The sequence below is a fragment of the Schistocerca serialis genome, chromosome 10, assembly GCF_023864345.2.
Source record: "Schistocerca serialis cubense isolate TAMUIC-IGC-003099 chromosome 10, iqSchSeri2.2, whole genome shotgun sequence".
Lineage (NCBI taxonomy): Eukaryota > Metazoa > Arthropoda > Insecta > Orthoptera > Acrididae > Schistocerca > Schistocerca serialis.
In genome coordinates this window covers 217,869,736-217,941,824 of record NC_064647.1, presented here as the reverse complement: position 1 = coordinate 217,941,824, position 72,089 = coordinate 217,869,736, and positions in this window count along the sequence as shown.

Genomic DNA, 72,089 nt, shown 5'->3' with positions numbered 1-72,089 from the left:
TTGCTAGCATAAAGAAGTGGCGGAAACCTCAGGTGGCTACCTTCTGGGGCGAGGATATTGGGAAGTTGGAACAACACTAAATGTAGAGAAGTACCTCGATGGTGTAGCTAACTGTTGGAAGTACAAATAAATTTTGATTTTCACTATTCTTGTGATCTCGCGAGCGAACGAATAGCCCTCATATATTATCTGCCTTGCCCTCACATTTCCGAACGCATTTTTCGCAAGTCTTGTTACCAGTGACAAGCTGAACGCTATAAATGCCTCTCTGGTGCCGCTATCTTTCCTAAAGCCAAACTGGTCGTTATCTAACCGATTATTAATTTACTTTTCCAGTGATTGTATTCTCCTTCTAGTGCGGAAATAAGAGAATAGCGCAGTAACTGGAAAATCCAAGTGAACAGAATGAGAGGTTATAGATAACGCAACAAAATCGTTAAAATAGCCGTTAGTGGAGGGAGAGGGTAGGGAATCTCAAGGAAAGATGCCGTGAAGAAAGAACAAGCAAATGCACAATTCCTGTAAGTAATACGAGAATGATGACAACGAAGTGACGTGGCGAATGAAACACCTGTTTACTGTAAATAGTGAACTGTCGATTGCACGCAAGACCGCTACAGTCACAGGTTCGAATCCTGCCTCGGGCATGGATGTGTGTGATGTCCTTAGGTTAGTTAGGTTTAACTAGTTCTAATTTCTAGGGGACTAATGACCTGAGAAGTTGAGTCCCATTGTGCTCAGAGCCATTTGAACCATTTTTGTTGATTGCAATGATGAAATATTCTCGGGCAAACACTGTTGTGGCATCGTGTTGTCGCATTACCTTCTTAACATTCATCTTCAGGTGAATAGTCGGGTTCCAGTCCCGCCACGACAGCGTGCATTCCTATCGAGTGCTGTTAGCTCACGTAGGTTGCCTTTAGTAGAAGTGTGTGAAAAGTTATCCGAATCGACCCTGTTGCAGGATTAAGTAATACTGTAGGTTTATAGACCTGGCAGTCCGACGAACGAGGTACAGAAGCGAAAGTAAAAGCAAATAGCACTCCCCTCCACCCCTCCTCCCGCGAGATTCATGAGAAGTTACGTAGTACTGAGGACAGACATGTCTGGAGACCGTGCCGCCACTTTTCAGAGCTGACACTAATCGGCAATTCGCAGTGGCCACAGCGCCCGTAAAAGCAGCCGAGGAACGACAAGGAATAATTTACAGGTGCTACTAGAGACACGCAACAGGAAGCGTGTATTGCGACGGAATGCGCCGTGTAAGTGGATGGCAGATATAAGAGTCGAGGGGCATGAAAGGGAAGCAGTGGTTGGGAGGGGAGTGAGACAGGGTTGTAGCCTATCCCCGATGTTATTCAATCTGTATATTGAGCAAGCAGTAAAGGAAACAAAAGAAAAATTGGAAGTGGGAATTAAGATCCATGGAGAAGAAATAAAAAGTTTGAGGTTCGCCGATGACATTGTACTTCTGTCAGAGACAGCAAAGGAGCTGGAAGAGCAGTTGAACGGAATGGACAGTGTCTTGAAAGGAGAGTATAAGATGAACATCAATAAAAGCAAAACGAGTATAATGGAATGTAGTCGAATTACAATTGGGTGATTCTGCGGGAATTAGATTAGGAAATGAGAGGCTTAAAGTAGTAAATGTGTTTTGCTATTTGGGGAACAAAATAACTGATGATGGTCGAAGTAGAGAGGAATTAAAATGTAGACTGGCAATGGCAAGGAAAGCGTTTCTGAAGAAGAGAAATTTGTTAACATCGATTATAGATTTATGTGTCAGGAAGTCTTTCCTCATAGTATTTGTATGGAGTGTAGCCATGTATGGAAATGAAACATGGACCATAAATAGTTTAGATAAGAATAGAAGCTTTCGAAATATGGTGCTACAGAAGAATGCTAAAGATTAGATGGGCAGATCACGTAACTAATGAGGAGGTATTGAATAGGATTGGGGAGAAGAGAAGTTTGTGGCACAACTTGACTAGAAGAAGGGATCGGTTGGTATGACATGTTGTGAGGCATTAATGGTTCACCAGTTTAGTACTGGAGGGCAGTGTGGATCGTAAAAATCGTAGAGGGAGACCAAGAGATGAATACACACAGCAGATTCAGAAGGTTGTAAGTTGCAGTAGGTACTGGGAGATGAAGAAGCTTGCACAGCAGAACGTAGCATGGAGAGCTGCATCAAACCAGTCTCTGGACTGAAGACCACAACAACAACAAGTGTGTGAGGGACGCCTTGAAGGCCGACCCTCCACAAACTAGTAACACAGAGGGGGCTAACACCCGTGATTAAGAGCAGGAGTTAAGATCAGGGGTTGAGATCAGGCCTTACGATCTGTGATTAGATCAGAGGTTTCAGTGTTTGAGAAGAGGGCAGAACCACTTGCTCACTATTTCTCGAGCCTTCCACTCTCGAATAACACATGGTAATAACAAACACCCATATATATATACGTGTGAGCTGTGATTTCTCCTTTTTAATTACGATGGATATATCTCCCTTTGTATATGGGAATTAACACAATATGTTGGTATGCAGAGGAGAAAGAAGGTTATAGACAAGATGTCGCAGAAATAGAAAATCATCCTTAATCTTACGATTGTCAGTCATACTCGCTTATCATATCTGTAACGTTCTCACGTATTTCTTGATAACGCTAAATTTCTTCGATATCCAACCGCTAATCCTGTGTACTAAGGTTTCCATACACCGTAGAAACAATCAAGAAGAGGATGGACTAGTGAGTGAAACCAGTCACTTCAGTACACATTTTGCGACTTCTGAGTGCTCTGTTAATAGAGTCCTTGGTTCGCCTTTCCCACAACATTATCTGCATCGTGGTTCCAGTTTAGGCTATTCGTAATGCTAATCTAGGTATTTAACTGACTGGAAATTCTTTTAATTTGTGTGACTTATTGTGTAACCGAAATTTAACAGAATTTTTTTATTAATAGCGTGGAGTATCTCTCGCCTTTTATTGTCTGCAGGCAACTGCCACTTTTCGCATCACACATTGTCTACATCTTTTCTTCATATGTGGGTTCACAGCCTCCAAGCATTTTATGAAAGAATCGCGAGTGTGGAATTCTTTGGGCTTACACGTAAGAAGAAGTGGCTATTTGCTTCTACTATGATGTTTTTGATCTCAGACTGCAATGCTGACGTATTAATCCACAAATGAATGAACACGTGGACCCTTCGGGCGTATGAAATACAGCTGATGAATAAGTCGAAACTGGCCAATAGCACCGCACATAAAGGATAACAATACAGGTCACTACGGATTAATGTTCCTTTAACAAAACTATCTGACTCAGTTTGCAATTAGGTTTGGTTTTCCGATGATTTTACTTGACACGATATGACATCGTCATCTGTACAGTATATGACGGCTGCTCAGACTGACTCCTAAATCGTTTATGTGGATTAATAACAGGGCAGTGCCTACGGCATTTAGTTTGGTGAGCGCCAGGTACCACTTCTGTATTACTCGATAACTTTCAGTAACTACCAACTGTAGTCTTCCTGATGAGAAATATTGATTCCAGTCGCAAAACTGAAACAATACTCGGTAGGCACGCTATTTGAGTAGATGTCGCGCTGTCAAAAACCTGGAATTGCAGAACTCTGGAATCTACGTATGCGCGCAATCTGATTATAGTCAAGCAATTTGAGTAGAAGTCGCTTGTGAGGAAAGACATAGCAAACATTCTGAAAGTCCAGAAATCTGCAATCAACGTGAAATGTCCTGTTGATGGCACTCATTACTTCGGTTGAACAAAGGGTCAGTTGGGTTTCATAATAACGATATATTCAGTTAAGTGATCACTTTGTGTCAGTAGATTCGTTTCTTCTTGATATTTCATAATGCTGGAACACAGTAGGATTTGAGAAATCAAGTCAGCGAAATGGGTCTTCAATTCAGCAAAATACTTTTCTTTCTTTGTTGTATATTGGTCTCCTACTTGCAACGTTCCGGTGTTTAGGTAAGGTTCTTTCGTAGAGCGATCGGTCCTTAATGATTAATTTCATCAGCATTTCCCGTCAAGAACCTAACTGGTACACAAAGTGCACAGTAACACTTGCCAGCTTCGCTACACCGGAGGGGTTTGGCTTTCCAATTACTCATGTTGACAGCTGTTCGAGACTCGAATTTATACCTATTTCCCTAATGGCGCCTCATTATCGTTCACGACATCTTTTAGAAAGTTGGCTAATATTTCGTTTTCCTCTGGGAATAGATTACAGAGATTCTTTAGAGAGTCTACCGTCTTCCATACCTCGAATGTGATCCGCCTACCTTTTTGGGCAAATGTCTGACAGGAGCAAAAAACAACTCCCTAGAAATTAAGCGAAGGATTTTTCCTAATTTTCTTAGACAAACGGAGATTTTAAATTTCACAATTGGAGTATCAAATTGATCAGGTCTAGGTCTAGTTTTGTAAGAAAATTTTTATCTCCTTAAAGCAATTAGTTTTATTACGTAAAGGTAATTATAGACTTGAGTGGAAATATTTTTGGAAATGTTCTTATGTAGACGAAACGTGTGAAATGGACAAATGGGGTATCAAAGGGACCAAAGTGAGGTTCAGTAAAATAAAAAAAATGCTTTTGTAGTTAAACTTCTATTTTCTAAGGAAAATTTTGAACTTCAAAACATCTTTCGGCGCTTAATCTTCCAAATCCGCATCAAATGCTTATCGACTTAATTTCATTTCTTCTATTTAGCAAAATCATATCAAAAAATATTTTTAATAATGTTTTTTCTTAACATCCTTACCTGACTCCAACACCAATTTCTGTCTAATGACTGCATTGTTATTGCTGTGAGCACTGTCGGGTATTAAAAATGCAGCGCAACGAAGTCGGCATGCAACTAAAGTGTACTACAATGTTGGCTGTTGACATGGTAGCATTTCAGTGCAGCAGAACAATCTGGGTAAGAATTATTCCATCCATACCCGGTACACAAGAAACGATTTCACAGCGGGCTTACAGTTCACAAACAGTGATTGGCAGTTGGTTGTTCTTGAAATGATGTTATTGTGCGTTGTGTGAGAAAGAGAAATGGCTACCATTGCGCATCAGAATTCCACAGCAACATCATCATGGCAGTTAAAACAGTGATTTAATTTTCCTTTATACTGCTTCGCATTTGATTCTGAAGCCTAGGGCTATCCTGTAGGTAGTAGTCTATGGGTTAATGATGGATGTCACACAGGTACAAATGGCCCCATGTGTCTTGCAGCTGAGGCGATACTGTTAGATCGCGCACGTGGAAGAGTACAATACACTCATAAATTGATCAGGAACTGGTCTATTTTTGCTTGGAAACAAAGACCGACCCAGATAGTGGGACGACGTGTGGAACATCATGGACTGCACCATGGGGACTTTCATGTGATGTTAAGAGGCAGGTAGCAGAACGGCCATAACAATGAACATAGAAGTGGCGCCACACCATCTTTCCAAACGAGTCCCATTTCTGCGTATATTTACACAAAGAACATGAGCGTAGGTGGAGACTCCAAGGAAAGAGATGTTACAAGGTTGCATTTGTCATTGTCACAGCAGCCTCTAAGATTTTGTGATGATAAATGAGCGCCACTGGGTACACATCGTGTCTGGTTCTCATTGCTGGTCATTTGGACAGCAGGCGCTGCATTTCGAACGTTTTATGGCCAGTGGATGAACCCAATATTCGAGGTCTCCACAATGTTACCTCCGAACTACACAACGCAAGAGCACTTGTTACTTGTGAGTAGTGGGTCACTGGGCATACTGGCATAACATGTGCACAACTGTGCTTGTCATCAGCGTAATCACTTCCTTATCTCAAAGGCCGTATCCCGAACAGCATCTGGCCTCATGCCAAGGACACTTAGAGGGAAGGGAGGAGGAGGGGGGAGCGAACCACACCCCGTGCCCCCTGCACTGAATCCTTTGCCCCCACCGCTGCACACCTGCTCAGCAAAGGAGCTTAGCTACATGCAACGCAGTCGAGTAACGTGATGTAGTGAAGTCATAAGAATGATGTAAAATACACTCCTGGAAATTGAAATAAGAACACCGTGAATTCGTTGTCCCAGGAAGGGGAAACTTTATTGACACATTCCTGGGGTCAGATACATCACATGATCACACTGACAGAACCACAGGCACATAGCCACAGGAAACAGAGCATGCACAATGTCGGCACTAGTACAGTGTATATCCACCTTTCGCAGCAATGCAGGCTGCTATTCTCCCATGGAGACGATCGTAGAGATGCTGGATGTAATCCTGTGGAACGGCTTGCCATGCCATTTCCACCTGGCGCCTCAGTTGGACCAGCGTTCGTGCTGGACGTGCAGACCGCGTGAGACGACGCTTCATCCAGTCCCAAACATGCTCAATGGGGTACAGATCCGGAGATCTTGCTGGCCAGGGTAGTTGACTTACACCTTCTAGAGCACGTTGGGTGGCACGGGATACATGCGGACGTGCATTGTCCTGTGGGAACAGCAAGTTCCCTTGCCGGTCTAGGAATGGTAGAACGATGGGTTCGATGACGGTTTGGATGTACCGTGCACTATTCAGTGTCCCCTCGACGATCACCAGTGGTGTATGGCCAGTGTAGGAGATCGCTCCCCACACCATGATGCCGGGTGTTGGCCCTGTGTGCCTCGGTCGTATGCAGTCCTGATTGTGGCGCTCACCTGCACGGCACCAAACACGCATACGACCATCATTGGCACCAAGGCAGAAGCGACTCTCATCGCTGAAGACGACATGTCTCCATTCGTCCCTCCATTCACGCCTGTCGCGACACCACTGGAGGCGGGCTGCACGATGTTGGGGCGTGAGCGGAAGACGGCCTAACGGTGTGCGGGACCGTAGCCCAGCTTGATGGAGACGGTTGCGAATGGTCCTAGCCGATACCCCAGGAGCAACAGTGTCCCTAATTTGCTGGGAAGTGGTGGTGCGGTCCCCTACGGCACTGCGTAGGATCCTACGGTCTTGGCGTGCATCCGTGCATCGCTGCGGTCCGGTCCCAGGTCGACGGGCACGTGCACCTTCCGCCGACCACTGGCGACAGCATCGATGTACTGTGGAGACCTCACGCCCCACGTGTTGAGCAATTCGGCGGTACGTCCACCCGGCCTCCTGCATGCCCACTATATGCCCTCGCTCAAAGTCCGTCAACTGCACATACCGTTCACGTCCACGCTGTCGCGGCATGCTACCAGTGTTAAAGACTGCGATGGAGCTCCGTATGCCACGGCAAACTGGCTGACACTGACGGCGGCGGTGCACAAATGCTGCGCAGCTAGCGCCATTCGACAGCCAACACCGCGGTTCCTGGTGTGTCCGCTGTGCCGTGCGTGTGATCATTGCTTGTACAGCCCTCTCGCAGTGTCCGGAGCAAGTATGGTGGGTCTGACACACCGGTGTCAATGTGTTCTTTTTTCCATTTCCAGGAGTGTATAATACCAATGTAAGCACGAAATATGATAAAATATTTGATCTGCATAAAGTACCGAGAGTTTTCTTAACTATGTTTGCGTTTCTGACTTCCAACAACTTATTTATGTATTTGGCTCCCCAGTCTCAGTGAAGCTACATAGCTTTTGTTGTAGAATACTATGCCTATGACGTCACAACATACGAAATGCTTCATAAAATGTAATCTTTAGGTTGCAGCAGTATCTAAATGCATTCAGTGTGTATTCAATATGTACAGCTGCATTTTGGGAAACTATGCCTCACGAAAATGAAACCTGTAATCAACCACACCAACCACTAATTTATGTACTAGCACACACAAGTGTGCAACACATTTGTCTGATTAAGGCAGGAAGGAATAACGTGCTTCACCACGGTATATGACGTTAACTGCGGGATGAGAATGACTATTTATAAAAACACACTTGCCGGAAAGACGACCAGTGAGAGATGTGACATTTACAAAAGTAATTCAGAGTAAACATCTGAGAAATAATTAAACATTTATTGTGAAACATTCCACACTTTGCAAGCACAATGAAGCTTCAGAACTTTAATACTGCAGTATCTACATTTTCAGTTTCGCTTATGCATGCATATCATAATATACACAAAACGTCAACGAAAATTCGAGCAAAATAAAAATCCATTAAATGTAAGATTTTGGTCTCTTTGCAAGTACAATGATGCATCAAACACACCTAAGACATAACAGATAAATGAACAAATTCCCAGTGAGCATATCATTGTATCACCACCCTTCATTCCTATATATGATAAACAAGTTCCACAACGTATATTAAACTGATGCTATTCTCTATGCCATACAGATATATATTAAACTAGTGTCCGAAAATTTACAGCATCAGAACCAGAAATGATATCAGAGATTCCACAAGCACTTGACACAGATACTGCAGAAATATCAAGTCTTCAATCACATTGTTCATGTTCTGATCCCAAGATAGTGACCCCAGTATCCATGTTGTACAACTGCTGCGAACTAGAACCACAATACACAGTGCCACACCATGTGAAGCTGAAGTGCAATCGAGAAGCCAACGATTCAGGATAGTGATACCATGCCTGCAGCAATCTAGCAACCTGAGAAACGCCAGGGCTGCAAAGCTCTTCTCGGTACCAGCCAAGATCGAGAATCCGAGAAGCAACGACTTGGCAACGAACTTGCTGGGACCTGCTGGTGGAACCAGAAGGATCTCCTGGTTATCACACCGAGTCTGCTGGAGACATAACGCCAGAGAATCTCTGACACTTCTGCCGAAGCCTCCTATTCTTGAAATACAGTTTACAGAAAATTTATTTATTGATGGACTATCTGATGCTATATTGCAGAAGCAAACAGCCTAGTGAATCTGCTCACACCATAGATAATTATGTGGCTTTTTACTATATTGTGCTACTACATAACCCTCTGTGTTCATGTTTGGTAAATGTAACGGCTAATACCACATTGCTAATACCTAAGTCATAATGACTAATGCATTACGCACTATGCCTACCACCAGACTACCTCTGTAAACACACCCAGCTACCATTGCTATTTGCCATGTGGTAGGTTTTACACTGTGGGTTATCTAGTTGTTCAAGATAGTATTTGGAAGCTAGATGACTGAAAGTAGATCGGTGGCGTCCTGTTAATGACAATATCTCATGCTTATATGCTGGTACAACACATCGAGATTACACACTGTAACCAATAGTGCAGCCACATAGGCACAATGCTGGCAGAGAAGCAAGGTGTCCAATGTCACTCGCCGGTAGGCAGAACCAACGAAGGAATTTCAGGTTAATGATCACGCGATCAGTATAGTAGCAGGTGCAGCGCAGTTTGTAATGCTCAGAATGGTTTCAGGCATCCATCTGTAACATATGTTTGTGTTGGGATTCCCATGCAGTTTGTAGTTCTCTCAAAGAGTTTGTGCAGGTGGGTGTGCTTTAACACCAATATACGTTAAAGTCTTCATGTGTAGCTGATCTGTTTTCTTTTTCAAATCTACTGTCCTTCAGAGAATGACTTTTTTGTAGACTTTTACATACTCACAACAATGCTTTTATCACAAAACAGGTCCTTGCACCAGTTTCCTGATAACTACTTTTAAGCACCTGTTCGCTAATGGTATTTTCAGTTACTGTAGTCAATACACACAACTGTAGCGTATTAGATTACGGCATCTCATTGAGGAACCTTATGGGTAGGATCTTGAAGTGAATCAACCTGCACTCACTGTAATATATTTTGCAACATTTCTTAAATATTTGTCACAATGGAAGTTGTTCATACAATGGTGTGATTACAGAGAATGTTTGCATTAGGTGTTAGGCGCTGTGTGTTAGTCGTTATGCGTTTTGTGTTAGCTGTTATGTGTTAGGCGTCAGAATTTTGGTGTTAGTCATTAGGCGTTTGGCGTCAGCTGGTACATGTATGAGATGCCTCATTGTGCTTGCAAAGTGCGCAAAATCTTACACATAATACAATGTTATATTTGTGCAAGCACACTAAGTCATCAAATGCATGTAACAACTAACGCTGAACGGTTGATAGCTAACGAATAACGGCTATTGCCTAACGACTAACGCCTGTGGTCTGATGTCTAACATCTAACGGATAGCACATAGCATAACGTGCGCTCGATAGTCACAGTCAGAGGCTCCACCACATCTCAGGCTTGATTCCCTAGCAAACATATTGAATGCACACTTGCATTCTTTCCGGGCCTACCTGCTATTTCCCTGATAGACTCCACTACCTGAATAACGACGGTGTTCTCAATTACTACCATGCCCACCCTCTGCACCTCTCTGGACACAGGAGAAAAATCTGTCACTGGTTCAACAGGAGAGGAACCTGTGCTACCTCAGATGTATTATCAAGATTGTTTAGCGTCTCGTACCTGTTGCTAAATTGTAAGAAGCCAATCATGTGGCCATTTCCCTCTTTCATTTTCCATACAGTAACATGTGGAACTAACAGTGTTCCTCAGTCACTATTGAGTGTACGAACCAATAAGTGTTGAGTATTGGCAGACACATTGACAATCAGGTCACCAGAGGATTTCAACGGTAACACGCGTGTCAAAAATTTTCGTCACAGGCTCCCTGAAGTAGTTTGAGGAGTATCCAGAAGGAGATCGACAGTTCCCAAGTAGCCTCCAGCTGTTTTTAGAGAGCAGCTAGTTCTTCTCGTTGTGACAGAGCAGGACACCTACAGTCGTCCTTATGACTATTTTCTTATGTTGCAACCAGTTTCAACGCTTCAATGCGTCATCTTCAGGTTGTTATTGCTGTGGTACACGTTGATATGAGCCCTATATATATCGCAACAGTTGCCAGCATGACTGGGTACGCAAATAATGTGTCATTACTCCAACCACAAACATTATCTGGGTATCCAGTAAGGCTGGCAACTGATGTGATATATATAGGGATCTAATCAACCTGTACCACATCAACAACAGCCTGAAGATGCATTGAAGCGTTGAAACTGTTTGCAACAAAATAAAATCAAATCATAAGGACGGATATAGGTGTTTTTTTTTTGTCACAACAGTAAATGGCCGTCGTCCCAGAGACCTCCTGCCAAAAGGATGGACATACAAAAAGTTCTCCTTGTGTCCGCTCATAGCAACCAGTGTCCCTGTCCATACCGTACTTCGGAAGAAACTGAATAAGATCTCAAAAGATAAAAAATACCTGATAGAAGTAACTGAGCCAGTACAAAGGCATCCCCACAAAACTGAGATTGGAATCTGAGCAAAATATAAATGAGGAGGATACAAAAACAGTAAAAACTGCTCTGTAGAGTTCTCGCTGTAGCTTCAGATGGCAAGATCCGCTAGTTCTTAAATCAGAAATAAATCTATGTACTGAATATGCTTATATCAACAGTTATTTTTCACTAGATACAAAAGAGGTGTTGTGCTTAACAAAAACGCATCCTTTGAAGCACTGATACGTGGGTACTAACACGAGGATTAAACGGGTTCACGTGATATTGCGCTGCTGACTGGAGAAAACAATGGAAGTTGCCTCACACAAAGATAGGAATTAAAATTTACAAAAAAATCTTATGGTACCTTAGCACGCACTAGTCTATACAGCAAAATACACAGGTAGAAATCGCTTCCTCGTGGTAGTGAGTGAGAAACAGAAACTAAAACTATTGTTTATCAGACAAACTGATATTACAGTCAAGTCATCTCTGGACTGCGAATCTCGCTACCTTCAGCAGACTTTACTAGTTCCTGTCCTTCAGTTTGACGTATGCGCTGAAACCCGGCTACTCATGGATACAGCATTGACAGCGAGAAAAAGTAAGTTGCTCGCTAGCGAGGACGCTAAATATGATTGGTAGGGCTGCCACAGCGGCAGTTTCCAGACAGACGTGTTCCAAAAGTCGCTTCAGCTTCATGCAGACAACTCCTAGCACACGAAGCAACTTTGCTCCATGCCTCAGCCACCCTGCCCCCCTACCGCCCTCTTGCAGTTATGCCACCATTTGCACTCTGTCGTTGCCGCCTTTCAATGATGCTGTAGAGTTCTAGGGCACTGAACGAATCAACATTTCGCTGCATTTGATGTTGCGGATTATATATTGCTGTGATCGTTATTTCTGTCTTCGGAGTCGCCAGACATATTTTTTCTGCTCCTGAAATTGAATATGCGCTCTGTTATTGTTCCCATAGACGAAGGATGGCAGTTATTGAACTATATGAAAAAGAACGACGTCCACACACTTTATTCAGAAAGTAAACGTCACTGCGAATACTCGGATTCAGGTTATGACATGTTCAATACGCCTGCCATCATTGCCGATAATGTGGCGCAGACGAATAGCGAAATTCTGCATGACACCTCTACGCTGTCGATGAGGTCCTGAATGGCTGTTTTCAACTCGGAAATGATTTTGGGGTTATTGCTGTACACCCTGTCTTTAATGTAGCTCCACAAAAAGGAGTCGCATGTGTTCATATTCGGAGAATATGGTGACTAATCGAAGTCCATGCCAGTGGCCTCTGGGTATCCCAGTGCCATAATGCGTGTCGACAGCTGCCAAGTAGCCTCCAGCAGCCAGTTCTCCTTGTAACCGCTCAGAACAAGCAGGGTCCTCCAAGACATCAAAATGTCTTCCGTTTCGATGGGGTCGAGCTCCGTCTTGGGTAAGTCACAGTTTGTTGAAATCAGGGTCACTTTGGATAAACCTTTGATAAAAGTTCACGTGCCGTGCCACGAAAGAATATCGCACCCATTACTCCGTGACTGGATATGGTTCAAATGGCTCTGAGCACTATGGGACTTAACATCTGAGGTCAGCAGTCCCCCAGAACTTAGAACTACTTAAATATAACTAACCTAAAGACATCACACACATCCATGCCCGAGGCAGGATTCGAACTTGCGACCGTAGTGGTCGCGCGGTTCCAAGTTGAAGCGCCTAGAACCACTCGGTCACATCGGCCGGCACTGGGCACGGCACACGACACAGTCAATCTTTGAGGATGAAGAGATTTCTCGATCGCGAAGTGTGGATTCTCAGCCACCAAAGTGCGCCAGTTTTGCTTATTGTCGAACCAAACTGCATGAAAGTGGGCTGCGTCGCTAAACCAAATCATATTCCCAGAAAATTCCTGTTCACAAATCCTGTGGAAAGTAGTGTTGGTGAAACACAACCGCTGTTCCGTGGCCCTGGGGCTTGATGGCTGATGGGTCTAAATTCCTTTCGGGGAAAGATGCAGGTCTCCAGCAAAGTTTCTCACAGTGTCTCCCAGCTAATTCCCACCTGATGTGCAGTTCGTCTGATCGATTTACTGGGGCTGGTTTGAAACACAGTGCCTTCTCGGTGTTTCCCGGCGTTTTCGCCATTTTTTGGACGACCGACATTGCCAGCATTGTCATCACGAACACTACCTGCTCTCAAACTTGTGACTGAGCACACTCTGCAGTTCTCAGCATGTGAGCACATTGCAGAGCATTCATTCCCGTCAGTGGTGATCACACAGAGCCCTTTCAGTTTGTAACATCCGGAGGACTATCGTAAGTCACGGTTGCTTCAGTGGAAATGTGTCACTGAATAAAAGTATCATTTCTCTTCGTCTCACTGTGCATTTCCTTTACTTACCTTCTGACTATACTGTAATAGTTATTCATGAGGATGGCCTAAATTTTATCGAGCTGTGTTACTTTGCAGTGACAGGTCGTGCGAAAGTTATTTTCGTCCTGGAGTTTTGCACACCAGTATACTAATGGGATCGGGTTGACATTAGAGAATAGAAGGGGACTACAGTCAAACTAGCATTTCGGAGGAAGTGTTGCAACCGCACGTGAAAGGGCGTAATCGCCGCTCGTGGTAGCAGGCGTTCATTGCGAGTCGACAGCAGCCATTAATACGACCGCCGCTCAGCTGACGGTCCAGAACGACCCGCGACCTGTTTGGAGAGCACTTAGCCGTTGCTACACACCCTGCCACGACCCGGCGGAACGCGCCCGCCCTGTTACCACGCGTCTGCAGGCGGCGCGGCTGCCGGGACGGCTGGATCGGATTCCACTAATCTGGTTCAGAGCCGGAGTGCGCGGTCAGCGCCCGTCTACTCTGGACTGGACTGGACTGGGGTCACTGGAGACCAGCGGAGGGGCGGGGCTGTGCGGGCTCTTGAGCGACGGGGCAGTCACGCTGGTCGCTAGAGTAGGCGCTGCTCCGGTTTGGCGGGCTAGCGAGTGGCTATTGAGCGCTGTGGGAAATGTTACGAAATTGGTCATCTGAATTTACCGATACCGAAATTAGGCTACGTCGTGCGATGTTGGTTTGCGGCTTGTGACGTCTTACACAAGCATACGGAAAGATACACAATACTGGCCATTAAAATTGCTACACCAAGAAGAAATTCAGGTGATAAAGGGGTATTCATTGGACAAATATATTATACTAGAACTGACATGTGATCACATTTTCACGCAATTTGGGTGCGTATATCCTGCGAAATCTGTACCCAGAACAACTACCTCTCGCCGTAATAACGGCCTTGGTACCCTTGGGCATTGAGTCAAACAGAGCTTGGATGGCGTGTACAGGCACAGTTGCCCATACAGTTTCAACACGATAGCACAGTTCATCAGGAGTAGTGACTGGCGTATTGTGACGAGCCAGTTGCTCGGCCACCATTGACCAGACGATTTCAATTGGTGAGAGATCTGGAGAATGTGCTGGCCACGGTAGCAGTCGAACATTTTCTGTATTCATAAAGGCCCGTACAGGACTTGCAACACGAGGTCGTGCATTGCCATGCTGAAATGTAGGGTTTCGCAGGGATCGAATGAAGGGTAGAGCCATGGATCGTAACACATGTGAAATGTAACGTCCACTGTTCAGAGTGCTGTCAATGTGAAAAAGAGGTGACCGAGACGTGTAACCAATGGCACCCCATACCATCACGCCGGGTGATACGCCAGTATGGCGATGACGAATACTCGTTTCCAATGTGCGTTCACCGCGATGTCGCCAAACACGGTTGCGACCATCATGGTGCTGTAAAGAGAACCTCGATTCATCCACTCGTGCACCCAGGTTCGTCGCTGAGTACACCATCGCAGGCGCTCCTGTCTGTGATGCAGCGTCAAGGGTAACCGCAGCCATGGTCTCCGAGCTAACAGTCCATGCTGATGCAAACGTTGTCGAACTGTTCGTGCAGATGGGTGTTGTCTTGCAAACGTCTCCATCTCTTGGCTCACGCTTCGGGACGTGGTTGCACGATCCGTTACATCCATGCGGATAAAATGCCTGTCATTTCTACTTCTAGTGATACGAGGCCGTTGGGATCCAGCAATGCGCTCCGTATTACCCATCGATACCATATTCAACTAACATTCATTGAATCTCGGCCAACGCGAGCAGCGATGTCGTGATACGATAAGCCGCAATCGAGATAGGTTACAATCCGACCTTTATCAAAGTCGGAAACGTGATGGTACGCATTTCTCCTCCTTACACGAGGCATCACAACGACGTTTCACCAGGCAACGCCGGTCAACTGCTGTTTGTGTATGAGAAATCGGTCGGAAAGTTTCCTGATGTCAGCACGTTGTAGGTTTCGGCACCGGCGGTAACCTTGTGTGAATGCTCTGAAAACCTAATCATTTGCGTATCACAGCATCTTCTTCCCGTCGGTTAAATTTCGCGTCTGTAGCACGTCATGTTCGTGGTGTGGCAATTTTAATGGCCAGTAGTGTACTTTTCTGAGTGATCTGTAGCGAGGAAAGAGCTCTATGTTACTCCGAATGGTGACATTTATGCTGTGAGTTGTGGCAGCGGTTTCGAAGTATTCAGTTAGTCCCGTACGACCTAGTGTGGCTGTATATGATACTGTCCACTTCATCTGCAATTCATAATCTGCAAGTCACTGGTAAGTGCATGACGTCCAAGATGCTAGTCCGTGGGGATTGCTGTAACGTCGGCGATGCGAAACACAATTCATACTTTTGTCAGATGACACTCTGAAAATCATGGATCGAGGGAGTGAGGTATATGCAGTATTTATTGACATCAGAAAATAATTTTACTCAGTATCACGCAAAATTCCGTATTTCTGGATATCTGGAAAGCGTTTGTCGCAGTACCACGCTGCAGCTTGTTAACAAAGGTTTTCAGACACATGAATGGCTCGAAGACTTTAAGCGACAGAAACTATTAAGTTGTGTTGATCGGCCTGTCTTTATCAGAGAAAGTTATCGTAACGAATGCCCCAGGGAAATGTAGTAAGACCGCTCTTTTTCACTACACATGGCGTCACAGGAGGAGTGGTCAAGATTCGTTGATATGAAAGGAACGATCATTCGAAACAAAACATGTTAGTAAACACGAACTTCACGATGCACACCTTGAGATCTATGACCACTTGTTCATCTTCGGTACTGTGAAACGAATTCCTCTCCTGCATGATCTTTGCTGTCCATATTTTGGGCGATAGTAGGTAGTATGGAACAAAACGAGAAAGAAAACGGATAGTAAACATGGGCTCTCATGTTCATACCTTAAAAGCTACAAGCACTTGTCCATCTTCGCCACTGTGAAACATGTCTGTCCTTTTGAAAATGTGTTCTTAATTCTTATGGTACGCATTGTAGATGCCATATTTACTAGACAATTTTTTCTTGTTTTAGTCCACACTACCTTCTCCCAAATTACGGAAACATAATCCTAAATATTGAATACTCCCTATGCTACACCCTGGGTACCTAAATGGATAGGGTGGGCAATAATCCACTCCTGTTTGTTGATGGCAACCGTACGGGAAAGAGTCACCTTCATGGATCTGCTGGAGGAAACAGGGTGACTTGGAAAGAATTTCTAGATGGTATAACGAATGGCTCGAATGGCAGTTTGCTAGAAATATGGGAAAATGTATGATACTGAATATTAGTAGGAAATGATATCCTGTAGTATTCTAGTAGATTATGAATGGCGAGCAGCTCGACAAAGTCTGTTCGATTAGGTATACAGGGATAACGCTCTAAAGTGATATGAACTGGAACCAGCACGTAACATAAGGATTATAGGTTTCAGTGTGTTGAGTGAATTTCAGGGAAGTACAATTAACGGAACGAAATAATACAGTGTATACTATGGCTATATCTGAGTCAATTCATAAAAGCATCTTGGAAGTAAGCCTTCAGAGAGATACGAAATATGTTGAAATAAATAAACCAAGTGGCAGAATTCGAATCTTTCGCAGGATACAGGGAAATTGCAGTAGTCTAAAGGGATTAATGAGAAGATACAAAACATTCCCTGGACCCATTGTAGATTACTTCGGAAGTATGTGGGACTTATACCAAATAGGATCAACAGGGGAAATTGAAATGGGATACTGTGCAAATGTATTACTCACGTCAGTCAGGGCGTTGCAGTTGTTCTTTCGTCTCTGGTTCTCTTTGATCTTCAGCTGGACTACTGCAGACGACAGTCAAATATAACAGACGGAGACTCATATACAGGTAGTATACATCCCATTACTGACTATCACTACACACGATATTTTTGCATTACTCGATAAGCCGTATCTTTTATTACGCTCTCTTATATTTATGTAAGTATTTATTCCTTTAGTTGTTGCTATTCATTGTCCAATCTGTTTGGAATAATTAAATATCCTGAACATGACAAGTTAGTTACACTATTCAATTAATAGAATTACGATAGTTCGGAATTTCGTAAAGACATGTTCCCAGTTTGTTGAAATGACCATTTTTAATCCAGAAATATGACGATTTAATCAAAAAATTAACGGATAAAAAGCTGTAGGAAAACACTAAGTAATGTCGAGTGTGATTATTACTGACATTGTGAACAGTTACGTGGATAATAATCTGTAACGTGGTTGATAGGGTAGTTGGATGTACTGAGGCCCCATGTAAACGCACTGACCAAATAATTAAGCACTTTCGCTCCAATTTGCATATTGTAATATCAGTTGTTAAAGGTACCCGACATGTGATATTTGACGTTCAGATTCTCTTTATTTCTCTAAACAATTTCTTTAAAATCTGACTTAGTTCCCTGGTGACCTCGATGTCACATGTATAATTGCTTGAAATTATTAGCCTTTATGCACTGTAATAATAAGTAATACATGATTTTTTTTTATTTCAGGGACTGTGAAAACAGCTGTACAGCTAGGTTTCAGATGACGCAGTCAATTTTCCCATGACTTTGCTCAGTTCGTCACAGTTGCGTATCAATGTTTATTAAAGAAAAAAAATGGTTCAAATGGCTCTGAGCACTATGGGACTTAACATTTTAGGTCATCAGTCCCCTAGAAGTTAGAACTACTTAAACCTAACTAACCTAAGGACATCACACACATCCATGCTCGAGGCAGGATTCGAACCGGCGACCATAGCAGTCCCGCGGTTCCGGACTGAAGCGCCTAGAACCGCACGGCCACTGCGGCTGGCTATTAAAGAAAAGTTGTGACGTTGCAAATAAATCACAAATTTTAAGGAAGAGTTTTGGTTGTGGGAAAGTCATGTATTAAGCTTTAAAAATGTAGTGTACGTCCAAGAGATTCACCTCAGTACTTTCTACAGTGAACAAATACAATGTGTTAAATAGGACACTTCCTACAGAGCAACTCAAGTATAAGTTTTACAAAGAAATATTCCTTGCTTTAGAATTATATTTTCAGCTGTGCGAGTGTAACGGCTAGAATTCATATTAACTGATACTCGATCATAAATTCGAAAAGGGTCGTCAAACTCGGGCTGATATTATTGTATAAAAGATAGTCCACGTGAGGAGGGCAACAAGTGGTTTTTGGGGGATTTGTTTATGCTCTATCAATCAGTAACTGCTACTCGCCTAGAGTCTACTAAATGAAACGTATGCCCTAGAAATGTGTGTGCATGAGTGTACTTAAAATTTTATAGGCATCCAGCTTCCATAACTAAAAGGATATCCCCCCCCCCCCTTTTTGTGATCCTGTCTTTCTTTCGCATTTTCTGCAATGGAACTACTATTCTGGGGGGAAAATGGATGGGTTGTACGTTTTAGTAGAATAATTGAGGAAGAACCAGTAGACCAATAGGAAAACACCTCAGCTAAGTCAATAAAATTCTTCTGGGTTTGAGGCCGCATTGTCATCTGTAAAATTCCGACGTTTCGGCGACTGTTGCAAGGCGCCTTCCTCTGGGTGTATTGCACAGTTAGAAATACATCCTGATGAAGGGGCCTTGGAACAGACGCCGAAACATCGAAATTTTACAGATGGCAATGCGGCCTCAAACCCAGAAGATCTTTATTGCCCGTGACAACGGCTGCAGAAGCCTACGTTTACACACCTCAGCTAACTTTCTTTTTATGCTGTCTGGGGTGTGGTTGTTGATATCTGCTGCTGCTGATACAATACATCATGATGGTCATTCTGCTATGGAGTGTAGAGTAAGTCTGACTGTTAGTAAGACCAGAGAAGGAGTGGGGGTAAGAAATTTTTCACCTGGTAGGGGAAAATCCTTATTTTTTGATGATCAGTCATTAAAATTGCGTGTAGTAATGTAAATACAAGTGAAATATCATCAGTTAAGCTAGATAACTGAGTAACAATTTAGAATTGCAACATGACATATTATTAATAAAAGTGATAGGTGATAACGAGATCACATGCATAACTTATAGGGACCAATAAACCTTTAGTCTCAATGGGAGGGAGGGGAGGGTGAGGAAAGGGGAAATGGAGGGGAAATTTACCTTGTAGGTAAGTGACATAGTGGCCTTGGACCAGAGAATGTTGACTTTGTGGGACATTGTACTTTGACCTTGCTGATAAGGCCCTTTGATCCAGAAGTCTCTTTGATCCACTACTAGAAGCTGTTGAAACCAACCAATGAGGAACCTATTACTAATGAAACAATCTGGTTCCCGAAAGCTTACTGAACAATATACTGGTAGGGAGCTTACAAGCGTCATGGAAATTCTCAAAAAGCTTAACTACTACCTGAAATTGTCGAGAAAGTTTCAAGAAAGAGCTGTCTGAAAGTAGTCTAGACATACAGTACAATCGATTTTACGTATGACAACAATAGGGATAACGAAGACAAGGTTGAAGTAGTTAGAGCGTCTGCAGATACAACTGTGCAATAATTCCACCTACACACCATATGTGGGTGAGGTGGGAAGAAGCACTAATAACAGACATAATGAGCAGCACCCCCTGCCATACACTTCACAGTGGTTTCCTATTGAAGTCGGTATCACAGTTGTCCGGGGACGAGTAACGCAAGAACAGCAGGCTAATATCTAGTTGCAGAATGTCGACAGATACTGATCGACTGTATGAGTGACAAGTGAGCCAAAGAAAGAAGGCGTGCTAGAGAACGCCTCGTTTCAGAATATATGCAACTGAATCTGCGGAGTTTTACCGTGCCTGGATATCATGAATAGACACAGTCCGCATAACTTAAAAAGCAAAATAACGGTGTGAAACAGTTATTATGTATATCTGTCTAGACTGATGGAGCAACTGAATGGTTACAGCCATTTTATTTTATCAGCTAAATGAAACAACCCAATAAAACAACCCAATGAAACAACCGAGAAAAATAACTGAATGAATATAGTCTCTGTGACCACATCGGTTACATGAATTTTTTTTCATGAACTCTGCAGGTTTAAGTTGTTTCTCTCACTGAGAGACAACAGGTTGACTAGTCTCTGACTGTTACGCCAGTTGTTTGATTGTTTTCACTCAGCCTTTGTGTAAGAGTACTAGCACTTTGATAGTTGTTTCGACATTTCAGATATGCACGACCCATGTGTTGGGTTGTCAACTTGTCCAGAGACAGATAATGTATCTTAGTAAAAACTGTTCTTCTAAAACTATAACACTTTACAAGTTTAAATATTTACTTGGTTCTATAAAATTTTTTCGCACTCACGAAAGTTACTTTCAATAGCAATTTTTGGTTGGGTTTAAGAGTTTAATACTTGGGGCTAAACAGTAAATTTATACTTAAATAAATTACTTCTTTAAAAAAAAAAATTCACTGAAGAGTCGTCTGTCTCATCTCGCCGGTTTTGCATCCATCATCAATAATCCTCTGTCGGCAAATACTACGATAACGTGAATACAAAACAGGTATTTCAAAGTTATTTCAGTTGTAGTGAGACTTGCTTTTTAGCACATACTGCCACGAATCAAATGTATTTTCTCACTAAACATATCTGTAGCAGATCTTCAACTTCCTTTGAATGGCTGACGGGCCCAGGTGAGTGTGAGGAAACCAGCTGAAAATCACACAGAGATTGACCGGAACGATCAACAGGAAGATTGTAGACTGGATTCATCTGAAAAGAAAGAATGAATAATTCATTCAATATGCAAAACTACAACAGGCTGTGTCTAACACTTTCATTCTGTTGCTCTCACAGACTGAATTCATTCGAAAGGATTGAATGAGTAATAATCCAACCGACATGTAAATCTACATTCGATTAAATCGATTGTTTTCATAAAGTTTCGCCCACAGACTGGTTTCATTCGAAGAAAGAGAATGATTATTAACATAGGCTATATAAGTCTATGTTAACTGAATCGTTGTTTTCATTCTGTTGCCTCCACATGTGCCCATTATTCAAACAAGGATGCAGCTCGTGGTCTATTGGCTAGCGTTGCTGCCTCTGGATCACGAGGTCCCGGGTTCTATTCCCGGACAGGTTGTGGATTTTCTCCGCCCAGGGAATGGGTGTTTGCTTTGTCCTCATTATCTCACCACGATTCGTGAAAGTGGCGACATTGGACTGTGTACAGACAGGGAATTTGTATAGGTGCTCATAACCGAGCAGTTGGGCGCCCGAGAAACCAAAACTTAGTGTCTCACTCAAAAGAATGAATGAGTAATTCAACAAAAATGTAAATCTGCAAACGAATGAGTCTATCGTTTTCCAACATTCGTCTGAATCAATTGCTTTCATTTGGTTCTTCGCATCACTACCTGTGGCTACGCGTCGTCACAGTGTACTTGATTTGTACAGCAAGTGCTTGGAGGAGAGGGAAAATTATCTCTTCATAACGAACGAGCATCACATAATAACATGTGTAACACTCGTTGTGAACAGTGACACTCCATACATTAACGAGCGACGTTCCGCAGAAGTTGTGACACGACTTAATGTTAGACACAGACTACTACACTGGTCTACATCTACATCTACATCTACATTTATATTCCGCAAGCCACCCAACGGTGTGTGGCGGAGGGCACTTTACGTGCCACTGTCATTACCTCCCTTTCCTGTTCCAGTCGCGTATGGTTCGCGGGAAGAACGACTGTCTGAAAGCCTACGTGCGCGCTCTAATCTCTCTAATTTTACGTTCGTGATCTTCTCGGGAGGTATAAGTAGGGGGAAGCAATTTATTCGATACCTCATCCAGAAACGCACCCTCTCGAAACCTGGACAGCAAGCTACACATTGATGCAGAGCGCCTCTCTTGCAGAGTCTGCTACTTGAGTTTGTCAAACATCTCCGTAACGCTCTCACGGTTACCAAAAAACCCTGTGACGAAACGCGCCGCTCTTCTTTGGATCTTCTCTATCTCCTCCGTCAACCCGATCTGGTACGGATCATCAAGTGATGAGCAATACTCAAGTATAGGTCGAACGAGTGTTTTGTAAGCCACCTCCTTTGTTGATGGACTACATTTTCTAAGTACTCTCCCAATGAATCTCAACCTGCTCCCTTCCTTACCAACAATTAATTTTATATGATCATTCCACTTCAAATCGTTCCGCACGCATACTCCCAGATATTTTACAGAAGTAACTGCTACCAGTGTTTGTTCCGCTATCATATAATCATACAATAAAGGATCCTTCTTTCTATGTATTCGCAATACATTACATTTGTGTATGTTAAGGGTCAGTTGCCACTCCCTGCACCAAGTGCCAATCCGCTGCAGATCTTCCTGCATTTCGCTACAATTTTCTAATGCTGCAACTTCTCTGTATACTACAGCATCATCCGCGAAAAGCCGCATGGGACTTCCGACACTATTTACTAGGTCATTTATATATATTGTGAAAAGCAATGGTCCCATAACACTCTTCTGTGGCACGCCAGAGGTTACTTTAACGTCTGTAGACGTCTCTCCATTGATAACAACATGCTGTGTTCTGTTTGCTAAGAACTCTTCAATCCAGCCACACAGCTAGTCTGATATTCATTAGGCTCTTACTTTGTTTATCAGGTGACAGTGCGGAACTGTATCGAACGCCTTCCGGAAGTCAAGAAAAATAGCATCTACCTGGGAGCCTGTATCTAATATTTTCTGGGTCTCATGAACAAATAAAGCGAGTTGGGTCTCACACGATCGCTGTTTCCTACATAGTAGATTCTGGATTTCCAAAAACGACATGATACTCGAGCAAAAAACATGTTCTAAAATTCTACAACAGATCGACGTCAGAGACATAGGTCTATAGTTTTGCGCATCTGCTCGACGACCCTTCTTGAAGACTGGGACTACCTGTGCCCTTTTCCAATTATTTGGAACCTACCGTTCCTCTAGAGACTTGCGGTACACGGCTGTTAGAAGGGGGCAAGTTCTTTCGCGTACTCTGTGTAGAATGGAATTGGTATCACGTCAGGTCCAGTGGACTTTCCTCTGTTGAGTGATTCCAGTTGCTTTTCTATTCCTTGGACACTTATTTCGATGTCAGCCATTTTTTCGTTTGTGCGAGGATTTAGAGAAGGAACTGCAGTGCGGTCTTCCTCTGTGAAGCAGCTTTTGAAAAAGGTGTTTAGTATTTCAGCTTTACGCGTGTCATCCTCTGTTTCAATGCCATCATCATCCCGGAGTGTCTGGATATGCTGTTTCGAGCCACTTACTGATTTAACGTAAGACCAAAACTTCCTAGGATTTTCTGTCAAGTCGGTACATAGAATTTTACTTTCGAATTCAATGAACGCTTCACGCATAGCCCTCCTTGCGCAAACTTTGACATCGTTTAGCTTCTGTTTGTCTGAGAGGTTTTGGCTGCGTTTAAACTTAGAGTGAAGCTCTCTTTGCTTTCGCAGTAGTTTCTTAACTTTGTTGTTGTACCACGGTGGGTTTTTCCTGTTCCTCACAGTTTTACTCGGCACGTACCTGTCTAAAATGCATTTTACCATTGCCTTGAACTTTTTCCATAAACACTCAACATTGTCAGTGTCGGAACAGAAATTTTCGTTTTGATCTTCGCTCGTTTTGGTCTTCGCTCCTTTTCGATTATTAGGACACTCTTCAGTACTTTCGTCTTTACCTGGCCCACACTAAAACTAAGTGCGTATTCTGTCCACAGTGGAAAGTTCATTGCGGTCAAAATGTCCCTTAATCCGGCATAACTTTCAGTGAGGATAGCAAAGTCGTCAGTGAATCTTCTCCATGATGCATTCCCGCCATCTTCTCTATTAAGAAGTATGACCGTACTGATCACTTCGTCGCAATGACGATATCGATATATCTGATTTATAGAGATGCGTAAACCAATAATTTATTGGGCTATAAAAATCGAAGTAGGCTTAACATCTAAACACAACGTCGATAGTCGCATGTAAACATACTGTTTATACAGCTTTGCTGCCTGCTTTGAGGTCACTGAAGTTGAGTCCGTAGACAAACAAGATAGTTCACTATCCACTAACATTAATGTGACCACCGGCTACGATCGACGTCAAAGTGCAATAAGCACTCACAGGTAGCAGCTGGCAGCACTAACAGTGGAGGGCATGTGAAGCACTTCACGAGGATATGTAAAACAGTGCAGTCTTAGCTGTAATGCGGAAGTGGTGCGATTTATCTGACGTCCAAAAGAGCGTGATAATTGGCTTTCGGGCTAAGGGTGGAGGCATTGACGGAACGGCTGAGTTTGTACACCACGTGCCGCCGCGGTTGAAGTATACCGAGCCTGACAAACTAACACCGAGAAAACCGTGGTGCACCTTGGGCCATAGGTGACAGGGGTGAAGGACAGCTGCGGAGATGGCTACGGGCGAATAACCGTCCAACTGTTAAGCAACTGACCACCCAGGTGAACTAAGAGGTCGCCAACCGTGTCTTCTCGATCAGCATTCAGCGGACGTTGCTGCGTATGGGCCTCTGCACTATGCTGACTGCTGTTCAGACATGAAGATTGGCTGTAGTCAATTGTAATAAACTACTGATTGATTGAAACTTCCTGGCAGATTAAAACTGTGTGCCGGACCGAGACTCGAACTCGGGACCTTTGCCTTTCGCGGGCAAGTGCTCCCCCAGGCTGTGGCAAGTGCTCCCCCAGGCTGTGGCTAAGCCATGTCTCCGCAATATCCTTTCTTTCAGGAGTGCTAGTTCTGCAAGGTTCGCAGAAGAGCTTCTGTTAAGTTTGGAAGGTAGGAGACGAGGTACTGGCAGAAGTAAAGCTATGGGGACGGGGCGTAAGTCTTGCTTCGGTAGCTCATTTGGTAGAGCACTTGCCCGCGAAAGGCAAAGGTCCCGAGATCGAGTCTCGGTCCAGCACACAGTTTTAATCTGCCAGGAAGTTTCATATCAGCGCACACTCCGCTGGAGAGTGAAAATCTCATACTGATTGATTATTTGGTACCCGTGCCTTCTCAATTTTTTCACTTATTCACTGGTTCAGTCCGGCAGTACTAGACAAGCCAGAAATTTCAATCTGACCAGATATCCTACATCTTACATAGGCTTTTTACTGATGATTCCCAGTTTGCATTAGCCCAATCTGTCTGAAAGTGCTTCGTTAATTTTGCTTGCACGCTGACCGAGTGTCTCTGCATATGGGAGTTTCGTTGCAAAATTTCGTGTGGACTACAGTATCTTTAGTGCTACTGATTTAAGGGTCTTATCACGTTGGCTTGAGGTACATTCCAGACCATTCAGAAGGCTTTTCCACAGATCTAAAACGGAAAAAAGTGCAGTCACTCGTTCTGATGCAAATTCACTACAGTAACTTAACACATCACGGTCCAAATAGCGACAAATGTAGATGACTCTAGTCAACTACCGATGCCTGTGTGCACTACCTTTGCAAAATTTATCTATTTGAAGTAGTCTGTGGCTCATACGCCCTGTTATGAGGGACTCGGCCAAACAAGTTACTTGTCTACCATACGCTATGTTTTCTCCTTCGGCTTCTCAGTGAGAATGCAACCTAATTCTTCTCATCAGAGATGACGTACCTATAATACTGCCATAAACACAAGAAAACCTTCTCCTGTCTATAGAACGAAAACATTGTGGAACTAGAGTGAAATTTTCACTTTGCAGCGGAGTGTGCGCTGATTTGAATCTTCCTGGCGCGTTCGAGTCTCGGTCCGGCACACAGTTTTAGTCAGACAGAAAGTTTCATTCTGAAACTTCTTCACCACTCTTGCTTCTCTCCACAGGAACAAACTATCCTGTATCATGGCCACATAACTAAAGTATCCGCACCGCGAGTGAACTGAAAGTCTCCACGCTGTCAACAATGGATCGTGAATGACACGAGTGTTACCAATTGCACACGAATGATTCGGAGAGACACTCACAAAACAAAGTCCTAATACGTGGTGATACGACAATTTCCGTACATCCTACTACGAGCGCAGCCGGAAGGAAAACTGTTAATTGGTCTGGTATACAATACGCTACGAACTCGCAGGAGAACAAAAGGCCTATGCTTGTGTGCTATTGAGCAAAGCTTTCACAAGCTGCGACACTGTCGCGAATAAAACAGTGACCCGTATATAGATTAAATTTATGGTCACAAACTTTTCGTCAACAGATTACAGGTTTCGGTCTATAATGGCCATCTTCAGATCTGTTTTATAAAAACATTAATATATTGTTTTTATAAAACAGATCTGAAGATGGTAATTATAGAGCGAAACCGGTAATCTGTTGACGAATAGTTTGTGACCATAGACGTAAAGTAAGGGAAATTTTTTCAGCAAAAGTTTCCACGCCACACTTATTTTCAGAACCCTGATCCCATGAGGAAAGGAACTGATACTGTTAACAGATTACGTGCGGGGCACATGGATACTGAGAAAATGAGACATTTGTCAAAGCCCTCTGGCAGTCGCAGAGTTGGGACGCGGCGCAAGTCGGTCGGGTTGCAGCAGTAGTCAGCCTTGGATAGCCATGACTCGCCCGACCGTCGCCGGCACTGACTGAACTGGGGCCGGTGTTGATTGACCATCGGTTAGTCGTCATAGCGGACAACGTGTGTGTCTCGTGGTTTGATTGTGTCATTGCTCGGTCACCGCTTTTAGCATTGGTTGCGTTCTTCTTCCTAGTGTTTGTCAAATTGTGTGCAGCTTGTGATGTCGCCTCCTCAGTTTATTTTAGTGCTGTCTCCGTGCTAGTGTGCAAGGAGTCGGTCGGTTGGCGTGGAGGAGCCAGGAAATCTCCACAGGACGTAGTTTGGCCTGGGCCGCTGGCAGTCTCTATGCAGTGTCGGAGTGTGTGGGGCTGTTCCCACTGCTACGAGGTCCGTGGCTCACCGACCCTGGACACGAAAGTTGAGTTTGGATTTAATTTACCAGCAAGTCAGGATTGTTCATACTGTGCCGTTTGGTTCTCGTTGTTGGCTGTTGGGACATTCCCGCGAGCAACAAGGTGTGTGTTCGAGTTGGCGAAGGTTTAACCACCGTCCGGTGCAGTCTACCTGTATTTCGTTATTTGCAATTGAAGTGCACCAGCGCAATTTTTTTGCCTTGTGGCCGTTAACGTTCTGGTTACCTGCCCTGGCCGTTGACGTAAATTTATGCAGTGTCCTTTCCTGACCATGTTGCCGCTGTCCAGCACGGTGAGTAGTTTGACAGCTTAATGTATGCTTGGCTGTGGCGTCCATGCCTTTCGCGTTTTGCCTTGAACTCACGGTCGTGTGATGGTCGGTCGCTGCGCGAGATTAGCCGAGCGGTCTTAGGTGCTGCAGTCTTGGACTGTGGGGCTGGTCCCGCCGGAGGTTCGAGTCCTCCCTCGGGCACGGGTGTGTGCGTTTGTCCTTAGGATAATTTAGGTTATGTAGTGTGTAAGCTTAGGGACTGATGACCTTAGCAGTTAAGTCCCGTAAGATTTCTCACTTTCTTTTTGTGTGCTTGTCGAGTGGAGCGCAAGTTACCTTGTCGGAGGGTCCGTTGACTGTCTGTTGCTTGGACTCTCGTCGGATAGAGAATATTTGGGCCAACTGCCTGTCTCACCTAAGTGAACATTACTATTTCAAGTACTGGCCGACTGCAGAAACTCCTGAGCGCCGTCAGCTGCACTGCCTTTTCTTATTTTCTGTTGTGTGTATTTGTATGGGTCATAGCCGATGGTTTTGAATTAAAGTTGAATTGTTTTTAGTGGTGTTTTTAAGTCATAGACCTTCAGGCGCTTTAAAATTAAAGTTCCTTGCTTTTCAATTATTATATTGTTTGGGCCTTGAGCCTGATTAAAATACTGTTTATAGACAAAGCCTAGGGCCTTCTGCCTACTGTTTTGAGTTATGGGCCTTCAGACGTTTTAAAATTAAAGCTACTTGCTTGTCAAGTGTTAGATCGTTTGGGGCCTTCAGCCTAATTTAAGACAAGGCTTTGTTGTTTACATTTATTTCACCTTGAGTTTTAAGTTATGGGGCCCTCAGCCATTATTAAATTAAGGATCTTTGTCTTTCGAGCATCAGACCGTTTGGGGCCTTCAGCCTAATTGAAGATGAGGCCTTCTGCCCTGTGTTTTTTTATTTAATTTTACCTTGGGTCTTATATCATCGGCCTTCAGCCATCTTTAAATTAAGATTGTTGCTTTTCAAGTGTTAGACTTTTGGGTCTTTAGTCAAATTATAGAACTTACTTAACGTGAGGCCTTCTGCGTTCTAAATATTATTTTTGGCGTCTGAATTTTGAGGTAATAGCTTTTAGCCTTTTTTTTTAAAATTAAAGTGATTTTGTCCTTAAGAAATAAGATAGTGTGGCGTATTCAGCCGATAACTAAGTTCAAGAACTTATAGTGTACTGTTTGTTCAAATAAATAAAGTTATATGTGTTCGAGTGTAACTGACAGCGCTCATTTTGGCCCCTTTCCACAATTCTAAATACCTGTTCTGTCGAGTGGATTTAGCAGGGCGTTTCAGGTTAATGCTGTTTACGGATTACGCTGAAGTTGTCGTCCAATGATGTCCAATATGTGCCCCACTGGAGGCACATGTTGTGATTGAGCAGGCCAGAGAAACCTGTCGACACTCTGTTGGGCATGTTGGATTACAACAGCGGTATGTGGCCGAGCGTTATTCTGTTGGAAAACACCCCCCCCCCCCCCAGGAATGCTGTTCGTGAATGACAACACAACAGGTCAAACCACCAGGTTGACGTACAGATTTGCAGTCAGGGTGCATAGGATAACCACGAGGGTGCTCCCACTGTCATTCAAAATCGCACCTGAGACCATAACTCTAGCTGTAAGTGCATCGTGTCTAGCACGCATGCATTTTGTTTGCAAGCCGTCAACTGGCTTCCTCCTAACCAACACCCGGTCATCACTGCACCAACGCACAACCAGCTTTCATCAGAAAATACAATAGACCGCCACCCTCTCCTCCAGTGACCTCCCGCTTCACACCACTGACGTGCACACGGTGGTGTGCTGGGGTCAGTGGAACGCACGGTGCAGTGCGTCTGCCGCTGCCTCGGAGCTGCTCTTCAAATATCCGATTTGTAACAGTTCGTTGGGTTGCGTTGTGGTGCCAACTGCTGCTGAAATTGCTACTGCAGTACGATACGTTAAGAACATGATGGTCTTCCCTCTCGGCAGTGTCACATGGTCGTCCGGAGCTCAGTCTAATAAACAATGTGTGTGAAATCTTACGGGAATTAACTGCTAAGGTCATCAGCCCCTAAGCTTACACACTACTTAATCCAAATTATCCTAAGGACAAAGACACACACCCATGCCCGAGGGAGGACTCGAACCTCCGCCGGGACCAGCAGCACAGTCCATGACTGTAGCGTCTCAGACCACCCGGCTAATCCCGCGTGGAAAAGCTAAGTCTTCTTGTGATCGTACATTCCATGAACACTGCTGCCAGCAACCACCAGCAGTGGCTAGATTCGTGCCAAGTCTCTGTGCAGTATCGCAGAAGGAGAATCAAGCTCCTCGTAGCTCTATTGCAGGACCTCCTTCGAACTCTGTAAGTTTTTCATAATAGCGGCTGTGTCGCCTTAAGGGGGATAGGACGTCAAACGGACCGACTTGGAGCAGGAGAGGCACCACAGGACATTTTAATTTCCACTGTCTATACATTTACAAAAAAATTCATAAAACATTGTCAGCAAGACCAGGAAGGATTGAGAATTCTTACCCAAAGCAGTGGAAGTTCGAAAACATAACGAAATAATTTTTTTGTACATGTGAAATTTCATCAGTTTTTCACTGACTAATGGCAGTATGTGTCGCTATAGGTATAGTTTTCTTCGTAAGTAAGAGATATTCTTCGATGAATTGTGCACAGCATACAAACCATACTTAAAGGTGTATGAAACTCTAGAATTTTCGAAATATATTAAAAACTGTGGTAAAAATTGAGGTATACTTGGAAGGAGAGAGACAGCATTGGTCCTGTTTTTTTTATTAAACGCAAAATCGATTTTGCGTTTAATAAAAAAAAATACGACCAATGCTGTCTCTCCTTCCAAGTATACCCATTATATGGTCGTGGTGCACAGGACACTCCATGCAGTCGCCAATCAATAAAAATTGAGGTAATTAACTATGAAATTTGTGTTTTTCAGAAACATGAAGTTTAAAATGTAACAGTTCATTCGTTTTTTCATAAATTACATAAATTCTAGAATTTCATACACCTGTGAGTATGGTATGTATGATGTGCAAAATTCATCGAAGAATCTCTCTAACTTATGAAGAAAAGTGTACCTATATCAACAATCACAGCCATTAGTAAGTGCAAAAATAATGAAATTTCACACGTAAAAAAATTTATTTTTTTATGTTTCCGAACTTCCACTGCAATGAGTGTGAATCCTGAATCCTTCCTGGTGATGCTGACAAAGTTTTATGAATTTATTTGTAAATGTATAGACAGTGGAAATTAAAACGTCCTGTGAGGCCTCTCCTGCTTCAAGTCGGCCCGTCTGACGTCCTACCCCGCTTAAAGGTATTATTGACTAACATCAACTCATCGCATTCAGACTCAAAGGTAACGAACGCTCACGACCGTTACAGTGTGTATTTAAGCCGAAACTTATTTTCATCTTCATAGTGGTGCTACTAGCCCCACTCTCATGCGACTGGTGTTAAATTTGAAATGACATCATCTTCCAGCTGCAGAAAAACGCCTACTACCTTTCCTTTTCTTCATACAATATTTCTTAGTGTTGTGATTCATTTTCTGTCAGGGTACCTCAACGGTGTACATGAAGATGGTCTACGATGGAAAGTGGCGGTTGAAGGCGTACCTATTTTTTTGTCAGCCTACATGTAAGGCTCGCGGTTCATCCATAAACTGTACGATGGGTGCCCAAATGCGCTGACACGTCGCTCAATGTTACTTGCTGTCGCACATTTCTGGCGCTCATTGTCGTCAGTAACACATGGTTGGGTGAGAAAAATTAAAAACGAAACACAATCCATACTCATTCCCCGTAGCGAACGTCAAGACCAACTTTTTCGTCGTAGTGCGGCCTAGGGGTTTTACCTGCGTAAACTCATTCCATAGTAGGAAATATTGCCAATAGACAAACAGGAAAAACAGAGTCGTACTCCAAGAAAAATTCCATGCACACGTATTACGATTACTGTATCTTCGCGTGTGTATTTTTGAAATTTAATCATCAAATGAATACATGCATTCTGCCCAAAGTGTGTCCACCCGTCGGCTTTATAACTGCTTCAAGTTTGCTGGAACACTTTCAGTGAGGTGTCTGAATGTCTGTGTGTCCATTGTTGCTCAAGAGCGTCAGCCAGGGATGGCAGTGATGGACGCTGCGGTCTGGAAAGAAGCGGACGTTGTAAATCCTGCCAAAGGTGTTCGACGGAGCTAAGATCGGCACCCTGCGCAGGTCAGTACATTTCAGAAGCGTCTCCGAACTGTTCTGTGCTGTACGCAGTTCGCAATAATGAAATATGTTCATATCCTTCAGCAGTTACCATTTTCTCAAGCACAACAGGAGGCGTTGCTGTACCTCCGAAAATATTCCCATATCGTAGCCATCTTCTCTGCAGATCGTTCTTGGCACTACACATGATGCCAGGTGAAGTTCGGCAGGCATTCGTCAAACCTAAATTACTACACTGTGAAACGTCCCCTTTGAACAATTGTACAAGACTGTGCTTAAACTGACACACAATATTTTGTTAGCGCAACGCAATCTGACTTTCAAAATTCCCTACAAAAGAATGGCCCTGACTAACATTAAACTATACCTTTCACAAATCACTTACCTCACAAAAATCTTCGCTGCTCAAGCTACTGCAATACAGCGAGAGCCACTACTGCCAGCTAAATAAAAGATTCAAACTATGGAAGGCACTAACTACTGATAGGGATAGTTAGCAAATGAAAGATATTAATAGAGAACAAACAATGTATTTACCTTGATATCATCATATATAAATACAGCAGTTCATGACAAATTACAAATCTCCGCCATCTCTCTCCCCACATCCACCACTGCTGGCGGCTCACCTCCAACTGCGCAACGCTACGCGCTGTTCACATCCAGCTGCCGCTGCCCAACACTACAATGGCAGACAACAATGCAAACTAGCCACAGACTGCACACAGCACAGCCAGTGATTTTCATATTGAGCGCTACGTAACGTTGCCAATAAGAAAACATAAACAGCCTACTTACATAGAGAAAACATAAACAGCCTACTTACAACTGGATTGCTGTAACTATAGTGTGATTCATCCCTCGAAACAATTAATTTCCGTCCCCCACCTGTGACGTAGCAAGCCATTAGGAGATAACATTCGATGCAGTTGGGGACGCAGCTGTGAAGAACGGTGGCTTCAGGATGGCTGCGATTTCTCTTCGGTCTGACTCACAGCGCACCTGACGCTACCTGCCATGTGAACGATCTCAGGTAACATTCAGTCGGTATCCAATTTCACACCCCCTAAGAATCTAAATAATCCATAGTAATTATCACCCGATATTTTTAAAACTTGGTAAGCAATCTTTTCCTATTAAGGAAAGGATCCTGTCAAAATTTCAGATTTTTATCTATTACAGTTACGGAAATTGAGAAAATTACTTAAATGTCCTAAAACCGACACTTATGTTTCAAAACTCAGTTAAAAACAATAACCAAATGTCAATTATTATCATCTGAAGTCATAACAGAGCTCACAGTAAGTCACTTAAATGGAATTTTCTTTTCAAAACTTTAGTTACTCTACATTATGTAGTATAAAAACCATTCAAAATTATTATTTGCGTATTATTTTTGTAGTGTGAATACATGGGAATGAATGGGAGAGAGTATGCGGGACACACATTAAAACGTAATGTCGTTTTATGTAAAACCTTATAAATTTGAGCTGGGGAAAAATTTATTGAAACCACGATGCTGATGACGTATGTCCATGTGTACTTGCTTTTGTACGAAAGCCGCCGGAATAAAAGTCGAGAGCGGAATACGTATCTGTATTAATTTAAAGAATATTTTGAATTTCGTTCTATTTTATTAAACAATATATTACAAACTGAAATTGTAATGACATACACTATTGGCCATTAAAATTGCTACACCACGAAGATGCTACAGACGCGAAATTTAACCGACAGGAAGAAGGTACTGTGTTATGCAAATGATTACCTTTTCAGAAGGCGCCGGTGGCGACACCTACAACGTGCTGACATGAAGAAAGTTTCCAACCAATTTCTCATACACAAACAGCAGTTCACCGGCGTTGCCTGGTGAAACGTTGTTGTGATGCCTCGTGTAAGGAGGAGAAATGCGTACCATCACGTTTTCGACTTTGATAAAGGTCGGACTGTAGCCTATCGGCATACCGGTTTATCGTATCGCGACATTGCTGCTCGCGTTGGTCGAGATCCAATGACTGTTAACAGAATATGGAATCTGTCGGTTCAGGAGGGTAATACGGAATGCTGTGCTGGATCCCAACGGCCTCGTATCACTTGCAGTCGAGATTACAGGCAACTTATCCGCATGGCTGTAACGGATCGTGCAGCTACGTCTCGATCCCTGAGTCAGCAGATGGGGACGTTAGCAAGACAACAACCATCTGCACGAACAGTTCGATGACGTTTGCAGCAGCATGGACTATCAGCTCGGAGACCGTGGCTGCGGTGACCCTTGACGCTGCATCACAGAGAAGAGCGCCTGCGATGGTGTACTCAGCGACGAACCTGGGGGCACGAATGGCAAAATTTCATTTTTTCGGATGAATCCAGATTCTTTTTACAGCATCATGATGGTCGCATCCGTGTTTGGCGACATCGCAGGGAACGCATATTGGAAGCGTGTATTCGTTATCGCCATACTGGCGTATCACCCGGCTTGATGGTATGGGGTGCCATTGGTTACACGTCTCGGTCATCTCTTGTTCGCATTGACGGCACTTTGAACAGTGGACGTTACATTTCAGATGTGTTACGACCCGTGGCTCTATCCTTCATTCGATCCCTACGAAACCCTACATTTCAGGAGGATAATGTACGACCGCAAGTTGCAGGTCCTGTACGGGCCTTTTAGGATACAGAAAATGTTCGTCTGCTGCCCTCGGCAGCACATTCTTCAGATCTCTCACCAACTGAAAACGTCTGGTGAACAGTGGCCGAGCAACTGGCTCGTCACAATACGCCAGTCACTACTCTTGATGAACTGTGGTATCGTGTTGAAGCTCCATGTGCAGCTGTACCTGTACACGCCATCCAAGCTCTGTTTGACTCAATGCCCAGGCGTATCAAGGCCGTTATTACGGTCAGAGGTGGTTGTTCTGGGTACTGATTTCTCAGGATCTATGCACCCAAATTGCGTGAAAATGTAATCACATGTCAGTTGTAGTATATTATATTTGTTCAATGAATACCCGTTTGTCATCTGCATTTCTTCATGGTGTAGCAATTTTAATGGCCAGCAGTGTAAATGACAATCTGACTAGTGATTTGCTGAGGCAAGTTTTGCCACGAGAATGATCTGGAAGTATCATTATGATTGGTCGTTCAGATCAACAGCCAATCAGAATTAAGCGGTTCCCGAGCGCAGATAGTTAGATAGGCAGAGAGGAGAGGAGCTTCGAAATAGTCAGTCGTAAACACGCTTCCGGGTAACATTATGCTAGATGTCTATGTGAAAATAGTATGTAAAATGAAGAACTAGGGAGTTCATTGAGTTTAGAATGTGTCATGACTAAAACGGCTAAAGTTACGAACATTTGATGAATGTGAGATGCTTCTGTTAATTAGTTGAAGTTTTATAAGCGTGTGATCTTTTGATCGTAGAGTCATTTCCGCATGGCATATTCCGTGTTCTTTAAGGAAAACTTTGGCGAGCACTTCCAAATTAGAAGACCACTGATTACGACGGAATGTTCATCTCGCTAACAGTGGGGGCTCAGTGACTGTTAGATCGTAAAATTAATCGGGTCCGACTTGCAAAAATTTGGCGGCTTTTTCATGTGAAATATGTTGTATCGACAAGGAACTTGAAATGATAAAGCATATGCACTATTAAATACGGTCTTGATAGCCATTTCATGTGCTTCCTTGCGAATACAAAGACGTTTATAGAGTTATTAAATGCTTACTGCAATTAAACTGCATTCTCCTACGGCCCGAAATTTGTGAATATGAAACTTACAGGAACTGAGATGCAACTTGAGTTACGCAGCCTCTGTGTGGTAGATATTAGGTAGTGATTTCAGCAACACTGCTTTACACTGCCTAGCACGTATCTGCTACTGCAGAGTGAAGGGACGTCGGAAGGAAGAAATATCGAGGTATGTGAACTGTTGGATAAAAGTAACAGAGCGAGAGAGTAAGGAGACGAAGTAACGGCAGAACGACCCTACCCCGCCGCACACGGTCCCTTAGCGTCGCTCTATGCCGTCGCAAGCGTCATACTACACTTAAAACAGAGATGTGTGACTTATGACGAGTCGCAAGACTCTTGTACATTCTTTTTATCTCTTTAAGCACCGTCATTGTGGTAGTTGAAGAACTGATAGCACTTTTAATCTTACGAGTCATTCCTTCCCAAGATTCCATGCTATTTTTTAAAACTACCCTCCATAATTCTGTAGGCTTTCGTGGCAGTTGTCACTAAAGATAAAATCCTGGGGGTTTTTATCCCGCGTCATATTTCCTTCTAAAATAATCGACGTTTCCACCCCTCTGCTGGGGTCTTCTTTAGGATGTTTCGGTGTCCACTACTGCCGGCCGGGGTGGCCGAGCGGTTCTTGGCGTTACAGTCTGGAACCGTGGGACCGCTACGGTCGCAGATTCGAATCCTGCCCCGGGCACGGCTGTATGTGATGTCCTTCGATTAGTTAGGTGTAAGTAGTTCTAAGTTCTAGGGCACTGATGATCTTAGAAGTTAAGTCCAATAATACTCAGAGCCAGTTTTAGTGCCCACTACTGCTAGAACACTGTCTGAGACCATTGTCGCGTTCTCTTACAAAGGGGAGTTTTCCCGCGTTTGTGCTGGAGAAGAGGGAGTACCGGTTAAAGTTCTTGTGCGTCCCATTGATAGACCATCGTCACAGGCCAATATTCCCGCGATGATGCAGAAGAAGGGGCTTTTTGGCTAAACTCTTACGTATACTTTTAGTGGCCCATCGTCAATGGATAGAAAGGCAGTATTCCACATTTATTCTGGAGAAGGATTATTGGTTTAAATTCCCCCTACTGCTATTGGCAGGCCATCATTATTGGCCAGATGTGAAACGGACAGAGCAAGAGAACGGAACGTTTACCCAAAATATTACTGTCCGCTGAGGTGAGTTGCAGCCCGTTGTCTATACTGTTCGCACACACCGGCCGCATATATACTTCCTTGGCGCCGGGGAGCCACGATGCCGGAAGCTTATAGCCGTCCTCTCTATTGGAATTACATGCAGTCTTCTAAATTTCAACCGCTTCTAGGACCTTTCTTCTATAAATATTAGTTTCCTTAGCCAGCAGAACTACGTTATTAAAATCCATGTCAGTGACACAGTTATGATGAAGGTCCGCTACTGTCGATTTTGCACTTCATTTTAGCCGCGTGTGCCGTTCGTGTTCCTTAATGGGTTCTTCCTGTTTTGTGTATATACACTTTGCCGCAGCCATACTCTGCTTGATAGAGGCCCGCGTTGTTGAGGCAATCAAATGTCCGGATTCCGTTGGAAAAAGCGTTTTTTTTTGTTTTGACTAAAGAATGACGTTTGGATACCATTTTTCTTTTACAGGGTGTTTCAAAAATGACCGGTATATTTGAAACGGCAATAAAAACTAAACGAGCAGCGATAGAAATACACCGTTTGTTGCAATATGCTTGGGACAACAGTACATTTTCAGGCAGACAAACTTTCGAAATTACAGTAGTTACAATTTTCAACAACAGATGGCGCTGCGGTCTGGGAAACTCTATAGTACGATATTTTCCACATATCCACCATGCGTAGCAATAATATGGCGTAGTCTCTGAATGAAATTACCCGAAACCTTTGACAACGTGTCTGGCGGAATGGCTTCACATGCGGATGAGATGTACTGCTTCAGCTGTTCAATTGTTTCTGGATTCTGGCGGTACACCTGGTCTTTCAAGTGTCCCCACAGAAAGAAGTCACAGGGGTTCATGTCTGGCGAATAGGGAGGCCAATCCACGCCGCCTCCTGTATGTTTCGGATAGCCCAAAGCAATCACACGATCATCGAAATATTCATTCAGGATATTAAAGACGTCGGCCGTGCGATGTGGCCGGGCACCATCTTGCATAAACCACGAGGTGTTCGCAGTGTCGTCTAAGGCAGTTTGTACCGCCACAAATTCACGAAGAATGTCCAGATTGCGTGATGCAGTAATCGTTTCGGATCTGAAAAATGATCCAATGATTCCTTTGGAAGAAATGGCGGCCCAGACCAGTACTTTTTGAGGATGCAGGGACGAAGGGACTGCAACATGGGGCTTTTCGGTTCCCCATATGCGACAGTTCTGTTTATTGACGAAGCTGTCCAGGTAAAAATAAGCTTCGTCAGTAAACCAAATGCTGCCCACGTGCATATCGCCGTCATCAATCCTGTGCACTATATCGTTAGCGAATGTCTCTCGTGCAGCAATGGTAGCGGCGCTGAGGGGTTGCCGCGTTTGAATTTTGTATAGATAGAGGTGTAAACTCTGGCGCATGAGACGATACGTCGCCGTTGGCGTCATTTGGACCGCAGCTGCAACACGGCGAACGGAAACCCGAGGCCGCTGTTGGATCACCTGCTGCACTAGCTGCGCGTTGCCCTCTGTGGTTGCCGTATGCGGTTGCCCTACCTTTCCAGCACGTTCATCCGTCACGTTCCCAGTCCGTTGAAATTTTTCAAACAGATCCTTTATTGTATCGCTTTTCGGTCCTTTGGTTACATTAAACCTCCGTTGAAAACTTCGTCTTGTTGCAACAACACTGTGTTCTAGGCGGTGGTATTCCAACACCAGAAAAATCCTCTGTTCTAAGGAATAAACCATGTTGTCTACAGCACACTTGCACGTTGCGAACAGCACACGCTTACAGCAGAAAGACGACGTACAGAATGGCGCACCCACAGACTGCGTTGTCTTCTATATCTTTCACATCACTTGCAGCGCCATCTGTTGTTGAAAATTGTAACTACTGTAATTTCGAAAGTTTGTCCGCCTGAAAATGTACTGTTGTCCCAAGCATATTGCAACAAACGGTGTATTTCTATCGCTGCTCGTTTAGTTTTTATTGCCGTTTCAAATATACTGGTCATTTTTGAAACACCCTGTAGAATTCTGCTTATTCAATCAGTAACCCCAGAAACTAACGGTAACGTAACGGAGTGACGAGTCGGTTCTTCATCATTATTGGCGCGATTATTATTCCATCTAAGGACCCTGTCGATTGAACAACTACCATAGCTATCTGTGTACATTGTACTCTTTAAAACTTCCTCCTTAAGAGTTTAGCCAATAACGCCCCTTATTCTGTATCAGCGCTGGAATATTAGCCTATGACCACCAATGGTAGCCACAAGAATTTTAACCGACACTCCCGCTTCTCCAGCACAAATGCAGGAAAACTCCTCTTTACAAGAGAACGCGACACTGGTCTCTGACAGTGTTCCACCAATAGTGGACACCGAAAAATCCTGAAAAACAACCCAGCGTAGGGGTCGGAACGTCGATTATTTTAGAAGGAAATATCACGCGGCCTAACAATTCAAAATATTTTATCTTTACCCTTCATAATGCTCGACGGTGCCTGTCCGTTAATGCATGAGGAGTGACAAGTATTTACTTAGCTATGGTTGCTCCTTCGCTTTTCCGCTTCACAAATGTAATATTTCCGACTTTACAGCCATCATATTCAGCCACAAGGAGAGCTTGTGAAGGCAGTGGTGGGAAGATGGTGTAATACGGTGTGACATAAGGTTCATTCGGTTCGTGTATCGCGAGAAAGGCCGCCTAAGTTATGGTCCTTTTCCGCAATTGCCTGCCGTTTTGCAAGTAGCGTGCCGAAAAGATAAACTGTTATTAATATTAGAAAAATTAAACAGCGAATGTACTTGCATTTCACATAAAAGCATCTCTGAACAGTTGGCTAACATACCATTATTTCGAAGTTGTTAATTGCCAGCGGAATAGTAAATAGTGGTTAAGGAAAAGGCAGACGAAGCACGATGGAGATCTTATGATCGCTCCTGACTTTTACGGCGGGGGAAGTGGTTCGGCTGTCAGATCAGAGGCCGATTGGCAACTACAGGCATGCTGTCTGCCACGGTCGGTATCAATTAGGACTTAATTAGCAATCTCTGGTTTGTAAATGTAAGATCTCGACTGCCCGCTAAGGAGGCCAGACATGTTCTCTTCTGCGGTCGGTATTGTTTAAGAACTTCATTAGCGAACTCTGGCGTTTGAACACTTTATTGAGAACTGGTTTGATAGTAACTGCGCAAACACGCAGTGCATTATTTTGTTTATTCCCTGCGGAAGTGCGAGGAATGGAAATTCTTCGTAATTCATAAAGCGAACTATAACTGTGCAGTTCCTCGTGTTCTGCTAATAAAAAGGGAGAGGCATCCGTTTAATTGGAAAGTTAGTTATTTATAGAAGATCAGTACCTCGCTAATAGTTTGCTACAGTCTCAAGATAACTGATTCACGACGTAAATGCTGTTTACTGCGCAGGGGACAACTATTGGAGGCTCCATGTTGCCGAGCATTATTCGTAACTTACACATTCCACTCAGGGCGGTGGAAGCAATTAGGCACCCCTCGTGAACTGCAGTTTTATTAGAAATTAGATTAGTGATATGTTATCCATTGTAACACAGACGAGATGTGAAGCAAGGAAATTATCGAGGGAAGGGATTTATCACACACTCATATAATGATGAGCCATAACATTATGAACATCTGATTAATAGCTTCTTTGCCCGCCTTTGGAACGAAATACAGCACTGATTTTGCGTGTCAGTAGTCCGAAAGTTTGTTGGTAGGTTTGTGGAGGTATGTGGCATTACATGTATACGCACAGGTAATTCGCGTAGATTACAAGGCGGTGATTTCCGTACGTGATTATAGCACCCGATAGCTACCCAGACAGGGTACGTACACTATGTTATCAAAAGTGTCCGGGACCCCCAAAAACATACGTTTTCTATATTATGTGCATTGTACTGCCACCTACTGCCAGGTACTCCATATCAGCGACCTCAGTAATCATTACACATCGAGAGAGAGCAGAATGGGGCGCTCCGCGGAATTCACGGACATCGAGCGTGGTCAGGTGATTGGGTGTCACTTGTGTCATACGACTGTACGCGAGATTTCCACACTCCTAAACATCCTTAGATCCACTGTTTCCGACGTGATAGTGAAGTGGAAACGTGAAGGCACACGAACAGCTCAAAAGCGTACAGGCTGACCTCGTCTGTTCATTGACAGAGACCGTCGATATTTGAAGAGGATCGCAATATGTAATAGGCAGACACCTATGCAGACCATCACCCAGGAATTCCAAACTGTGTCAGGATCCACTGCAAGTACTATGACAGGCGGGAGGTGAGAAAACATGGATTTCAAGGTCGAGCGCCGGCCGCTGTGGCCGAGCGGTTCTAGGCGCTTCACTCCGGAACCGCACTGCTGCTACGGTCACAGGTTCGAATCCTGCCTCAGGCGTGGATGTATGTGATGTCGTTAGGTTAGTTAGGTCTAAGTTGTTCTAAGTCTAGGGCACTGATGACCTCAAATGTTAGGTCCCCTAGTTTTAGAGCCATTTGAACCGTCATGGTGGAGCGGCTGCTCGTAAGTCACATATCACGTCCGTAAATGCTAAACGACGCCTTTCTTGGTGTAAGGAGCGTAAACATAGGACAATTGAACAATGAAGAAACGTTATGTTGAGTGACAAATCACGGTACAGAATGTGGCGATCTGATTGGCAGGGTGCGGGTATGGGGAATTCCCGGTGAACGTCATCTGCCAGCGTGTGTAGTGCCAATAGTAAAATTCGAAGGCGGTGGTGTTATGCTGAGCTCGTGATTCTCAAGGAGGGGATTTGGGCGCCTTGCTTTTTTTGCGTGACACTGTCACAGAATAGGCCTACATTGATGTTTTAAGCACATTCTTGATTCCCACTGTTGAAGATCAGTTTGGGGATGGCGATTGCATCTTCCAACACGATCGAGCACCTGTTCATAATGCACCGCCTGTGGCGGAGTGGTTAGACGACAATAACGTCCCTGTAATGGACTGACCTGCACAGAGTCCTGACCTGAATCCTATAGAACACCTTTGGGATGTTTTGGAACGCCGACTTCGTACCAGGCCTCACCGACCGACATCGATACCTCTCCCCAGTGCAGCACTCCCTGAAGAATGGGCTGCCATTCCCCAAGAAACCTTCTAGCACCAGATTGAACGTATACCTGCTAGAGTGAAAGCTAAGGGTAGGCGAGCTCCAAATCGAATTCCAGTATTACCGATGGAGGGCGTCGTTTTCATCCAAATGTCGGGGTACTTTTGATCACATAGTGTAGGTATCAAATCGGGCGAACTTGGTCGCTGAATGATCAACGTCAGTTCACTAGAATGCTCCGTAAACCACTGAGGCACGGTTCTGGCACCGAGACAAGGACAGCTACACTGCTGAGAGAAGACATGGCCTACGGGAAATACATCAAAGATGAAGGAATACAGCTGGTTATTAGCTGTCAGACTGTCTTCATTTACTACCACACATCCCATACAAGCGAAGGAGGATGTCTCCTATAGCACGGTACTGGTCCACCAGCCTGCGTCTATGGCGCGCTGTACACTTCGAGCCCCTGTTCGCCACGATGTCGTCGTATGTCGAGACGACCAGCAACTAGTGTAGCAAAAATGTGATTCACCCGAAGAGTCGACACGTTTCCATTGATCGACGGTCAAATTACCATGGTCTTATGTCCACTGTAGTCGTAAATGACGATATCGTTGGACCAACATGTGAACACGTAGGGGTCAGCTCCATGTTCAACAATGTACGATGGACGGTGTGCTCCGAAACACTCTTTCGGCAGAAATGCGACACATTGCCATCCATCCTACTTTACGGAGCAGATAAGACTCCGAAACCTATGTCTTGTGAATAGTCGTGGAACTCCAATTATTTAGAGCCTATTGGTAGTTTTTACCCTACCTCTTTCCGAAGATGCTCACGACAGTTATAAGTGAAAATTAGACCAACATTGCCATTTTATGCACTACTGGCCATTACAGTTGCTACACCAATAAAAAATGCAGATGATAAAAGGGTACTCATTGGACAAACATATTATACTAGAACCGACATGTCATTACATTTACACCCCATTTGGGTGCATAGGTCCTGAGAAATCAGTACCCAGAACAACCACCTCTGGCCCAAATAACGGACTTGATACGCCTGCGCATTGAGTCAAACAGAGCTTGGATGGCGTGTACAGGTACAGCTGCCCATGCAGCTTCAACACAATACCACAGGTATTGCGACGAGGCAGTTGCTCATGCACCATTGGCCAGACGATTCCACATTCTGCTAACAGTCATTGGATCTCGACCAATTCGAGCAGAATGTCGCGATACGATAAACCACAATCGCGTTAGGCTACAATCCGATCTTTATCAAAGTCGGAAACGTGACGGTACGCATTTCTCCTCCTTACACGAGGCATCACAACAACGTTTCTCCAGGCAACGCCGGTCAACTGCTGTTTATGTAAGAGAAATCGGTTGGTAACTTTGCTCATGTCAGCACCGGCGCCAACCTTATGTGAATGCTCAGAAAAGCTAATCATTTGTATGTCACAGCATCTTCTTCCTGTCGGTTAAATTTCGCGTCTGTAGCTCGTCATCTTCGTGGTGTAGCAATTTTTAACATACAATAGTGTGGGCCCCATCACCCGTGGTCTAGGGGTAGCGTCTTTGATTCATAATCAAAACGTCTTCGGTCCCAGGTTCGATCCCCGCCATTGCCTAAATTTTGATAAATAATCAGCATTGGCGGCCGAAGACTTCCGGCATAAGAAGTCAGCCTCATTCTGCCAACGGCCTTGTCAAAGAGGGCGGAGGAGCGGATAGAGGTTCAGGGCACTCTCTTGTCCTAGAGGTGGGAAATTGCCCCTAAAGGCGGAAGAATCAGCAATGATCAACGACATGAGGGTGCAGAAGGCAATGGAAACCATTAAAGACACGTAACGTGTATCCACAGGACATGTGGCCTGTAATTGAAGAAGTGTCATGATGATCTCTCCATTGGCAAAAGATTCCGGAATAGTCCCCCATTCGGATCTCCAGGAGGGGACTGCCAAGGAGGTGGTTACCATTAGAAAAAGACTGAATAATCTACGAAAGGATAACGTTCTACGAGTAGGGGCGTGGAATGTCAGAAGCTTGAACGTGGTAGGGAAACTAGAAAATCTGAAAAGGGAAATGCAAAGGCTCAATCTAGATATAGTAGGGGTCAGTGAAATGAAGTGGAAGGAAGACCAGGATATCTGGTCAGATGAGTATCGGGTAATATCAACAGCAGCAGAAAATGGTATAACAGGTGTAGGATTCGTTATGAATAGGAAGGTAGGGCAGAGGGTGTGTTACTGTGAACAGTTCAGTGACCGGGTTGTTCTAATCAGAATCGACAGCAGACCAACACCGACAACGATAGTTCAGGTATACATGCCGACGTCGCAAGCTGAAGATGAACAGATAGAGAAAGTGTATGAGGATATTGAAAGGGTAATGCAGTATGTAAAGGAGGACAAAAATCTAATAGTCATGGGCGACTGGAATGCAGTTGTAGGGGAAGGAGTAGAAGAAAATGTTACAGGAGAATATGGGCTTGGGACAAGGAATGAAAGAGGAGAAAGACTAATTGAGTTCTGTAACAAGTTTCAGCTAGTGATAGCGAATACCCTGTTCAAGAATCACAAGAGGAGGAGGTATACTTGGAAAAGGCCGGGAGATACGGAAAGATTTCAATTAGATTACATCATGGTCAGACAGAGATTCCGAAATCAGATACTGGACTGTAAGGCGTAGCCAGCAGCAGATATAGACTCAGATCACAATATAGTGGTGATGAAGAGTAGGCTGAAATTCAAGTCATTAGTCAGGAAGAATCAATACGCAAAGAAGTGGGATACGGAAGTACTAAGGAATGACGAGATACGTTTGAACTTCTCTAACGCTATAGATACAGCAATAAAGAATAGCGCAGTAGGCAATACAGATGAAGAGGAATGGACATCTCTAAAATGGGCCATCACAAAAGGTGTGAAGGAAAACATAGGTACAAAGAAGGTAGCTGCGAAGAAACCCTGGGTGACAGAAGAAATACACTCCTGGAAATGGAAAAAAGAACACATTGACACCGGTGTGTCAGACCCACCATACTTGCTCCGGACACTGCGAGAGGGCTGTACAAGCAATGATCACTCGCACGGCACAGCGGACACACCAGGATCCGTGGTGTTGGCCGTCGAATGGCGCTAGCTGCGCAGCATTTGTGCACCGCCGCCGTCAGTGTCAGCCAGTTTGCCGTGGCATACGGAGCTCCATAGCAGTCTTTAACACTGGTAGCATGCCGCGACAGCGTGGACGTGAACCGTATGTGCAGCTGACGGACTTTGAGCGAGGGCGTATAGTGGGCATGCGGGAGGCCGGGTGGACGTACCGCCGAATTGCTCAACACGTGGGGCGTGAGGTCTCCACAGTACATCGATGTTGTCGCCAGTGGTCGGCGGAAGGTGCACGTGCCCGTCGACCAGGGACCGGACAGCAGCGACGCACGGGTGCACGCCAAGACCGTAGGATCCTACGCAGTGCCGTAGGGGACCGCACCGCCACTTCCCAGCAAATTAGGGACACTGTTGCTCCTGGGGTATCGGCGAGGACCATTCGCAACCGTCTCCATGAAGCTGGGCTACGGTCCCGCACACCGTTAGGCCGTCTTCCGCTCACGCCCCAACATCGTGCAGCCCGCCTCCAGTGGTGTCGCGACAGGCGTGAATGGAGGGACGAATGGAGACGTGTCGTCTTCAGCGATGAGAGTCGCTTCTGCCTTGGTGCCAATGATGGTCGTATGCGTGTTTGGCGCCGTGCAGGTGAGCGCCACAATCAGGACTGCATACGACCGAGGCACACAGGGCCAACACCCGGCATCATGGTGTGGGGAGCGATCTCCTACACTGGCCGTACACCACTGGTGATCGTCGAGGGGACACTGAATAGTGCACGGTACATCCAAACCGTCATCGAACCCATCGTTTTACCATTCCTAGACCGGCAAGGGAACTTGCTGTTCCAACAGGACAATGCACGTCCGCATGTATCCCGTGCCACCCAACGTGCTCTAGAAGGTGTAAGTCAACTACCCTGGCCAGCAAGATCTCCGGATCTGTCCCCCATTGAGCATGTTTGGGACTGGATGAAGCGTCGTCTCACGCGGTCTGCACGTCCAGCACGAACGCTGGTCCAACTGAGGCGCCAGGTGGAAATGGCATGGCAAGCCGTTCCACATGACTACATCCAGCATCTCTACGATCGTCTCCATGGGAGAATAGCAGCCTGCATTGCTGCGAAAGGTGGATATACACTGTACTAGTGCCGACATTGTGCATGCTCTGTTGCCTGTGTCTATGTGCCTGTGGTTCTGTCAGTGTGATCATGTGATGTATCTGACCCCAGGAATGTGTCAATAAAGTTTCCCCTTCCTGGGACAATGAATTCACGGTGTTCTTATTTCAATTTCCAGGAGTGTACTTCAGTTGATTGATGAAAGGAGGAAGTACAAACACGTTCCAGGAAAATCAGGAATAGAGAAATACAAGTCGCTGAGGAATGATATAAATAGGAAGTGCAGGGAAGCTAAGACGAAATGGCTGCAGGAAAAATGTGAAGACATCGAAAAAGATATGATTGTCGGAAGGACAGACTCAGCATACAAAACAACCTTTGGTGACATTAAATGCAACGGTGGTAACATTAAGAGTGCAACGGGAATTCCACTGTTAAATGCAGAGGAGAGAGCAGATAGGTGGAAAGAATACATTGAAAGCCTCTATGAGGGTGAAGATTTGTCTGATGTGATAGAAGAAGAAACAGATGTCGATTTAGAAGAGATAGGGGATCCAGTATTAGAATCGGAATTTAAAAGAGCTTTGGAGGACTTACGGTCAAATAAAGCAGAAGAGATAGATAACATTCCATCAGAATTTCTAAAATCATTGGGGGAAGTGGCAACAAAACGACTATTCACGTTGGTGTGTAGAATATATGAGTCTGGCGATATACCATCTTACTTTCGGATAAGCATCATCCACACAATTCCGAAGACGGCAAGAGCTGACAAGTCTACATCTACATCTACATTTATACTCCGCAAGCCACCCAACGGTGTTCCAGTCGCAAATAGTTCGCGGGAAGAACGACTGTCTGAAAGACTCCGCGCGCGCTCTAATGTCTCCAATTTTACATTCGTGATCTCCACGGGAGGTATAAGTATGGGGAAGCAATATATTCGATACCTCATACAGAAACGCACCCTCTCGAAACCTGGCGAGCAAGCTACACCACGATGCAGAGCGCCTCTCTTGCAGAGTCTGCCACTTGAGTTTGTTAAACATCTCCATAACGCTATCACGGTTGCCAAATAACCCTGTGACGAAACGCGTCGCTCTTCTTTGGATCTTCTCTATCTCCTCCGTCAACCCGATCTGGTACGGATCATCAAGTGATGAGCAATACTCTAGTATAGGTCGAACGAGTGTTTTGTAAGCCACCTCCTTTGTTGATGGACTACATTTTCTAAGGACTCTCCCAATGAATCTTAACCTGGTCCCTTCCTTACCAACAATTAATTTTATATGATCATTCCACTTCAAATCGTTCCGCACGCATATTACCAGATATTTTACCGAATTAACTGCTACCAGTGTTTGTTCCGCTATCATATAATCATACAATAAAGGATCCTTCTTTCTATGTATTCGCAATACATTACATTTGCCTATGTTAAGGGTCAGTTACCACTCCCTGCACCAAGTGCCTATCCGCTGCAGATCTTCCTGCATCTCGCTACAATTTTCTAATACTGCAACTTCTCTGTATACTACAGCATCATCCGCGAAAAGCCGCATGGGACTTCCGACACTATCTACTAGGTCATTTATATATATTGTGAAAAGCAATTGTCCATAACACTCCCCTATGGTACGCCAGAGGTTACTTTAACGTCTGTAGACGTCTCTCCATTGTTAACAACATGCTGTGTTCTGTTTGCTAAAAACTCTTCAATCCAGCCACACAGCTGGTCTGATATTCCGTAGGCTCTTACTTTGTTTATCAGGCGACAGTGGGGAACTGTATCGAACGCCTTCCGGAAGTCAAGAAAAATAGCATCTACCTGGGAGCCTGTATCTAATATTTTCTGTGTCTCATGAATAAATAAAGCGAGTTGGGTCTCACACGATCGCTGTTTCCGGAATCCATGTTGATTCCTACATAGTAGATTCTGGGTTTCCAAAAACTACATGATACTCGAGCAAAAAACATGTTCTAAAATTCTACAACAGATCGACGTCAGAGATATAGGTCTATAGCTTTGCGCATCTGCTCGACCACCCTTCTTGAAAACTAGAACTACCTGTGCTCTTTTCCAATCATTTGGAACCTTCTGTTTCTCTAGAGACTTGCGGTAGACGGTAGTTGGAAGGGAGGCAAGTTCTTTCGCGTACTCTGTGTAGAATCGAATTGGTATCCCGCCAGGTCCAGTGGATTTTCCTCTGTTGAATGATTTCAGTTGCTTCTCTATTCTTTGGACACTTATTTCGATGTCAGCCGATTTTTCGTTCGTGCGAGGAGTTAGAGAAGGAACTGCAGTGCGGTCTTCCTCTGTGAAACAGCTTTTGAAAAAGGTGTTTAGTATTTCAGCTTTACGCGTGTCATCCTCTGTTTCAATGCCATCATCATCCCGGAGTGTCTGGATATGCTGTTTCGAGCCACTTACTGATTTAACGTAAGACCAAAACTTCCTAGGATTTTCTGTCAAGTCGGTACATAGAATTTTACTTTCGAATTCACTGAACGCTTCACGCATAGCACTCCTTACGCTCACTTTGACATCGTTTAGCTTCTGTTTGTCTGAGAGGTTTTGGCTGCGTTTAAACTTAGAGTGAAGCTCTCTTTGCTTTCGCAGTAGTTTCCTAACTTTGTTGTTGTACCACGGTGTGTTTTTCACGTCCCTCACAGTTTTACCCGTCACGTACCTGTCTAAAACGGATTTTACGATTGCCTTGAACTTTTTCTATAAACACTCAACATTGTCAGTGTCGGAACAGAAATTTTCGTTTTGCGAGAATTATCGCACAATCAGCTTAACAGTTCATGCATCGAAGCTGCTTACACGAATAATATACAGAAGAATGGAAACGAAAATTGAGAATGCGCTAGGTGACGATCAATTTGGCTTTAGGAAAAGTAAAGGGACTAGGGAGGCAATTCTGACGTTACGGCCAATGATGGAAGCAAGGCTAAAGAGAAATCAAGACACTTTCATAGGATTTGTCGACATGGAAAAAGCGTTCGACAATATAAAATGGTGCAAGCTGTTCGAGATTCTGAAAAAAGTAGGGGTAAGCTATAGGGAGAGACGGGTCATATACAATATGTACAACAACCAAGAGGGAATAATAAGAGTGGACGATCAAGAACGAAGTGCTCGTATTAAGAAGGGTGTAAGACAAGGCTGTAGCCTTTCGCCACTACTCTTCAATCTGTTCATCGAGGAAGCAATGAAGGAAACAAAAGAAAGGTTCAGAAGTGGAATTAAAATACAAGGTGAAAGGATATCAATGATACGATTCGCTGATGACATTGCTATCCTGAGTGAAAGTGAAGAAGAATTAAATGATCTGCTGAACGGAATGAACAGTCTAATGAGTACACAGTATGGTTTGAGAGTAAATCGGAGAAAGACTAAGGTAATGAGAAGTAGTAGAAATGAGGACAGCGAGAAACATAACATCAGGATTGATGGTCACTAAGTCAATGAAGTTAAGGAATTCTGGTACCTAAGCAGTAAAATAACCAATGACGGACGGAGCAAGGAGGACATCAAAAGCAGAGTCGCTATGGGAAAAAAGGCATTTCTGGCCAAGAGAAGTCTACTAATATCAAATACCGGCCTTAATTTGAGGAAGAAATTTCTGAGGATGTACGTCTGGAGTACAGCATTGTATGGTAGTGAAACATGGACTGTGGGAAAACCGGAACAGAAGAGAATCGAAGCATTTGAGATGTGGTGCTATAGACGAATGTTGAAAATTAGGTGGACTGATAAGGTAAGGAATGAGGAGGTTCTACACAGAATCGGAGAGGAATGGAATATCTGGAAAACAGTGATAAGGAGAAAGGAAAGGATGATAGGACATCTGCTAAGACATGAGGGAATGACTTCCATGCTACTAGAGGGAGCTGTAGAGGGCAAAAACTGTAGAGGAAGACAGAGATTGGAATACGTCAAGCAAATAATTGAGGACGTAGGTTGCAAGTGCTACTCTGAGATGAAGAGGTTAGCACAGGAAAGGAATTCGTTGCGGGCCGCATCAAACCAGTCAGTAGACTGATGACCACAAAAAAAAGTGTAGATTGTATTTCACAGGTTCTGGGTAATAATAATCTGCCCTTCGTCGAAGTTGCTTATCTGATGGCATTTGACCATTTGCATACGATACCTTGTGTAGGGTGATGGTCCGTCCATGTCTGCACCTTTCTTACCGCGTCACGTGCACGGAACGCCCCCAGGTGGCATCCAACGTGGCAGTGGGCAGCGGGCATAATGTTTTGACTGGTCAGTTTAAGGGGCTCCGGAAAGGCTCAAAATCATGAAAAGTTCTATTTTTGCTTTTTTGCGTTTTCTGAATCTGCAGACTATTACCTTTTAATAGATATATAATTTATTCAATTCCGAAGACCACAACTATTTTTAAATTTTTTTTGAAATGTGTTCTACATGGGCGTGACCCACTGTGGCGCTGTTAAACTGCTGTCAAATGGTGTTATTATTAACGTCCGTGTTCATCAGGTACATTTTAGTGATGTGAGATAAACTATGTGTTGTGGCTAACCTGTGATGGTTCAATATATATCGCTGGTGTGATTGTCGATTGTTTCATGTTTATTTACCCTGTCGTTATCTCGAAAACATTCGTAATTAATTCTGTTTCTCGAGTCTCTGTTTTGTTGAAGTATAATAATGAGTAAAAGTAAAGTTATTAGAAATCCTCGGAAGGCTTTCAAGAAAAGGAGAAATGTTGGAGAGCCAAAGGTATGTGTTATTACTGTAAACAATAAAGGCGATAACCAAGTGAGTGAACCTAACCTCTCAAGTACACCTGCCCATAGCAGTCAAACTGGGAAAGAAAATACTTCACAGAAGAAGCTTGGTTCAATGAGTGAAAACAATGAATGTTTTATGGGCGAATCGGATGTGTATGAAATACACTCCTGGAAATTGAAATAAGAACACCGTGAATTCATTGTCCCAGGAAGGGGAAACTTTATTGACACATTCCTGGGGTCAGATACATCACATGATCACACTGACAGAACCACAGGCACATAGACACAGGCAACAGAGCATGCACAATGTCGGCACTAGTACAGTGTATATCCACCTTTCGCAGCAATGCAGGCTGCTATTCTCCCATGGAGACAATCGTAGAGATGCTGGATGTAGTCCTGTGGAACGGCTTGCCATGCTATTTCCACCTGGCGCCTCAGTTGGACCAGCGTTCGTGCTGGACGTGCAGACCGCGTGAGACGACGCTTCATCCAGTCCCAAATATGCTCAATGGGGGACAGATCCGGAGATCTTGCTGGCCAGGGTAGTTGACTTACACCTTCTAGAGCACGTTGGGTGGCACGGGATACATGCGGACGTGCATTGTCCTGTTGGAACAGCAAGTTCCCTTGCCGGTCTAGGAATGGTAGAACGATGGGTTCGATGACGGTTTGGATGTACCGTGCACTATTCAGCGTCCCCTCGACGATCACCAGTGGTGTACGGCCAGTGTAGGAGATCGCTCCCCACACCATGATGCCGGGTGTTGGCCCTGTGTGCCTCGGTCGTATGCAGTCCTGATTGTGGCGCTCACCTGCACGGCGCCAAACACGCTTACGACCATCATTGGCACCAAGGCAGAAGCGACTCTCATCGCTGAAGACGACACGTCTCCATTCGTCCCTCCATTCACGCCTGTCGCGACACCACTGGAGGCGGGCTGCACGATGTTGGGGCGTGAGCGGAAGACGGCATAATGGTGTGCGGGACCGTAGCCCAGCTTCATGGAGACGGTGGCGAATGGTCCTCGCCGATACCCCAGGAGCAACAGTGTCTCTAATTTGGTGGGAAGTGGCGGTGCGGTCCCCTATGGCACTGCGTAGGATCCTACTGTCTTGGCGCGCATCCGTGCGTCGCTGCGGTCCGGTCCCAGGTCGACGGGCACGTGCACCTTCCGCCGACCACTGGCGACAACATCGATGTACTGTGGAGACCTCCCGCCCCACGTGTTGAGCAATTCGGCGGTACGTCCACCCGGCCTCCCGCATGCCCACTATACGCCCTCGCTCAAAGTCCGTCAACTGCACATATGGTTCACGCCCACGCTGTCGCGGCATGTTACCAGTGTTAAAGACTGCGATGGAGCTCCGTATGCCACGGCAAACTGGCTGACACTGACGGCGGCGGTGCACCAATGCTGCGCTGCTAGCGCCATTCGACGGCCAACACCGCGGTTCCTGGTGTGTCCGCTGTGCCGTGCGTGTGATCATTGCTTGTACAGCCCTCTCGCAGTGTCCGGAGCACGTATGGTGGGTCTAACACACCGGTGTCAATGTGTTCTTTTTTCCATTTCCAGGAGTGTATTTGATATGTCGGTTCTCAAAGGAATTTTTTCAAACTGTGTAAGATGTATTCATTGTAGTGAAGTTGGTCTGGAACTCTCCATAATAAAGCACGTAGGACTTGCTACTGAAATACAACTGAAATGTGATAAGTGTTCTTACATGACCACCTTTTGGAACAGTGTTGCAGTAACTGCAACTGAAGAAAATGGTAGCAAAATCTACGAACACAACATTAGATTTGTTTATTCCTTGCGTTCAGTTGGTAAGGGTGCTACTGCAGGTGGAATTTTCTGTGGCATCATGAATCTTCCAAATCCCCCAACCAAGTTTACGACCTATAATAAATTAACAGGGTCTAAAGTAGAAGATGTCTGTATAGAATCTATGAAGAACGCTGTGGAAGAGGCAGTAATGGAAAATAATGGTAACAGAGATTTGACTGCAGCGTTCGATGGTACCTGGCATAAACGGGGACACACATCTCTTCATGGTGTAGTATCTGCCACCAGTATGTATACAGGGAAAGTTTTAGATGTAGCAGTAATATCAAAGTATTGTAGATGTCCACAAAAATATAAAGGTACACATGAAAATAATTGCAAAGCTAACTATACTGGCAGTAGTGGAGGAATGGAAGTGGCTGGTGTTGCCAGTATATTCCAACGTTCTGAGGCGTGTGATAAAGTGCGATATGTTAATTACCTTGGTGATGGTGATTCTAAAAGTTTCAAACATGTTCAAGGACTGAAGCCCTATGGTGATGATGTTGTAGTGCAGAAATTTGAGTGTTTTGGGCAGGTACAGAAGCGAATGGGAACAAGACTTCGGCGACTGAAAGCTTCGTACAAAAAACAAAAACTCAGTGATGGTAAAGGGTTGGATGGGAAAGGAAGGTTAACTGACAGTGTAATTGACAAAATACAGAACTATTATGGAATGGCTATTAGGCAAAATACACAAAGCGTCGACCAAATGAAGAAGGCTGTTTGGGCTCTTTTTTTTCATACTTCTTCAACCGATGAAAATCCCCAACATAGCTTGTGTCCCAAAGAAGAAGACAGTTGGTGTAAATATAACAAAGGATTGCTAACTGGTGAAGTGTACACTCATGAGCATAGTCTGCCTCATGCAATAATGGAGGTGATAAAACCTATTTTCAGAGACTTAGCAGCACCTGAACTGTTGAAAAAGTGTATTCACGGAAAAACTCAAAACCTCAATGAAAGTGTAAATAGTGTTATATGGTCGAGAATCCCCAAGACTGTATTTGTTGGAATAGAAACACTTCACTTTGGTGTGTATGATGCTGTTGCGACTTTCAATGATGGCAACATTGTAAGGTGCAAGGTATTTAGAAATATGGGAATGAAGATAGGTTCTAACATGGTACGAGCGATGCTTGCTTTAGACAAGGAACGCCTTCGGGCTGCAGACAGGGCTGTAAAGAGTCTAGAAATACAAGCAAGAGTAAACAGGAGGAGGAACAAGAGGAAGCTGGAGGAGGAGTTTGCAGAGGATGAAGATAATCCATCCTATGGACCTGGAATGCACTAAAAAGTTAATCCAATCTTTGTCGCTCGATTCCCAAAACTTTTATTTTCTCATACTAATTACATGTTTCCTAAGGATCTTCCAAACATATTTGTTTCAAACTTTCAGTAAATGTTACACAGTACCTTCTGCATAATTTAACACAGCCTTTTTCCAAAAAACTGTATATTTTTGAATAATTAAATAAAAAATTGCAAAAAAATGTTGTGAATTTTCATTACAATTGAAAAAAATCATCTTTAATAACTGAACTAAAATTTTGTAAAATCCCTGTGTCATGTTGTAGCCCATATTCAAATAAATAATCTGTAAGAAGTTCAACTTCCTACCTCAAATACTTTGTGAGGAAAGATGTAATTTATAAGCGTTATTTTAACATTGCAAGTATGGGGCGTTCCAGAGCCCCTTAAATCCTTTTCTCTTTATCTGTCTCTCTTTCACTTCACACACAGTCACATCACGAGCAGACGACTTGGACTGCTTTACCTGGAATGAAATGTCCCTGATGCATATGTTACTCAGGAGTGATCCTATAACCACTTTCTCTTGACCGACGCATTTTGCTGTTACTGCTACTCTGGTGACAAGACAGTACTCCCCAACTCCTCTTACACTTGTGGCTCCGAGACACGTGACCTCTAACGGTCAACTCAGCATTCAGAACACGTGTGAGGGTAATTTTGATTACATAGAGTAACATACAAGGTTAACGATGGTGTACTCACTGATTTATTGCAAGAACTATCACCTTGAATTTACGTAACGAATAACTGGAGATAGTTACAGAACAGCATTCACTCACTCACTCACTCACACACACACACACACACACACACACACACACACACACACACACACACACACACACGCACGCAAACGCGCGCGCATACACTGCGTTACTAATAAGCGGGCACAAGGACGAGGTTGTAAATTTTCAAATACTGCATACTGTAGGGAATAGTACGCAGCTACAACGATTATGCGAAATGATTGGCTCCATTTCAGTACGTAACGCTACCAATCAGTTTCATGAAGCGACGAGATCTACATCTACATTCATACTCCGCAAGCCACCCAAAGGTGTGTGGCGGAGGGCATTTTACGTGCCACTGTCATTACCTCCCTTTCCTGTTCCAGTCGCGTATGGTTCGCGGGAAGAACGACTGTCTGAAAGCCTCCGTGCGCGCTCTAATCTCTCTAATTTTACATTCGTGATCTCCTCGGGAGGTATAAGTAGGGGGAAGCAATATATTCGATACCTCATCCAGAAACGCACCCTCTCGAAACCTGGCGAGCAATCTACACCGCGATGCAGAGCGCCTCTCTTGCAGAGTCTGCCACTTGAGTTTATTAAACATCGCCCGTAACGCTATCACGGTTACCAAATAACTCTGTGACGAAACGGGCCGCTCTTCTTTGGATCTTCTCTATCTTCTCCGTCAAACCGATCTGGTACGGATCCCACACTGATGAGCAATGACGCTTTAAAATGGATTTTAGTGCCACATAGCGTTAATGATTTGAAGTACCCGTACCTAAAATTACTGTTCCATGTCAATGCAACTGTAACTCTTATAGTCAGTAATAAACATTTACTATCAAAAACAGTCTCGATCACAAATTTTATTCATTACGGTGACCGGTTTTGACCACTACTGTGATCATCTTCAGACCCTCAATGCAGTTTTGCTTCACATTAACTACTGTTCCTGCTGAAGGATGAGTTCATATTACAGATGTTGCTTGAAATTAGATGCAGGTTGTAAAATACATATAAATACACGCAAGTAGTTTTATCTTTGAACTTGATTTTCATGATATTGGGATGCTGTAAGCTACCGAATAATATAAAGCTATGCTGTGCTGTGTAAGAGCAGTTGCATGAGATGTTGTGACTTTATGACGTGATTCGTATACCACATATATTATAAGGCTGGCGAAATAATGATGCCGGCCGGAATGGCCGAGCAGTTCTAGGCGCTACAATCTGGAACCGCGCGACCGTTACGGTTCTAAGTTCTAGGGGACTGATGACCTCAGAAGTTAAGTGCCATAGTGCTCAGAACCATTTGAACCATTTTTTAAATAATGATGTAAACACTGAAGTTTAAATTTCATGTAGTAGGCGTGATAACTGGATCACAAAATCTCAAGCTCCAGCAGGAACGGCAGTTAATGCGAAACAAAACTGCATTGAGGGTCTGAAGATGATCACAGTAGGGGTGACACCGGTCACCGTAATAAATAAAAATTGTGATCAAGACTGTTTCTGATAGCAAATATTTGTGACACATTGATCACTGTTCACTCCCATAATGTATTCAAAAGTAATTCTTATAGTCAGTGATTTAATATTTCACCACCGGTGTAGTATGAGATCCGACCCCTTCCTTTTTTTTCATGTATTCGTCGCCTCGCTGATTCTGTGAATAACTTCCATTTCTTATCAGTTCATCTCATTTTCAACACTCGTCTGTAGCACCACATCTCAAATGCTTTGATTCTCTTCTGTTCTGGTTTTCCCACAGCCCACGTTTCACTATCATACGATTATACGCGCCAAACGAACATTCTCAGGAATGGTTTGCTGGTTTGTAGCAGAATTTCTTAACTTCGTCTGTTTCGTGATACCCAATTATAATGTTGAGTGTCTCACTGTTCTCTGTTCTGCTACTTCTCATTACTGTCTTCTGTTTATTCTTAGTCCGTACTTAGCACTCATCAGACTGTTGATTATGTACAACAGAACCTGTGAACCTTCTTAACTTTTATTCACAATAGCAATGTCATAAGTGAATCTTATCATTGATATCCTGTGACCTTGAATCTAAGTTTCTCTATTGAACCTAACTTTTCTTTCCGCCATTCCTTCTTCGATGCATAGACTGAATGGTAGCAGCAAAAGACTACCTCCCTGTCTTACGCTCTTCCAATCTCATTATTCCATCTTCCTTTTTGTACATCACCCGTACTTCCCTATAGGCTACCCTATATTTCTCAGAATTTCTACCATCCTGAACGATTTGTCATTGTCGAAGGCCTTTTCTAGGTCAATTAACCATAGAACATGTCTTCATTTTTCTTTATTCATGCTTGCATTATCAGCTGTAACATCCGAACTTCTTCTCTGGTATCTTTACTTTCCCTAAAGCCAAACTGGTCGTCATCTAACAGACTGTCAATTCTATTTTATATTCTTCTCTGTATTATACTCGACAGCAACTTCGATGGATAACCTGTTAAGTTGACTGTGGAACAATTCTCACTTTTGTTGGCTCTTTCCATCTTCGGGACTGTGTGGATAATGTTTCGTTAGTCTGATAGTATATCACCAGACTCACACATTCTATATATCACCAGACTTATATACTCTACACAGCAAGTTGAACAGTCGTTTTATTCTCACTTCCCCTAACGAATTTAGAAATTTCGATGGACTGTTGTGTGTCCCTTCTGCATTATTTGGTTTTAAGCCGTCCAAAGCCCTTTTAAATTTTGATTCTAATACTGCATCCTCTGTCTCTCTCATGTCGATTCCTATTTGTTATTTTATCACGTCGAACAAGTCCGCCCCACACCTCCCTTGCCCCCACTACCCCCCCCCCCCCGCCTCCCTCAACCCCCCACCCTCCACCCCGTCAGAGATCCCTTCAATGCACTCTTTCCAGATATCCGCTCTTTCCTCTGCGAGGAAGAACGGAATTCCTATTCCACTCTTAATGTCAGCGTCCTTGCTTTCAGTTTAACCAACGTTTGTTTTTACTTTTCTGCATGCTAAGTCAGTTCTTCCACCAGTCATTTCTTCTTCGATTTCTTCACATTTCGCCTTTGCTTCCCTACACTTCCTTTTTATTTCATTCCTCTTACTAGTATTTCAGTAGTCCTGAACTTCGCTGAAAAGAATTGCTTCTGAGCGTGGGTGTGTGGCACCGATGTCTGATAAACTCTCCTGCTTGGGTTTGACTAATATAGCGCACTTCTCCTGGCCGTCCCCTTATCCCTTTCTCACTTCCCCTCCCCCGACAAGTTTTTACTTCTACTGTCTGTGTTTCATATTCTATGTTTTTGGATGTATTATTACACTAAATATTCTATACTTTTGGTACACAAATAGCTGTAAACCGTCCCAAGGCACCACGTTTTTAACAGTTGATGGTGCACGGTACCAGGTAACATGGCTTAGTTTTATATGAACATGACGAGTAATCCCCCACGACTGATTTTTGTTCATACTAAATACTTCATATGGTTCAAAAGACATTAAAGACATATACTGCGTATGCACAGGACATGTGGCCTATAATTGAAAAAGTGTCGTGATGATCTCTCCAGTGGGAAAAGATTACAGAATAGTCCATCAAAAGGATCTCCAGAGGGACTGCCAAGAGGGTGGAGTCCTTGAGAAGAAGATTGAATAACCAATGGAAGAATAACGTTCTACGAGTCGAAGCGTGGAATGTCGGAAGCTTGAATATTGAAGGGAAGCTGTAACATCTGAAAAGGGAAATGCAAAGGCTCAAGCTAGATATGGTAGGGCCAGTGAAGTGAAATGGAAACAGGACAAAAATTTCTCGTCAAATGAGTTTAGTGTGATATCAACAGCAGCAGAAAATTGCATACCGGGGGTTAGGATCCGTTGTGAACAGGAAGTTAGGGCAAGAGTGTTTTACTGTGAACAGTTCACTGGTTGGGTTGTTATTCTCACAATCGACAGCAAACTAACACTGACAACGATAGTTCTGGTACACAAGCCGAAGTCGCAAGCAAAAGATGAGGAGATAGAGAAAGTATATGAGGATATTGAAAGAGTTATACACTACTTAAAGGGAGATGAAAATCTAATAGTAATGGGAGACTGGAATGCAGTTGGAGGGGAAGGCGTAGAAGGAAAGGTTGGAACCAGGAATGAGAGAGAAGAAAGACTAATTGAATTCTGTAATAAATTACAACTAGTAGTAGCGAACACTCTGTTCAAGATTCACAGGAGGAGGAGGTATACATGGAAAAGGCCGGATGATACAGGAAGACTTCAGTTTCATTACATCATGGTCAGACAGAGATTCCGCAATCAGATACTGATTTGTAAGGTTCACCCACGAGCAGATATAAACTCAGATCATAATGTAGCAGTGATGAAGAAAAGGCTGAAGTTGACACAAGTAGTCTTTGACAAAAGTAGTCAGCAAGAGTCATCACGCAAAGAAGGGGCATACAAAAGTATTAAGGAATGACTAGATGCGTTTGACATTCTCTAAGACTATAAATATACCAATTAAGAATATCTCAGTAGGCAGTGCAGTTGAAGAGGAATGGACATCTCTAAAAGAGAAATTTATTTATTTACACGTCAAGATCCATAAGACCAAATTGAGGAGCAAATCTCCAAGGTCATAGAACATGTCAGTACATGAAATTACAACATAAAAGTAATAAGAGATAAAAATAAAATGTTTATGAACCCGAAGAAAGCCAAACCGTAAGTTTAAATAAACACAGTCAACAATACAACAAGAATCAGCTTAATTTTTCAAGGAACTCCGCGACAAAATAGAAGCAGTGGCCCATGAGGACACTCTTCAGTTTAGACTTCAATGCACTTGGATTACTGCTAAGATTTTTGAATTCGAGTGGTAGCTTATTGAAAATGGATGCAGCAGTATGCTGCACACCTTTCTGCATAAGAGTTAAGGAAGTTCGATCCAAATGCAGGTTTGATTTCTGCGGAGTATTAACTGAGTGAAAGCTGCTCATTCTTGGGAATAAGCTAATATTGTTGACAAGAAATGACAGTAAGGCATATATGCATTGAGAGGCCAATGTCAAAATACCCACAGTCGTGAACAGGGTTCACAAGAGTTTCGTGAACCTACACCAATTATTGCCCGAACTGCCCCTTTCTGAGCTAGAAATACCCTTTTAGAATGGGAAGAGTTACCCCAAAATATAATACCATTCGACATAAGAGAATGAAAATAAGACTGATTTTTGTGTTGGAAGATCACTCACTTCAGACACCGTTCGAATACTAAAAATGGGAACATTAAGTCTTTGAACAAGATCCTGAAACTGGGCTTTCCACAACACTCTACTATCCATCTGGACACCTAGAAATTTGAACTATTCAGATTCGCTAATCATATGTCCATTCTGCAAAATTAAAATATCAGCTTTTCTTGAATTGAGTGTCGAACTGTAAAAACTGAATCTTACTGTGATTTAGCGTTAGTTTATTATCTTCAAGCCATGAACTTATGTCATCAACTGCACTATTTGAAACAGAGCCAATGTTGCACACAACATCCTTTGCTACCAGGTTAGTGTCATCAGTAAATCCAAATATTTTAGAGTTACTCGTAATACTAGAGGGTATATCATTTAAATAAATAAGGAATAGTAGTGGTCCTAAAAATGATCCCTGAGCCTCGTCCTACTTGACCGTATCCCGCTCACACCCAACATAACATCCATTCTCAACTTTGTGAATAACGACGTTTTGCTGTCTATTGTGAGCTACTCCCAATATTCCGTAATGGTCCAACTTCTTGAGCAATATTTTATGGTCAACACAATCAAACGCCTTAGTTAAATCCAAAAATATAACTATCGTTCGAAATCATTTGTTCAACCCATCCAGTACCTCACAGAGAAAAGACAATATAGTATTTTGAGTTCTTAAATTACTTCTAAGGCCGAACTGTAAATTTGATAGCTGGAAAAAATACAGTCTGCATCAGATCATAAGACCTTAGTAGATCTACCAACATCCTTTTTCTTGCACCATCGTATACAAAATTTATACTGAAGTCACTGCATATAACTAATTTCTGGTCCTTCCTACAGGGTGAATCAAGAATCCCCTCTCTAACTTGAGCAGAAATGCTCTGGAGTTAGGAGACCTATATACAACAACAATTAGAAGTTTAGTTTCACTAAATTCGACTCCCCTACACAACATTCAAATATGTGTTCAGTGCAGTGCCGTGACACATCTACGGACTGAAATGGAATAGTTCTTTTTACGTAAATAGCCACTCCCCCACCCCGCAAGTAACTCCTTGAAAAACAGCTAGCTAATATGTATCCTCGTATAGGAAGCTTTTGAATTGTCAAATTATTTAAGTGGTGCTCCGACATACCAATAATTTCAGAGTTAACATCTATAAGAAGTTCACTAACTGTATCTCTAATACATCTTATATTTTGACGAAGTATGCTAATTCCTTCTCTACTTGACCTCCTCTGAAGATGAGCCCTTAGTTAGAACGACTTCTTTTATGTAGGCATACCTATCACCTCACTTCCATCTAAAAACGGTGCAGCACTAACCACTACAAGAATTTTTCCATGAGTGATCCCACCACCACCCACTACACTGTCAACAATAAGCTTTTCCGGCCTCCCCTCCCCATACCTATTGAGGTGCAGGCGATGCCTAGTGAAACCCGATCTACTGGCAGACCCAACTGGCACCACTGAAATGTGACCATTGCCCCCTGCCATCAGCGCCCTCCCCAGCCTCATATTAACGCGCCTAACAGCCTCCTTAAGATGAGGCCCATCATAACACTGAAACAGTTGCACGAAATGCACATTAGTGCCACCAGTTTGAGTAGCTGTCTTTACCACGTCACCACCTACATCATAGACCCCGTCCGTCTGAATTCTGCTCCCTGCTCCACGCACTATCACTACCTGCTCCTCGTCCGTAAAATTCCTACGTAACTCTCCTATACTGTCACTCAGCTGAGCCAACCCTGCACTAGGCTTCACAATGCTGGTGACCTCTTACTCACTCCCCAACACTTCCTACAAGTGCTGGCACACATCTCTGCCGTGCGAACTACCTAGCAGCACAACCTTCTTCTTTCTGTTAGACATTTCAACAGGCCTAGGCCTCCTAACTGCTGAGGACTACTGGATGTTCCCCACATCTACAGCTACAAGAGGCTCCTCTCCACTCTGGCAGTTGGGCAAATCTATAGCATATACGCAAAGTATAACTGGCTAAGTACCTCCTCCTCCTAGCTGCCTTCTCTCCAACTGCCAGTTCCCATTCCCCACCACCTTTCACCCTCCTCAGCCTATCTAGTTCCTCCTTTGCGCGTTGTAATTGCACCTGAAGGGGACAGCACTCCTTAAGCAACTAATTCCTACTACAGATTCTGCATTATCAGGAGAGGATCTCACTAGAATGCCCACTGGATTCCCCACTGCACTCCCCCCAATGAAAATAAAAAAAAATGGTTCAAATGGCTCTGAGCACTATGGGACTTAACAGCTGTGGTCATCAGTCCCCTAGAACTTAGAACTACGTAAACCTAACTAACCTAAGGACATCACACACATCCATGCCCGAGGCAGGATTTGAACCTGCGACCGTAGCAGTCGCGCGGTTCCAGATTGAAGCGCCTATAACCGCTCGGCCACCGCGGCCGGCCCTATGAAAATACTTTGAACAAATCCCACAAGTCATTACTCAGAAACCTACGACAGAGCCCACACTTCTCACTGATGGTAAAATTTTACAGTTACTGCAAAAAAAATTTAAAAAAAATTAAAAATAATCGTCTACGTTACCGACGTTCAGTTACACCAGTATAACTATTTATAGATCTAACGACAGTGGTCTCGGTGTTCTCTGTCTCCTAAGAAAGCATCTACTTGTAATAATACTACTACATTACAGCTAATACCGATACCAACAAAGCTTCACAATATTATTTGGTAAAACCAAAAATTCAAGTGGCCACTGCAACACTCATATAAGTTCAAACACTGAATGAAAATTTTACTGAAATATTTCGCTAGAAACGATAAGAAACGTCAGCTGAAGACTAAAGCACAAAGTTTACCAAACCAGTTCAACGCACAGATAACTATAAAAAAACACAGCGAGTGAACGTTTCCAAAAGTTTATTATATCGTTATTTCGCCACAAACAGCACGAAACATCGTCTAAAACTGTTAAAATTAATAGCTGTATAACAGTGCAGAAATAACTTTTTCAGTACTTAGCTTTATAGTCTCTACAGCTGCAACGCTTGCCGCTAAATGTAAACACACTACTGAGGCGCGAAGGTTAGACGAACAACGTAAACACATTCACCAATAACAGACCAGTCGAGTCAATAACACAGGAAGGAAGACTGAGATTAATGAAAATCCACTAATAAATTACTTTTACAGCAAATATTAACACAAATACTTTTTAAAATAAGTAAATGAAGACTAAAAATTTATAAAATATTGACGAGCAGTTTTAACAACTTTCCAGCAGACGTTACGTCACGCCAAAGATAATCAAAAAAGGAAGTTTGACAGAAAAACGTAGGTACAAAGAAGGTAACTGCGAAGAAACCATGGGTAACAGAAGGAATGGTTTAGTTGATCGAATAAAGAAGGAAATACAAAAATGTTCACGGAAATTCAAAAATACGGAGAAATCGAAGTAGTAGAAATGAGAACAGCGAGATGGTGACGTCGTAGCGAAGTTAAGGAATTCTGCTACCTACGCAGTAAAATGACCAATGACGGATGAAGCAAGGAGGACATCAAAAGCAGAATAGCACTGGCAAAGAGGTCGTTTCTGTCCAAGAGAAGTCTGCTGTTATCAAACACAGATTTTAATTTGAGGAAGGCATTCTGAGAATGTGCGTTTGGAGCAAATATTTGTGCGGTAATGAAACATGGACTGTGGCAAAATCGAAACACAAGAGAATCGAAGCATTTGAGATGTGGTCTGCAGACAAATGTTGAAAATTAGGTGGACTGATAAGGTAAGGAGTGAGGAGGTTCTACGCAGAATCAGAGAGGAAGAAATATGTGGAACGCGCTGACAATGAGAAGGGACAGGATTATAAAACATCTGTTAAGAACAGGGCATGACTTCCATGGTAGTAGAGGGATCTGTAGAGGGCAAAAACTGTAGAGGAAGACAGAGATTGGAATACGTCCAGTAAATAATTGAAGACGTATGCTGCAAGTGCTAATCTGGGATGAGGAGGTTGGCGCAGGAGAGGAAATCGTGGGGGGTCGCATCAAATCAGTCAGAAGACTGTTGACTCAAAAACAAATTCTAGGTTAAATAACTTCACATCATAAAGGTTAGCCAGGACATTCCGATTACTATTCAAACACGTTTCTCCTACACTAAGGTTTGTGACTGCCATTAAAACTCTTAAATACTCTCATGAGCTTAATTTGAAGATAAAAATGAAAAAACATCGAGAGCTGTTCTTTACAGAATCTGTTCCATGTAGCTGTTTTGCTAGACGTAAGGTTGTCGAAATATCCACCATCCCCCCTTTGTCTCATAAAGTCTCCACTGTAATTTGGTGCCTAATTTTCCATGGCAATTAATCGTCCCCCATAGCCGAGCGCGATATTATGAATTCTGGAATACGGGGAGGCACGCTGAACCACCACCGAGTCCTCCAGATGGATTAACGATGACGGCCGGTCAGCCTGGATGCTGTTTTCAGGTGATTTCCCACATACAACTAAGTAAAAATACTGCTGGTACCCGAGTACTACCCCACTTACACAGTTTGCAAATATTTAGAAAAAAAGCATCCTATCACTTGTATGGTCTATAACGCTGAACGGTGACAGCGGTGTCGGTGGAAATAGAAAAATGGGTGCCCGGGGAGGGGGGGATACGGGGGGGGGTGGGGGGGAGCGGGAACGGTGGCCCAGGACCACCAACTACCATTAAGAATGTGAAATCTGGGGTGGTATGCCGGCCCCGCGGAGACTCATCTTAAGGCCAGGGAGTAAAATAAGTACCTTGACAAACAGCTTCCTGTTGTGGCGGACAATAAAGGATAGAATCGACTGATTGATTTTAGTTGCGAATAACAAATTTGGTTCTTTGATTGAATCATAACTAGGAAAACATACGCAACAAAATTTTCCAAAGAATCTCTAAAGAGACACCGTTCTCTTGAGCTAAATTTAATAGGGACAAGATCAACAGTATGAACAATAGCAAAATCAAAGCACATCAGAAAAAGGGACTCCGCCTCTTAAGAATTTAAATAGTTTAACGACCGATTAAAAGTCATGTTTACCAGAGCATTTATAAAAATATGAACAATTTAATGCCAGTAAAACAGACTTCGGAGATCTTCACAAGTTTAAAAATGGAACTTCTTAAACCTTCCTTTAACTACTGAATTGGCAGATTTTGAGTTTGGATCCTGGACAATGTTGATCAAACCATGATTGCTATTAACATACGCCTGGTTTCATTACCATGTGGCCTGATAAACAACCAATATTCATCGGCATACGCAGTTTCTGCTATAATTATCCACTAAACTGTTGACCTGAAACAATTCGCTAGAAGCGACAAGACACAACAACATATTACAACATATGCCGATGGGCCAGAACTTTACGAACACCTGCTTAATAGTTTGTTTGTCCATCTCTGGAACGAAATATCACTGATACTGCGTATCAGCAATTCGACAGTTTGTTGGTTGGTTTGTGGAGATATGTTGCATTAGATGTATACGCAGAGGTCATGTAATTCGCGTAAATAACGGGACGCTCATTTGCATACACGGTGATGGTGCCCAAAGGTGTCCCAGATGGGTCCCATAGGATTTGCATCAGGCGACTTTGTTCGCCGAGGCGTCAGCGTTAGTTCGTACACTGTTCCTCACAGCACTGTAGACGCTAAGACACGAACAGTTACACTGCTGTAAGATGATACCGGCGTCGGGGAAGACATCAAGCATGAAGGGATGAAGGTGGTTCGCAGCCTACAGCATGTCTTAGATTTTTACCACAGGTCCCATGCAAGCGTAGGAGAAAGTCTCCCAAGCATAATACTTCTGCAACGATTCCGTATGCGTGGCGCACTGCACGTTTCGAGCGGCCATTCACCTCGATGACGGCGTTTGTGTAGACGACCTTCGACCTAGTGTAGCAAATATGTGATTCACCCGAAGAGCCGACAAATTCCCGTTGACCGGCGGTCGAATCCCAATGCTCCCGTGCTCACTGAAATCGTAATTGACGATGTCGTTGGTCGGCATGTAAAGACGTAGGTGTGGTCCGCTGAGGAGCTCCAAGTTCAACAATGTACAATGAACGATATGCTGCAAAGTACTTGTGCGTGAACCAGAATTATACTATTTCAGCAGAGATGCCACAGATCTATTCTATTTTTCTGAGGAAACAAGTCTCCAAACCCCATTTTCTGTGGAGTGTCGGGCACATCCGGCCATTTAGTGCCTAGTGGTAGTTTCACTGTCCTACCTTTTGCAGTAGTTGCTCACGACAGTAGCACGTGAACATTCAAGCAGCTTCGCTGTTTTCGAGCTACTCGTTCACAAACTCTGAGTAATAATAATCTGCCGTCCGTCAAAGTCTTTTATATAAACGGATTTCCACATTTGCAGTACATGTTTTCACTAGGGTGACCTCCCGTCCGTGTCTGCTCCAATAATATAGTTTTGTTACATAGTCACGTGCCCAAAACTCCACCAAGTGGCATCCAGCGTCGCGATGGGTAGTGGGCATTATGTTTTGGCTTATCAGTGCTAATTTAAAGAGAGTTAGGATGGTCTGCTGAAAAGTAATGGCTCAGAAATTTTTTGTTAAAAAAAAGAAATGTAGGCATGGAGAAGAATGGAAAAAGTGAAATGGGAAGAGCGAGTAAGGAATGACGAAGTATTAACAAGAGTTGGAGAAGAAAGAAACACGCTGAAAGTCATCAGAAAGAGAAAACGGAACTGGATTGGACATTGTTTGAGGAGGGACTGTTTATTGAAGGAAGGAATAGAAGGAATGGTGGAGGGAAAATGGGGAAGAGGAAAAAGAAGGTACCAAATGCTGGACAATGTCTAAGGAGGCAAATATTCAGAAATGAAAAGACTGTCTATGGACAAACAAAAGTGGAAGATGCTTAACCCATGACAAGATGTGCCGTAAGGCAGATTACCGTACTACTCTAGAAACGTTTTAAGTAAAACAAACGTTATTAAAAGTCACGATTTTTGTTCCTCATTCCCACACATTTATTTTTAAACGAAGTCACCCAGACGACGAACACATTTTTCCCAATGAGAGACCCAACTCACTGTATAATGTTTGACTTTGCTAATAGAGCCATAATCTCAACTCAGCTTGTACCTCTTTATCGATATCAAGGTAAAATCCTCGAGCGTTTCCTTTAACTTTTGGAAACGCATGAAAATCGGATGGAGGGCCAAGTAGGGACAGTGAGGAGGATACTTGATAGCAGTGAGCGTAACTGGCACATAGTTGCTCATGTCTCAGCGCTCGTTTGTGGTCTGGCGTTGTCATGCTGAAGAACGGTCTGCTCCAGTCCGAAATTCGCAGCCCTCAAGTAACATAAGGCTGCAAATGTGTAGCCATAAGGAATAAATATGTAGAATGCTGATACTGCTTGCGTTACATAAGAAACTTTTAGAGTTTTCATATAAAAATTCGGAAGCGTTAATGTTCAGCACGCGGTCATAAATAATAAATGATTCCCAAAGGTTGGAACTATTAAGCGTGAAAGGTAATCTGCGTCCTTTAACCTGACCAGTACATAATTTTTCGTGGGATCAGAACAGAAGGATCACAGCAGCTAAGCAAGGGCAGAGATAGCAAAACATTAACTTACAGTACCTGATCGAAGCACTGTCTCTCACTACAGATCAGAAAAAGAACGAGCTGGAGTCTAGCCTTGTAGATCGCCAACATTAGCAGCCAAGGCGCCGCTGTTACGTCACTGCTGCAGTGGCTTCCTTCCCGCTGTAGTTCCGTTAGCATGACGAGCCTGAGATGGGGTCGCTTCGTGTACGTTGACTCGTTCTTCCTTACTACATTGTGCAGCGGTGTAAAGCCGTAACGTAGCACGTATGTTGAGTGTACCATCTCGATGTCCTAAAATAGCACTGACAGGACGTAAATGAACGACTCTCGGAATCAGATAGCCTCTAAGAAAGCTACGTTTGTGAGACTGTGAATGATGAATGTCGAAAATTGAGTGTCGCTGTGCATATAACTGGAGTTGTAAATTGGAAATTTGTGATAAGTTCCTCTGAGACCAAGCTGCTAAGGTCATCGGTCCCTAGGCTTACACACTACATAATTTAACTTAAATTAACTTACGCTAAGGACAACACAAACACGCAAGCACGAGGGAGGACTCGAACCTACGACGGGGGTAGCCGCGCCAACCGACTCAATGCGCCTAAGACAGCACGGCTACCCGCGCGGCCACTGTCGTGCTACCCATAAGAGAAGAGTAATGTCACTTTTCTGGAAAGCATACTGATTTCGTCCAATGAAACCAATATGGTTGTGTTCTGGTTTATTTGTGCCTAGTCATACGAAAACTGGGCATAGAGAAACGTCACTGTTATGCCTGCGCCACCAAAAGCGCCCTTCCTGTGTATTCCTTTTGTCACGTCAGCTTGTATATGTGGTCTTACAGTGAGCTTTCCAGCCTATCATTCATTTCTGCATCTTTTTAAAAGATTGATGTGACTTTGTATCAATAATTAATCATCATTTAGAAAGCACACTTCATCTACCTGTCGCATTTTCTAGTACTGCCATACGCCAACGTAATTGTTAAATACTCTCTCACTACACATGCAATACTAAAATAAATGTACAGCAGTCTTGAAAAGCCTTAGCCTGATATATGTACAGTATATAGGTGAGTGGATGAGGCAATTAAGACACAGATGACAAATATATCCACAAATATACACTCCTGGAAATGGAAAAAAGAACACATTGACACCGGTGTGTCAGACCCACCATACTTGCTCCGGACACTGCGAGAGGGCTGTACAAGCAATGATCACTCGCACGGCACAGCGGACACACCAGGATCCGTGGTGTTGGCCGTCGAATGGCGCTAGCTGCGCAGCATTTGTGCACCGCCGCCGTCAGTGTCAGCCAGTTTGCCGTGGCATACGGAGCTCCATAGCAGTCTTTAACACTGGTAGCATGCCGCGACAGCGTGGACGTGAACCGAATGTGCAGTTGACGGACTTTGAGCGAGGGCATATAGTGGGCATGCGGGAGGCCGGGTGGACGTACCGCCGAATTGCTCAACACGTGGGGCGTGAGGTCTCCACAGTACACCGATGTTGTCGCCAGTGGTCGGCGGAAGGTGCACGTGCCCGTCGACCTGGGACCGGACCGCAGCGACGCACGGATGCACGCCAAGACCGTAGGATCCTACGCAGTGCCATAGGGGACCGCACCGCCACTTCCCAGCAAATTAGGGACACTGTTGCTCCTGGGGTATCGGCGAGGACCATTCGCAACCGCCTCCATGAAGCTGGGCTACGGTCCCGCACACCGTTAGGCCGTCTTCCGCTCACGCCCCAACATCGTGCAGCCCGCCTCCAGTGGTGTCGCGACAGGCGTGAATGGAGGGACGAATGGAGACGTGTCGTCTTCAGCGATGAGAGTCGCTTCTGCCTTGGTGCCAATGATAGTCGTATGCGTGTTCGGCGCCGTGCAGGTGAGCGCCACAATCAGGACTCTATACGACCGAGGCACACAGGGCCAACACCCGGCATCATGGTGTGGGGAGCGATCTCCTACACTGGCCGTACACTACTGGTGATAGTCGAGGGGACACTGAATAGTGCACGGTACATCCAAACCGTCATCGAACCCATCGTTCTACCATTCCTAGACCGGCAAGGGAACTTGCTGTTCCAACAGGACAATGCACGTCCGCATGTATCCCGTGCCACCCAACGTGCTCTAGAAGGTGTAAGTCAACTACCCTGGCCAACAAGATCTCCGGATCTGTCCCCCATTGAGCATGTTTGGGACTGGATGAAGCGTCGTCTCACGCGGTCTGCACGTCCAGCACGAACGCTAGTCCAACTGAGGCGCCAGGTGGAAATGGCATGGCAAGCCGTTCCACAGGACTACATCCAGCATCTCTACGATCGTCTCCATGGGAGAATAGCAGCCTGCATTGCTGCGAAAGGTGGATATACACTGTACTGGTGCCGACATTGTGCATGCTCTGTTGCCTGTGTCTATGTGCCTGTGGTTCTGTCAGTGTGATCATGTGATGTATCTGACCCCAGGAATGTGTCAATAAAGTTTCCCCTTCCTGGGACAATGAATTCACGGTGTTCTTATTTCAATTTCCAGGAGTGTAGATGACAAATATATCCACAAATATATATACGAGGGTCGAGGAGAAAGTAAGTCCCGATCGGTCGCGAAATGGACGCACACAGTGAAAACTGATGAAGCTTTGTACAGATGTGTTGGGTAGTGTCTCTATGACTGTCGATCGCATCAAGACTCTCTTTTCATTTGTGAGAGCATTGTGTGCGAGTAAAGGTGCCTAGCAACAGCGATGTCTCCCACTAAGTAGGAGGGCCCACTGAGAGCCTTCGCCTTAATGGATGCAGCCCACGTAACACAACTGCCTCTCACTTCCTTCTTCTTGGCAATTCTCAGCCGCACTCTGCAGGGGCAGTGAAGACGTTCCTGCAACCTTTTGGATGGGAAGTGTTCGATCACCCACAACACAGCCCTAATTGGCTCGACCTGTGTATCATCTCTGTTCACTTGAATCACTGGATACGATGACAAAACTTGGGCGCAGGCTAGGCGCTATAGACCAGCGTAGAGAATTATCGGAAAGCACAGGCGGCTGCCTTCTATGAGGATGGTGTTGGAATATTACGGTATATTGATAATTTTTGCTTGTGGACCGTCTGACAGCAACTGAATAAAACACAATTTTAGTGCCATACGCGTTTAGCCTTTATTTTCTGCAAGGCATCATCAGTGGCCTGTAATATGTACATATGTTACCTATTTAATTTACATTTTTGTCACTGTGCCTATAGGTTATAAACAGTTCTGGTGGTTGGTATTTCCTATTAAGTAGTAATGTTTTGAATTGTACTTACAGGTTGCGTGGCCAATTTCTTACATATTACGCTCCTGTTGCATTTTATGTGTTGTTCTTCTTGTTATGAACGCCAATTTGCGGTTTTTTTCACATTCGACAGCACTATGAACTGAACGCTTGTTTTAATGCATGTTTTGGTTTCTGTTGCCGACTGTCAAATGTTTTTGCCAAAGATCGAATGTTATTGCCAACCCTATGAGTGTAACTATTGAAGTATTTGTGGTCTGTTCGTGTATGCATATATGTGTGCGTTTCTGTGTGTGTGTGTGTGTGTGTGTGTGTGTGTGTGTGTTTTTTTTTTTTTTTGGTGTGCTATTAATATTTTTTGTTTTTGTTTTCATATATATTTTTTGTGTTGTGGTTGTGTGTGTGTGTGTTTGCGTCTGTATAATGGTGTGGTACAATTTTTTTTTTTTTGGCTGTGTGTGTGTGTGTGTGTGTCCAGATGGTGTGGGGAAGAGTCTTTTGGTTTTATGTTATCATTTCCTTTACTAAGTGTAGTAGGGAGCCTGTGCTGATGTGAGTTTGTTCTTTTATCACATTTTTGTTTTCTGCTATGGCTTTCTGGATGTGGAAGTTTTCTTGCATTTGTATAAGATGTTTGTCATGGTTGCTTATTCTCATTATTTTCATTTCTTGTTCCATGTTTGTAGGATGATGGTTATAGTGTTTTAAATGCTCTGCAAATGTGGAATGGTTTGTTTCATACTTCCAACATCTGATATGCTCTTTGTATCTTGTTTCAAAATTCCTGCATGTCATGCCTATGTATACTGCATCACAACTTTGACATTCAAGTTTATATATTTCTGTTTGTTGGAATTTGTCCCTCGTGGTAGCTGGCTGGCTTAGTTGTGATTGAAGGGTTTGCCCAGGCTTATATGCTATTCTGAAACCCTGTCTCTTTAGGATGTTTGCGACTCTGTGTGTTAGTTTATGTGTGTAGGTCATGGTGTACCATCAGGTTCTTTTCGTGTGATGTTGTCATTGTGTGTG